This window comes from Aegilops tauschii, chromosome 6, assembly GCF_002575655.3.
Source record: "Aegilops tauschii subsp. strangulata cultivar AL8/78 chromosome 6, Aet v6.0, whole genome shotgun sequence".
Taxonomy (NCBI): Eukaryota; Viridiplantae; Streptophyta; class Magnoliopsida; order Poales; family Poaceae; genus Aegilops; species Aegilops tauschii.
The window spans coordinates 490181966-490254054 of NC_053040.3; the positions used below are offsets into that span (position 1 = coordinate 490181966).

The window sequence follows — 72089 nt, forward strand, 5'->3', positions numbered from 1 at the left end:
ACTAATCACTCACTGACATATGGGGCCCACCCCTCTAATTAGACTGTTAGATTAGTTTAAATAAGTATTAAACTAACAGAGGCTGACATGTGGGTCCCACTGGACCCACCTGTCTGGTTTGACTGGTCAGCCGACCTGTTGACCTGCTGACGTCAGCATTGCCTCATGCTGACGTCATAATTCATTTTTGCTTAATTTAAATAATTCTAGAAATTCAAATAAACTTTGAAAATTCATATCTTTTAAACCGTAACTCGGATGAAAATGTTTTCTATATGAAAGTTGCTCAGAACGACGAGACGAATCCGAATACGCAGTCCGTTCGTCCACCACAACCCCCTAACCTATCGAACTAGCAACTTTCCCCCTCCGGTCCGTCTGTCCGAAAACGCGAAACATCGGGAATACCTCCCGGATGTTCCCCCCCTTCACCGGTACCACCTACTGTCGCGTTAGGGCACACCTAGCACCGTTCATTGTCATGTCACGCATCGTCATGCTTATGTTTGCATTGTATTTACTGTTTCTTCCCCCTCTTCTCTCCGGTAGACTACGAGACCGACACTGCTGCTGCCCAGTTCGACTACGGAATTGACGACCCCTCCTACTTGCCAGAGCAACCAGGCAAGCCCCCCCCCCTTGATCACCAAATATCGCCTATACTTCTCTATACTGCTTGCATTAGAGTAGTGTAGCATGTTACTGCTTTCCGATATCCTATTCTGATGCATAGCCTATCCTTGCTGCTATTGTTGTTACCTTACCTGCAATCCTACATGCTTAGTATAGGATGCTAGATTTCCATCAGTGGCCCTACATTCTTGTCCGTCTGCTGTGCTATACTATCGGGCCGTGATCACCTGGGCGGTGATCACGGGTATATACTTGTATACTATATACATGACACATGTGATGGCTAAAGTCGGGTCGGCTCGTAGGAGTACCCGCAAGTGGATCTTTGTGGCGGAGCGACAGGGCAGGTTGAGACCGCCTAGGTGAGAGGTGGGCCTGGCCCTGGTCGGCGTTCGCGGATACTTAACACGCTTAACGAGATCTTGGTATTTGATCTGAGTCTGGCCATTTGGTCTATACGCACTAACCATCTACGCGGGAGTAGTTATGGGTATCCCGGCGTCGTGGTATCAGCCGAAGCCTTCTTGACGTCAGCGACTGAGTGGCGCGCGCCGGATTGGACTGGAACGCCACTAGGCTAGGTCTGCTTCCGGCCGCGTACGCAACGTGCAGGTGTGCATAGGGCGATGGGCCCAGACCCCTGCGCGCATAGGGTTAGACCGGCGTGCTGACCTCTCTGTTGTGCTTAGGTGGGGCTGCGACGCGTTGATCTTACGAGGCCGGGCATGACCCAGGAAAGTGTGTCCGGCCAAATGGGATCGAGCGTGTTGGGTTATGTGGTGCACCCCTGCAGGGAAGTTTATCTATTCGAATAGCCGTGTCCCTCGGTAAAAGGACGACCCGGAGTTGTACCTTGAGCTTATGACAACTAGAACTGGATACTGAATAAAATACACCCTTCCAAGTGGCAGATATAACCCGGTGATCGCTCTCTAACAGGGCGACGAGGAGGGGATCGCCGGGTAGGATTATGCTATGCGATGTTACTTGGAGGACTTCAATCTACTCTCTTCTACATGCTGCAAGATGGAGATGTCCAGAAGCGTAGTCTTCGACAGGACTAGCTATCCCCCTCTTATTCTGGCATTCTGCAGTTCAGTCCACTGATATGCCCCTTTACACATATACCCATGCATATGTAGTGTAGCTCCTTGCTTGCGAGTACTTTGGATGAGTACTCACGGTTGCTTCTCTCCCTCTTTTCCCCCTTTCCTTTCTATCTGGGTGTCGCAACCAGATGTTGGAGCCCAGGAGCCAGACGCCACTGTCGACGACGACACCTACGACACTGGAGGTGCCTACTACTACGTGCAGCCCGCTGACGACGACCAGGAGTAGTTAGGAGGATCCCAGGCAGGAGGCCTGCGCCTCGTTCGATCTGTATCCCTGTTTGTGCTAGCCTTCTTAAGGCAAACTTGTTTAACTTATGTCTGTACTCAGATATTGTGGCTTCCGCTGACTCGTCTGTGATCGAGCACTTGTATTCGAGCCCTCGAGTCCCCTGGCTTGTATTATGATGCTTGTATGACTTATTTATGCATTAGAGTTGTGTTGTGATATCTTCCCGTGAGTCCCTGATCTTGATCGTACACATTTGCGTGCATGATTAGTGTACGGTCAAATCGGGGGCGTCACAAGTTGGTATTAGAGCCAACTGCCTGTAGGAATCCCCCTTTCCACACTCCTTGGCCGAAGTCGAGTCTAGACATTACAAAACTTTTACTAACATGGCTGTGTTTCTTACGGGCCCACGTCGCCATTGGGTGGTACTAGGATCTTTTACTCCTCGACCTTTACTCTTGGACTCTGAACTCTCTTCTACTCGGGTTAAACGAATTTACTAACTCTAACACTAGGATCCCGTGACCGCGTTCACCCCAAAGATGGATAAGCCATAATTGTTTCTTAGAATAGTATTTTGAACAATTCACACACTGTCATTTGACTCCTTTGAAACGTCTTTGCTTTCAGATGGAACCCACGAGGCAGGTCGTTCGTCACACGACGGCCATTGGTGCCTCGGGATCACCTGCGGTGCTAGCTGAGATGATGACCTACCTGGGTTATCGCTGGCACCCTGAGTACACCGTCTACGAGGAGTACCAGGACTTTAACCAGGAGCAGTACCGTGACATCGTCCACCTCTACTCTCGGGAGTATGACTCCACTACTGTGCTGCACACCGCACATGGTGTTGGTGTGACCATCGATATGGCTGTCCACGATGCTGCCTATGCTGCTCTGACACGTCTTCGTGGAGAGTATCGGGAGTTGGACACCTCCCCTTTCAGGCACATTGCTATCGCCTCTGATGTTGGTGCGGAGGGATACTATACTGCTGCCTACTCCACTGTCACCCGAGAGCCCTTCTACCATCAGCACCTGGTTCTGCATGCTGATGGGCTGGATCGAGCTAACCGAGCTCTTCGCCACGAGATGTACACCACCCGTCAGCACCTTTACCGTGCTCTGGCGCTGCTGCACCCCTTTGTCCGGTCTGGGCAGGTACCGCGTACTGCGATCTACCCAGCCAGGACCGTGATGCCCCACGGTGTCGGTTGGCCAGAGGTGGGAGGCTACTCTCCCGCACTTGGTCCTCTTCTGCCACCTGAGCGTCGGGCTCTACGCCTGAGTATCCGCGGCCCCCAGTCTGCTGACGTGGAGGGCTATCCGTTGCCTCACTACCAGCTGTCGGGCTACGATTACCTCCACAGTACCTCTTGGGACTGATGTAGGCTTGCTTGTAGTATTAGTTGCAGTCGCCGCGAGCCTGTGTGCCGCCTATGATGTTTTAGTCTATGTACTGAACTCTATGTACTGAACTCTATGCATGACCCCTTTTGTAAGTTATGCCGACTACTATGTAGTAGCTATCGTGCTCCTTTCATTATGCATGTTTCATCATGAATGATTCTTGTCATTGCAAATTTCTCAATGCTGAACTACCCCTGTTATATATTAGCAGGATGGTTAGACCAGGTGGTCGTGGTCGTGGTGGCGATGCCCCACCACCACCTGAGTACATGGCTGGTATGATCCAACAGTTTGAACTGAACCGCCAATTCATGGAAAATATGATGGCTCAGTTCCCTCGCCCCAATATGAACCAGCAGCCAGCTCAAGTGACTCTTCAAGATTTCATACGCCTCAACCCAACCATCTACCGCAGCTCAACTCAGCCTCTGGATGCTGATGACTGGCTCCGTGACATCACCTATGAGATGGAGTCTGCTGATGTAGCCCCTGCCAGCTATGTCACCTTTGCTTCCTTCTTCTTGAAGGGACCCGCAGCTCAATGGTGGGACAGCCACAGGCGTACTCTGCCAGCTGGAACAATCATCACATGGCCAGACTTCCAAGCTGCTTTCCGTGCCCGCTTCATTCCTCAGGGAGTCATGGACCGGAAGAAGCGTGAGTTCCGCAACCTCACCCAAGGCAACAAAACTGTCGAAGCTTATCAGCGGGAGTTTCTGGACTTGTCCCTCTATGCTGAAGAAGACATTGCAACTGATGCACGCAGACAGGAGAAGTTCCGTGATGGCCTTCAAGCTGACATCAAGCTCGCACTTCTAGTGCATGACTTTGCTGATTTCTCCACCTTGGTCAACAAGGCCATCAATGTCGAAACTGGTCTGCAGGAATACCAGAGCTCTCACAGGCGCAACCGTGACACGGGCTCATCTTCGGGCTCGCCCGCACAGAAGCGTAAGATATGGATCCCGAACAGCATGTACCGTCCAAATGCATCTGCCCCAAAGCAGACATATGCTGCACCTCGTCTGCCTCCACCACCATCTAAGCAGTCAAGACTTCCAGCTCCACCATCCCAAGCTCCTGTTCCCACTCCGAATAATGGCTTGTGCTTCAGGTGTGGTCAACCAGGACACCGTGCTAGAGAATGCAACCAGAACCAGAATCAACTGGCCCTTCCAGCAACTGGCCGTGGTAACAATCAGCCTCGCATCAACAATGCTAAGTCTTATGGTCGTGCTCATGCCAACCACGTTGATCTCAACGAAGCTCAAGACCAGCCTGCTACTGTGATGGGTACACTCCTCGTAAATTCAGTACCAGCATCCGTTTTATTTGATACAGGTGCATCGCATTCATTCATGTCAGAAGATTTTGCATACAAGCATGACGTTAAATGTGAGGAGATGAACACCTCTGTATTGGTCAAAACCCCCGTGGGACAGTGTCAAACCTCCTTGGTTGGCATCGATGTCCCCGTGGAAATCGAAGGGCTGGAATTCTATGCCTCTCCCATTATCCTGAAGTCGTCTAACATCGACCTCATTTTGGGTATGGATTGGTTGAAAGCGCATACTGCTTCTATAGTTTGCGCCACTAAAACCGTCCATCTGCTACACCCTTCAGATGAAATAGTTGCTTACCAAGCTCATCTGGTGCAAAATGCCGAGGCAAGGCTCTATGCATTGAATGCATTGAACGCTGCACCACTCGAGGGCATTGAGAACATTCCCGTCGTGCGTGAGTTCCTCGACGTCTTCCCTGAAGAACTTCCAGGGATTCCCCCTGCTAGAGCTGTCGAATTCATCATCGACTTGAAACCAGGCACCACTCCTATAGCCAAGCGACCCTACAAAATGCCGCCGCATGAACTCCTTGAGCTTAAGGAGGAAATCGACAAATCTCTTCGCAAAGGATTTATTCGCCCAAGTTGCTCTCCTTGGGGAGCACCTTCTCTCTTTGTCAAGAAGAAGGATGGGACAAACCGGTTAGTTCAAGACTACCGTCCTATAAACCAAGCTACCATTTAGAATAAATACCCTCTTCCTCGGATCAATGATCTGTATGATCAATTGGCGGGTTCGTCAGTGTTCTCTAAGCTCGACTTGAGGTTGGGCTACCATCAGATCCGTGTTCGCGAAGAGGATATCCCAAAGACCGCCTTCGTGACTCGCTATGGTTCATACGAGTACACCGTCATGTCTTGCGGTTTAACCAATGCTCCAGCCACCTTCTCTCGTCTGATGAACTATATATTCATGGATTACCTCGACAAGTTCGTCGTGGTTTATCTGGATGATATCCTGGTATTTTCCAAGAACGAAGAAGAACATGCTGAACATCTTCGACTTGTGCTGGAAAAGCTACGAGAGCATCAACTATATGCCAAATTCCCCAAATGTGAATTCTGGCTACCCGAAGTAACCTATCTCGGGCATGTCATCTCTAAGGATGGTATTGCCGTCAACCCTGAACGAGTTCAGGCTATTCTTGATTGGACTCCTCCCAAGAACGTTAAGCAAGTCAGAAGTTTTCTCGGTCTCGCCAGCTATTGCCGTCGATTCGTCGAGAACTTCTCTAAGATCGCCAGGCCTCTGACTAACCTGTTGCATAAGGGTGTCAAGTTCCAATGGACAGACAAATGTCAGGAAAGTTTCCAGGCACTCAAGGACAAGTTGACTTCTGCTCGAGTTCTAGCTCCACCTGATACTAAGAAGGACTTCGTCATTTACTGCGACGCTTCCCGTCAAGGATTAGGCTGTGTCCTAATGCAAGACCGCAAAGTGATTGCTTATGCCTCTCGGCAATTGCGCCCTCACGAAGAGAACTACCCAGTTCATGACCTCGAACTTGCTGCTGTCATTCATGCGCTGAAGCAGTGGCGACATTACCTTCTCGGTAATCGTTGCGAGATCTTCACTGACCACCAAAGTCTGAAGTATCTGTTTACTCAGCCAGATCTGAACCTCCGTCAACAGAGATGGATGGAGCTTGTTGCAGACTTTGACTTGGGTATTTCCTATACGCCAGGCAAGGCTAATGTAATGGCTGATGCCTTGAGCCGCAAGTCTTACTGCAACCACCTCCAGGTTCACAAAGTTCAGCCCTCGCTTGTTGAAGAATTCAGGAAGTTGAACCTCCATATTGTTCCTTCGGGTGAACTCACTCCCCCTCCTAAGGAGTTTGGCAAGGTGAACCTCCACGTTGTTACCCAGGGTTCCCTCAATACCCTAGTTGCTAAATCAGATCTCGTGGATAGCATCAAAAGGCTACAGAAGTATGACTCTGAAGCCCACAAGATTAAGCGCTACCTCGCAGAAGGAAAGCCCTCATTCTTCACCATTTCTGAAGATGGCACCCTATACTTCAAGGGCCGCCTAGTGGTGCCATGTGCAGAGAAAAACCTGGATATGACACAAGAAGTTATGAAAGAAGCTCATGATACGCCTCTATGTATCCACCCTGGTAGTACAAAGATGTACCAAGATATCCGTCAGAGATTCTGGTGGACTAATATGAAGCAAGACATTGCTCGTTATGTTGCTGAGTGTGACGTTTGCCGTCGTATCAAAGCAGAACATCAAAGGCCTGCTGGAACTCTGCAACCTATCTCCATTCCTGAATGGAAATGGGACCATGTTGAGATGGACTTCGTCACTGGATTTCCCAAATCACAGAAAGGTAATGATGCTATTCTTGTCGTCATTGACCGGCTTTCCAAAGTTGCACATTTCCTGGCGGTCAAAGAAACGATCACTGCTAGCCAGTTGGCAACGCTCTATATGTCCAGGATTGTTTCACTCCACGGTATTCCATTGGTTATCAGTTCAGACCGTGGTAGCTTATTCACTTCAAGATTCTGGACAAGTTTCCAAGAAGCAATGGGAACTCATCTGTCATTCAGTACTGCGTTTCATCCTCAATCGCAAGGACAAGTTGAACGCGTCAATCAAGTTCTCGAAGACATGCTTCGAGCTTGCGTTATTTCCTTCGGCAAGAAATGGGAGGAATCTCTCCCGTATGCTGAGTTCTCTTATAATAATAGCTATCAAGCTAGTCTGAAGATGGCCCCCTTCGAAGTGTTATATGGACGAAAGTGCCGAACCCCTCTGAACTGGTCAGAAACTGGGGAACGTCCACTCTTCGGTCCGGATATTATCCAAGATGCCGAAGAACAAGTCCGCATTATTCATGAGAATCTCAAGACTGCTCAGTCACGTCAGAAGAGTCAGTATGACCGTCATCATAAAGACATGGTCTATCAACCTGGCGAAAAGGCTTATCTTCGAGTCACACCTATGAAGGGTGCTCGCCGCTTCGGGATCAAGGGCAAACTAGCTCCTCGCTATATTGGCCCATTCACTATTCTCGAAAGGCGTGGAAAAGTGGCATACCAACTGGAACTACCGCCGAACCTTTCTCAGGTTCACGATGTGTTCCATGTGTCACAGCTCCGCCGTTGCTTCAAGGACCCAATCCGAGCTGTGGATCATGAAGTGCTCGAATTGCAGCAAGACCTCTCCTATAAGGAGCATCCGGTCCGCATTCTCGACCAAGCTGAACGCCGCACACGTCAGAAGGCGATCAAGTTTCTCAAAGTCCAGTGGTCGCACCATTCTGAAGATGAGGCCACTTGGGAACGAGAGGATCGTCTGCGCGAAGAATACCCCGCACTGTTTCCTTCTACCTCCTAAACCTCGGGACGAGATTTCTTGTAGTGGAGGAGATTTGTAACACCCTGAGAATCATGCTACAGTAACTCCCTGTGGTTAAGCTAATCATGTTGCTAAACAGGGCTTGATCACATTTGTATCACACCCTTTTCAAACTCCTAGTTCAAACTTCAATTAAATTTAAAAGTGGAAAATAAAAGTTTTCAAAAACTCTAACAAAAATGTTCGGTGGGTGCTAAATAATACACTGGTAATTATGGTGGAGAAAACACATTTTTATAAAATACCTAAATACTTTTAAATGAAATAAAACTGAAAAGAAAATAAACAAATAAAAAGAAAACAGAAAACAGAACAAACAGAGCAGAAAAAGAAAAAGGAGAAGCCCTTCCCCCCCCCCACTGGACCCGTGGCCCATCTGGACCGAACCCCCGGCCCAAACTGGGCCGCCACCCCCCCCGACCCCCGGCCCAGCCCACTCTCCCCCCTCGCCCCCTTCCCTGTTCCCCCGACCGGGGTCGAACAGTGGCCGTCCCCGCCGCACCCCCTCGCCGGCGACGGGAAGGATAAGGGCGCCAGCACCCCTGCCTCCTCGGGCCTCTCTCCCACTCACCCCCGCTCCCTCTCGGCCTCTGCGCCTTCCCCCCCCCCCCCCCCCGCCAGATCCACCTCCCTCTCCCCTTCGATCCCCCACTGCCCGCGCGTGCTCGCCGCCATTCACCGTCGAACTCGCGGCCACCGTGCCCCAATCGCCACCTCGCCGTGTCGTACGCCGCCGCCGCCCTCGACTACGTCACCTCCGCCTCTCCGTTGGAGCTTGGAGCCACTGCACCGGTGTCAGGACGCCGATTCCAAGTCACACCGATCTAGCCTGTAACACCTCATATAACATTGCGGCCTCACGCACGGTACTCCCACGGGTGTCGCCTTACCATGGCCCGGGACCGTTTGCGCCTTTTGGCTCACGTATATGATAATGTCGCTAGCATCCATATGACAGAGAACCCGGGCCGACATGGCTAGTCGTGAACCCAAAGCGGCACTAACGTATGGGGACAGGCATACATGAATCAACATCGAACGTGTCGGTCAGCAGCGTGTGAATCCGGGCTGTAGCACTGGGCTAACAGGACTCCGGGAACCCGGGCTGTAGCAGGCTAGGCAGGACTCCGGATGTCACCGCGTGACATTTCCCCGAAGGGACAGACACAGGAACGATATGACTCACATGCCGGCCAGTCAAGTGTCCAGAGCAGTAGTGCTGGGCTAGCAGGACTCCGGTGAACCGGGCTGTAGCGGACTACTATGGCTCAAGGAGGCACTAGACTACATTTCCCCATAAGAGAGGCTGCTAAAGATAAACAACTAGATTGTCGGATCCCACACATACCAAGCATTTCAAACATACATACAATATGCTCGATATGTGCAAATACAACATGGCATCACAACAAAACTCTACAACTCAAGTACTTTATTTAAAGGGCTCCGGAGAGCCTTACATAACTTGTTCATACAGATAGGGGTCACATGACCCGACACTCAAGTCATACAATCATACAAGCACATGCGGAAGCAAACTGTCTGGGTACAGACACTAGAAAGAAAGAAGGCTTGACGAAGCCTGTCTATCTACATAGGCCCTTCACAAGCCTAGATCACCACCTGGGTGGCGCGTCACTCGTCGTCGTCGAGTTACGTAGAACCCGTCAGAAGGGGCGGTGTTGTCGTCTGGAAACAGTAATTAGGCAACATGAGTACAAAGGTACTCAGCAAGTCTTACAACAGATCCTACTATACATGCTCATTCTCAAGAAGGTAGTGGGGTTATTGCAGCAAGCCAGCTTTGACTCTTGGCTAAGCTATCCTACGATACACCACTTGTGAAATAGTTTTCGCACACGAGTCCACTAATCACCATCTCAATACTCCACCGTGGATCCTCCCTCGTCATCCAACGAGAGGGCCATCCGCGGTACTCACACTTATCTTGAGGCTTTTAGTAGTATCCATTTACTTGTCTATGAACTGCATAAGCGACCAAGTAGTCCTTTACCGCGGACGCGGCTATTCGAATAGTTTCATACCCTGCAGGGGTGTACTTCGTCACACACGCTCTCACCACTTATCGTCGCTACACGACGTGTACTCGGCAACCTTCAAGCGGAAGCCCAACGTGGGTGTCGGCCATAGCCTACCTAAACACTCGAGTCTCTAGTCCAGGTTTATCGCCTATTTAGGTTCCATCCGCAGGGAGTCCGGCCGAGGTTTCCACATACGGCCCCAAACGATGTGTGCAGGGTTCCCGGACACCAAACGGGCGACTCGGTACACCGTGCCACGAGCCTACCGCATCACATCCCACCCCTTGGTCAGCGTTGTCCACGGCCTCCAGCTTACTACAAACACCAGAAACTACGTGCAACTCCTGGACAGAGGACAAGGGTGATTAAGAAGCCGAGAGGGTCCATTGGTTTCGGGCCCAATGTGTGGTAGTAGCTGAATCTTAAATCACGCATACAGATCTCAGTTCTTAGGGACGGTCTCAATGAAACAACCCACCATGTACTCCTACATGGCCTCCCATCGATACCTTTACCAAATCGTGTTCAACACTTCACTCTCTTTACCGACACACACACTTTCACTCTAGTTCATCACCCTGATGAGCCAGACCTGACACAACTCTAAGCATAGCAAGCATAGCATTGTAGGAACACAACATGGCTCAATCAACTCCTACACATGCTAGTGGGTTTCATCTAGTTACTGTGGCAATGACAGGTCATGCAAAGGAAAGTGGGTTCAACTACCGCAACACACAGCAGTTTGAATCGCGTTGTCTTAATGCAGTAAACGAGAGCAGAAGCGAGAAGATGGTTTTGTATCGAAATGATCAATGGGTTGCTTGCCTGACGGAGTGGTGGTGGGACTCTGCCCTTCAGTTGGATACTCGTGAATATCCTCGGAGGCAGGACCTACCACAATGAACACATCGAAGCACAATCAACACCAAGCAAGTGCAACAATATGATGCATGCATGGGACATGGCAAAATGGATGTATTGGGCTAATGCAACTAAGACCAGATGGGTTTGGACTAATTTGAATCAAAGATTCAAATTCCAAGTTCATAAATGGCCCATATTAGTGCTTTATCTTGTTCTGTATAAAACAGTAGGTTAACTTGCTTAATCATGCATGAAACCAGTACAGATGGATAGAATGGATTTTTCTGATCATTTTTCATATATAAATCTTTTCATTCTGAGCTATAGATTATTTTCTATGATTTTTTGAAGTTTGTGATAATTTCTGGAATTTCCAATATAAGAATAATTCCAGTAAAAGCTTTACTGCGTCAGCCTGACGTCAGTGTGACGTCAGCAGGTCAACGGGGTCGTCCAGGTCAAACCTGACGTGTGGGTCCCCTGTGTCAGTGACACTGTTAGGTGATTAGTTAATTAGGATTAGTTTTAATTCTAACTCAGATTAGTTAGCAGGCGGGCCCCACTCGTCAGTGACCCTGGGGGGTTGACCTGTGGTCAAACCACGTTGACTCGCCGGCGTTTAGCCGCCGGCGACGTCCAGACGCGGCGGTGGAGTGCGGGATCCCCCTCCGGCGACCAAAAGGACGGCTGAGAGTACCTATGTGTAGCTGGGGGCGAACCGCGTCGACTGGTGGTGGTAGAGGAGCTCGGGGTCGCCGGAATCGACGCCGGCGACGAGCCGGGCGGCTGCCGGGTACGGGCGTAGTCGAAACCATAGCTAGAGAGCACGGCGAGGGGCAAGCGATGGCGCTACGGGTTCCTGGCGTTGCGGTGGAGCTAATGGCTACGGTTGTGCGGCCGTTAGATGGCCGGAGCCTCGTCGACGACGAGCTCGTGCGGCGGCGCGTTCGGGTGAGCTTCGTGCGGTGGCTACAGCGCTCGAGAGAGAGAGAGGAGAGGATGGGAAGGTGGCCATGCTCACGGCGGTTGCGACGGAGCAGACGGCGAGGTCGGAGACGAGCTGTAGCAGTGGCGATGGCGGAGGGGATCTCCGACGATGAGCGGCGAAGGCGAGGTCGTTGACGGAGCTTCGGGGCAAACGAGCGCTCGGGGCTCAGCTTGCTCGACGGAGTGGGCGACGGCGGTGCTGTAGGACACGGTAGTACGGCGCGAGGTCGACGGTGGGCGCGGCTACTCCGGTGAGGTGGCTGCGGCGGCGTCGGCCATGGTGGGGAGAAGGCGAGGGAGAGGCGATGGGGGAGAATGGCGATGTCCGGGGGCTCGGGGCGCGTCGAGAGAGGTCGGCCAGCTCATCCGCGGCGGGGGCGGCAAGCTGCTGGTGCCGTGGCGAGCTCACGCTCGCCGGCGTCACCTCTCTGCCTGCTCTGGCGAGAGCAGGCAGCTGACTGGCGCGGGCCAGCACAGTGCTGGGCCGCCAGGTGGGCTGCCAGGTAAGTTTTCTGCCTTCTGTTCTTTTCTCTTTATTTATTTATTTCTGTACTGTGTTTTGAAATAGTAAAAATACTATTTCATTTGGAAAAATCCTGGAAATATTCTGAGGCACCTTTGAGATTATTCCCAACAGCCTAAAAATACTTCCAAGATTATTTGGGCATTTGAAAATATTTATAGCATTTAAAATGCCCAAATGCAAATACTTATGGCTTGTGCAAAAATCCAAGATGGCCTCCAAAAATATGAAACCATTTTTGGCAGAGGTTTTAACCAAGACCAAAGGTGGTGAACATTTATGGAGGGCATTTCAGGTTCATTGGAAAAAATTTAGTAAACCCTAGTTGTTCCAGGGGGGGGTGCTGGGGGTTTCTGGCATCCCCATTTCAGGTTTCTGTGAAATGTAGCCATGATGCAACACTCTAATGCATGAACTAACTAGGATGTGACAACCGGCCGCAACGAGCTCGTCTTCAACCTTCGGCCGCCGACGATCGCCGCCCCGTTTCGCCGCCTCGAGCCTCCCCGAGCACGCTGCCGTCCCCCTACAGCCTCGCAGTGAGCCTCTCCTTCTCCTCCCCCTCTCCGTTAGCTCGCCCGCGCTCCGTAGCTGCTCCCCCACGCGCGCCCGAACGCCGCGCCGCCGAGCTCGCCGCCGGCGGGTCTCCGGTGACCAAATGGTCACGGGGTCAAGCCCGTTGCACTCCCCGCCGTACGTAGATGCCCCCCAGCCCCTCCGCTTGCTCGTTAGCCCGCCGTAGCCGCGTTTCCGTCGGGCACCCGTAGCACCTCGCCGCCGGCGAGCTCGTAGCGGTCGTCCCCGGCCGTTCCAGCCCCTCCGACCACCGCCGTTGGACGCGCGACGCCGAGCCGCGTCGAATGCGCCCAGCCACGCCCCCGCAAACCCACCGTAGCGCAAACCCGCACCCCCTCCCGAGCCGCGCCGCCGCGTTTGGCTCGCCGGAACCGCTCCGGCGCCGGCCGCCGACGTGGCTGGCCTGGGGCCACCCCAGTGCCCCTGCCAGTGGCCCCCACGGGCCCCAGACCCAGTCAACTGCTGACTGGGCAGACCCAGTCACTGACATGCGGGCCGCGCCGCAAAATTAAAAAAAGAAAAGAAAAAGGAAATTGTTTTATAAATAAAAATAATTAAATTAACTAATCACTCACTGACATATGGGGCCCACCCCTCTAATTAGACTGTTAGATTAGTTTAAATAAGTATTAAACTAACAGAGGCTGACATGTGGGTCCCACTGGACCCACCTGTCTGGTTTGACTGGTCAGCCGACCTGTTGACCTGCTGACGTCAGCATTGCCTCATGCTGACGTCATAATTCATTTTTGCTTAATTTAAATAATTCCAGAAATTCAAATAAACTTTGAAAATTCATATCTTTTAAACCGTAACTCGGATGAAAATGTTTTCTATATGAAAGTTGCTCAGAACGACGAGACGAATCCGAATACGCAGTCCGTTCGTCCACCACAACCCCTAACCTATCGAACTAGCAACTTTCCCCCTCCGGTCCGTCTGTCCGAAAACGCGAAACATCGGGAATACCTCCGGGATGTTCCCCCCTTCACCGGTACCACCTACTGTCGCGTTAGGGCACACCTAGCACCGTTCATTGTCATGTCACGCATCGTCATGCTTATGTTTGCATTGTATTTACTGTTTCTTCCCCCTCTTCTCTCCGGTAGACTACGAGACCGACACTGCTGCTGCCCAGTTCGACTACGGAATTGACGACCCCTCCTACTTGCCAGAGCAACCAGGCAAGCCCCCCCCCCCTTGATCACCAAATATCGCCTATACTTCTCTATACTGCTTGCATTAGAGTAGTGTAGCATGTTACTGCTTTCCGATATCCTATTCTGATGCATAGCCTATCCTTGCTGCTATTGTTGTTACCTTACCTGCAATCCTACATGCTTAGTATAGGATGCTAGATTTCCATCAGTGGCCCTACATTCTTGTCCGTCTGCTGTGCTATACTATCGGGCCGTGATCACCTGGGCCGTGATCACGGGTATATACTTGTATACTATATACATGACACATGTGATGGCTAAAGTCGGGTCGGCTCGTAGGAGTACCCGCAAGTGGATCTTTGTGGCGGAGCGACAGGGCAGGTTGAGACCGCCTAGGTGAGAGGTGGGCCTGGCCCTGGTCGGCGTTCGCGGATACTTAACACGCTTAACGAGATCTTGGTATTTGATCTGAGTCTGGCCATTTGGTCTATACGCACTAACCATCTACGCGGGAGTAGTTATGGGTATCCCGGCGTCGTGGTATCAGCCGAAGCCTTCTTGACGTCAGCGACTGAGTGGCGCGCGCCGGATTGGACTGGAACGCCACTAGGCTAGGTCTGCTTCCGGCCGCGTACGCAACGTGCAGGTGTGCATAGGGCGATGGGCCCAGACCCAGTCAACTGCTGACTGGGCAGACCCAGTCACTGACATGCGGGCCGCGCCGCAAAATTAAAAAAAGAAAAGAAAAAGAAAATTGTTTTATAAATAAAAATAATTAAATTAACTAATCACTCACTGACATATGGGGCCCACCCCTCTAATTAGACTGTTAGATTAGTTTAAATAAGTATTAAACTAACAGAGGCTGACATGTGGGTCCCACTGGACCCACCTGTCTGGTTTGACTGGTCAGCCGACCTGTTGACCTGCTGACGTCAGCATTGCCTCATGCTGACGTCATAATTCATTTTTGCTTAATTTAAATAATTCCAGAAATTCAAATAAACTTTGAAAATTCATATCTTTTAAACCGTAACTCGGATGAAAATGTTTTCTATATGAAAGTTGCTCAGAACGACGAGACGAATCCGAATACGCAGTCCGTTCGTCCACCACAACCCCTAACCTATCGAACTAGCAACTTTCCCCCTCCGGTCCGTCTGTCCGAAAACGCGAAACATCGGGAATACCTCCCGGATGTTCCCCCCCTTCACCGGTACCACCTACTGTCGCGTTAGGGCACACCTAGCACCGTTCATTGTCATGTCACGCATCGTCATGCTTATGTTTGCATTGTATTTACTGTTTCTTCCCCCTCTTCTCTCCGGTAGACTACGAGACCGACACTGCTGCTGCCCAGTTCGACTACGGAATTGACGACCCTTCCTACTTGCCAGAGCAACCAGGCAAGCCCCCCCCCCCTTGATCACCAAATATCGCCTATACTTCTCTATACTGCTTGCATTAGAGTAGTGTAGCATGTTACTGCTTTCCGATATCCTATTCTGATGCATAGCCTATCCTTGCTGCTATTGTTGTTACCTTACCTGCAATCCTACATGCTTAGTATAGGATGCTAGATTTCCATCAGTGGCCCTACATTCTTGTCCGTCTGCTGTGCTATACTATCGGGCCGTGATCACCTGGGCCGTGATCACGGGTATATACTTGTATACTATATACATGACACATGTGATGGCTAAAGTCGGGTCGGCTCGTAGGAGTACCCGCAAGTGGATCTTTGTGGCGGAGCGACAGGGCAGGTTGAGACCGCCTAGGTGAGAGGTGGGCCTGGCCCTGGTCGGCGTTCGCGGATACTTAACACGCTTAACGAGATCTTGGTATTTGATCTGAGTCTGGCCATTTGGTCTATACGCACTAACCATCTACGCGGGAGTAGTTATGGGTATCCCGGCGTCGTGGTATCAGCCGAAGCCTTCTTGACGTCAGCAACTGAGTGGCGCGCGCCGGATTGGACTGGAACGCCACTAGGCTAGGTCTGCTTCCGGCCGCGTACGCAACGTGCAGGTGTGCATAGGGCGATGGGCCCAGACCCAGTCAACTGCTGACTAGGCAGACCCAGTCACTGACATGCGGGCCGCGCCGCAAAATTAAAAAAAGAAAAGAAAAAGAAAATTGTTTTATAAATAAAAATAATTAAATTAACTAATCACTCACTGACATATGGGGCCCACCCCTCTAATTAGACTGTTAGATTAGTTTAAATAAGTATTAAACTAACAGAGGCTGACATGTGGGTCCCACTGGACCCACCTGTCTGGTTTGACTGGTCAGCCGACCTGTTGACCTGCTGACGTCAGCATTGCCTCATGCTGACGTCATAATTCATTTTTGCTTAATTTAAATAATTCCAGAAATTCAAATAAACTTTGAAAATTCATATCTTTTAAACCGTAACTCGGATGAAAATGTTTTCTATATGAAAGTTGCTCAGAACGACGAGACGAATCCGAATACGCAGTCCGTTCGTCCACCACAACCCCTAACCTATCGAACTAGCAACTTTCCCCCTCCGGTCCGTCTGTCCGAAAACGCGAAACATCGGGAATACCTCCCGGATGTTCCCCCCCTTCACCGGTACCACCTACTGTCGCGTTAGGGCACACCTAGCACCGTTCATTGTCATGTCACGCATCGTCATGCTTATGTTTGCATTGTATTTACTGTTTCTTCCCCCTCTTCTCTCCGGTAGACTACGAGACCGACACTGCTGCTGCCCAGTTCGACTACGGAATTGACGACCCCTCCTACTTGCCAGAGCAACCAGGCAAGCCCCCCCCCTTGATCACCAAATATCGCCTATACTTCTCTATACTGCTTGCATTAGAGTAGTGTAGCATGTTACTGCTTTCCGATATCCTATTCTGATGCATAGCCTATCCTTGCTGCTATTGTTGTTACCTTACCTGCAATCCTACATGCTTAGTATAGGATGCTAGATTTCCATCAGTGGCCCTACATTCTTGTCCGTCTGCTGTGCTATACTATCGGGCCGTGATCACCTGGGCCGTGATCACGGGTATATACTTGTATACTATATACATGACACATGTGATGGCTAAAGTCGGGTCGGCTCGTAGGAGTACCCGCAAGTGGATCTTTGTGGCGGAGCGACAGGGCAGGTTGAGACCGCCTAGGTGAGAGGTGGGCCTGGCCCTGGTCGGCGTTCGCGGATACTTAACACGCTTAACGAGATCTTGGTATTTGATCTGAGTCTGGCCATTTGGTCTATACGCACTAACCATCTACGCGGGAGTAGTTATGGGTATCCCGGCGTCGTGGTATCAGCCGAAGCCTTCTTGACGTCAGCGACTGAGTGGCGCGCGCCGGATTGGACTGGAACGCCACTAGGCTAGGTCTGCTTCCGGCCGCGTACGCAACGTGCAGGTGTGCATAGGGCGATGGGCCCAGACCCCTGCGCGCATAGGGTTAGACCGGCGTGCTGACCTCTCTGTTGTGCTTAGGTGGGGCTGCGACGCGTTGATCTTACGAGGCCGGGCATGACCCAGGAAAGTGTGTCCGGCCAAATGGGATCGAGCGTGTTGGGTTATGTGGTGCACCCCTGCAGGGAAGTTTATCTATTCGAATAGCCGTGTCCCTCGGTAAAAGGACGACCCGGAGTTGTACCTTGAGCTTATGACAACTAGAACTGGATACTGAATAAAATACACCCTTCCAAGTGGCAGATATAACCCGGTGATCGCTCTCTAACAGGGCGACGAGGAGGGGATCGCCGGGTAGGATTATGCTATGCGATGTTACTTGGAGGACTTCAATCTACTCTCTTCTACATGCTGCAAGATGGAGATGTCCAGAAGCGTAGTCTTCGACAGGACTAGCTATCCCCCTCTTATTCTGGCATTCTGCAGTTCAGTCCACTGATATGCCCCTTTACACATATACCCATGCATATGTAGTGTAGCTCCTTGCTTGCGAGTACTTTGGATGAGTACTCACGGTTGCTTCTCTCCCTCTTTTCCCCCTTTCCTTTCTATCTGGTTGTCGCAACCAGATGTTGGAGCCCAGGAGCCAGACGCCACCGTCGACGACGACACCTACGACACTGGAGGTGCCTACTACTACGTGCAGCCCGCTGACGACGACCAGGAGTAGTTAGGAGGATCCCAGGCAGGAGGCCTGCATCTTGTCGTGGCGTCACAGTCGTCCCCTGCAAGGATCTTGCCGGGGGCCTTGTGGATTCCTTCGGAAAGGATTTTGCCGAGGCTCGTCGTCTCTCACTCTTTTGATTAAGAGTGTTGTTCCCTGTCTTCACAAAGATCTGCATACCACCACGGAGGAGCCTCCCGAGCCCTGGCCCCACGTAGTTGGTGGTGTTGGAAGCCGTAGGCTCAAGGGTGGCTCGCTCCGTTGGTGTTGGGGCGAGCTGCCCTGGCAAGGGTCTTGCCGGGGCCGTAGAGGCCGCCCCAGCAAGGACCTTGTCGGGGTAACCTGCTTCGTCCCTCTGCTCTCTGTGGTCTTGATCTTGGCGTTGCCTTGCTTTATCTTGTGCTTCTGGTCCTACCTCGGTTCACCTTCCCAGCCTTGCCAGGTGTGGCCGCGGCGCGTGGCTCCGACTGCCCGTGCACAAGTAAAGGGGTCAAAAGGAGATCCCCTACTTTTGTACACTGAGAGGAGCCCCGGGCCTGGGCTACACATAAGCGCAACACGTTGTTGGGCCAGGCCTAAAAACGGTGCGCGGGCAGGCGGGGCGGTTTTTACCGCGGTAATTTCTCGTCCGCTGCGCTTCCCCACGATCCGCGCGCTACGTGGGGGTCGTGCGTGACGTGGGGGTCATGCGTGGGGCAGTTCCCGCACACATGCGTCATGTCGTAGTTAATGGAAAAGGAGGCGGCCCGTGCCTTCCCCGTGAAGAGGGAGGGGCGCGAAGGTGCGGCCCATTTATTGAGTGGGGCCTGGTCGCGGTCTTCAAGGCGTCCATACCCCACGATCACGGGGTCGGGAAGGATTGCTTCACCCGTCCCCTCGATTCTGCATGTTCGCCAGGCGTCCTTCATGCGCTTGAGGTGTCGGGTGGTGGAGGTGGGAAACCGGGCCGTTGCTGGTCGGAGCAGCGGGTCGGTCTCGATTCCCTGCGCTCTTGGTGGCTTGGATTGGCCGAGCGGGGCGGCCGAGCCCCGATTCCGTCCCTTTATAAGGAGAGGGAGGGGGGATGACATCCCGCACTTCTTCCATCTTTGCCTTTCCCTGCTTTTGCTTCTTCCCCTCACCCGCCATGGAGAAAAGGAACCCCGGTCCTTCGACGGTGGCGGCGAGGGTCGCCTCTTGACAGCGCGTCCCTCCTTCCCAAGAGCCCGTGGTGGCTGAGCCAAACGCAAGGGGAACGGGAAGGGGGCGAGGCCGTGGGCGAGGCCGTGGTCGTCGAGGTGCTCGGGGGAGAGGAGGACGGGGCGGCGCACCGGCCTCGCCTCCGCCAGCGGCCCCTCCTCCGGTGGAGGGCCATGTTGGGGACAATCCCCGCGAGTTCTTTGTTAGGCTGCGCCATCGTCTTCGCCTCCCAACCCCGTTTGCGCGGGAAATGGAGGTGAACCCGCCGCAGGTGCTGCGGCTACGTATGAGGTGTTGGAAATATGCCCTAGAGGCAATAAGAAAATGGTTATTATTATATTTCCTTGTTCATGATAATTGTCTATTGTTCATGCTATAATTGTATTAACCGGAGACCGTAATACATGTGTGAATACGTAGACCACAATATGTCCCTAGTAAGCCTCTAGTTGACTAGCTCGTTGATCAATAGATGGTTATGGTTTCCTGACCATGGACATTGGATGTCATTGATAACGGGATCACATCATTAGGAGAATGATGTGATGGACAAGACCCAATCCTAAGCATAGCACAAGATCGTGTAGTTCGTTCGCTAGAGCTTTTCTAATGTCAAGTATCATTTCCTTAGACCATGAGATTGTGTAACTCCCGGATACCGTAGGAGTGCTTTGGGTGTATCAAACGTCACAACGTAACTGGGTGACTATAAAGGTGCACTACAGGTATCTCCGAAAGTGTCTGTTGGGTTGGCACGAATCGAGACTGGGATTTGTCACTCCATATGACGGAGAGGTATCTCTGGGCCCACTCGGTAATGCATCATCATAATGAGCTCAGTGTGACTAAGGAGTTAGTCACGGGATCATGCGTTACGCAACGAGTAAAGAGACTTGCCGGTAATGAGATTGAACAAGGTATAGGGATACCGACGATCGAATCTCGGGCAAGTAACATACCGATAGACAAAGGGAATTGTATATGGGATTGATTGAATCCCCGACATCGTGGTTCATCCGATGAGATCATCGTGGAACATGTGGGAGCCAATATGGGTATCCAGATCCCGCTATTGGTTATTGGCCGGAGAGGTGTCTCGGTCATGTCTACATGCCTCCCGAACCCGTAGGGTCTACACGCTTAAGGTTCGGTGACGCTAGAGTTGTTATGGGAAATAGTATGTGGTTACCGAAGGTTGTTCGGAGTCCCGTATGAGATCCCGGACGTCACGAGGAGTTCCGGAATGGTCCGGAGGTGAAGATCGGTATATTGGACGAAGGGTATTGGAGTCCGGAAGTGTTCCGGGGGTACCAGGCTATGGCCAGCATGTCCGAAAGGGGTTTCGGAGGCCCCGGCAAGCGTTGGGGGGCCTTATGGGCCAAGGGGAAGGGGCAAACCAGCCCACTACGGGGCTGTTCGCCCCTCCCAAACCCTCTCACGTAACGTGGAGAGGTGGGGACGCCTCCCCTAGGGCAGCCACCCCTCCCGGCTTGGGGGGCAAGTTTCCTAGGGGTGGGGGCGCCCAAACCCATCTAGGGCTTCCCCTGTGGCCGCCACCCCTCCCCTAGGGAACCCTAGGGCGCCTCCTCCACCCCCTTCCCCCTATATATAGTGAGGGAGAGAGAGGCCAGCCACACCCCTTCTCCTGGCGCAGCCCTCTCCCTCCCCAACACCTCCTCCTCCTCCGTAGTGCTTGGCGAAGCCCTGCAGGAATACCACAAGCTCCACCACCACGCCGTCGTGCTGCCGGAGCTTTCCCTCAACTTCTCCTCTCATCTTGCTGGATCAAGAAGGAGGAGACGTCCCCGGGCAGTACGTGTGTTGAACGCGGAGGCGCCGTCCGATCGGCGCTTGGATCGGATCTTCCGCGATTTGAATCGCCGCGAGTACGACTCCATCAACTGCGTTCTTGTAACGCTTCCGCTTAGCGATCTTCAAGGGTATGAAGATGCACTCTTTCTCTCTCGTTGCTAGTTACTCCATAGATTGATCTTGGTGATGCGTAGAAAATTTTGAATTTCTGCTACGTTCCCCAACAGTGGCATCATGGGCTAGGTCTATGCATAGTTTCTATGCACGAGTAGAACACAAGTTGTTGTGGCCATCGATTTTGTCAATTTACTTGCCGTTACTAGTCTTATCTTGATTCGGCGGCATCGTGGGATGAAGCGGCCCAGACCGACCTTACACGTATGCTTACGTGAGACAGGTTCCACCGACTGACATGCACTAGTTGCATAAGGTGGCTAGCGGGTGTCTGTCTCTCCCACTTTAGTCGGATCGGATTCGATGAACGGGGTCCTTATGAAGGGTAAATAGAAATTGGCATATCACATTGTGGTTTTGGCGTAGGTAAGAAACGTTCTTGCTAGAAACCTATAGCAGCCACGTAAAAAATTTGCAACAACAATTAGAGGACGTCTAACTTGTTTTTGCAGCGTGTGTCATGTGATGTGATATGGCCAGAAGGATGTGATGAATGATATATGTGATGTATGAGATTGATCATGTTCTTGTAATAGGAATCACGACTTGCATGTCGATGAGTATGACAACCGGCAGGAGCCATATGAGTTGTCTTAATTTATTTATTTATGACCTGCGTGTCAACTGAAACGTCATGTAATTACTTTACTTTATTGCTAACCGTTAGCCATAGTAGTAGAAGTAATAGCTGGCGAGACAACTTCATGAAGACACGATGATGGAGATCATGGTGTCATGCCGGTGATGATGATGATCATGGCGCCCCGAAGATGGAGATCAAAAGGAGCAAGATGATAGTGGCCATATCATGTCACTATTTGATTGCATGTGATGTTTATCATGTTTTTACATCTTATTTGCTTAGAACGACGGTAGCATAAATAAGATGATCCCTCACTAAATTTCAAGAAAGTGTTCCCCCTAACTGTGCACCGTTGCGAAAGTTCGTTGTTTCGAAGCACCACGTGATGATCAGGTGTGATAGATTCTAACGTTCACATACAACGGGTGTAAGCCAGATTTACACATGCAAAACACTTAGGTTGACTTGACGAGCCTAGCATGTACAGACATGGCCTCGGAACACAAGAGACCGAAAGGTCGAACATGAGTCGTATAGCAGATACGATCAACATGGAGATGTTCACCGATGATGACTAGTCCGTCTCACGTGATGATCGGACACGGCCTAGTTGACTCGGATCATGTATCACTTAGGTGACTAGAGGGATGTCTATGTGAGTGGGAGTTCATTAAATAATTTGATTAGATGAACTTAATTATCACGAACATAGTCAAAAGGTCTTTGCAAATTATGTCATAGCTTACGCTTTAGTTCTACTATTTAAGATATGTTCCTAGAGAAAATTTTGTTGAAAGTTGATAGTAGCAATTATGCGGACTGGGTCCGTAAACTGAGGATTGTCCTCATTGCTGCACAGAAGGCTTATGTCCTTAATGCACCGCTCGGTGTGCTGAACCTCGAGCGTCGTTTGTGGATGTTGCGAACATCTGACATGCACGTTTTGATGACTACGTGATAGTTCAGTGCGCAATGTTAAAACGGTATAGAATTGAGGCACCAAAGACGTTTTTGAAACGTCGCGGAACATAGGGACGTTTCAAGGGCTGAAATTGGGATTTCAGGCTCGTGCCCACGTCAAGAGGTATGAGACCTCCGACGAGTTTCTTAGCCTACAAACTAAGGGAGAAAAGCTCAATCATTGAGCATGTGCTCAGATTGTCTGAGTACTACAATCGCTTGAATCGAGTGGGAGTTGTCTTCCAGATGAGATAGTGATGGTTCTCCAAAGTCACTGCCACCAAGCTACTAGAGCTTCGTGATGAACTATAACATACCAGGGATAGATATGATGATCCTTGAGCTATTCGCGATGTTTGACACCGTGAAAGTAGAAATCAAGTAGGAGCATCAATTGTTGATGGTTAGTAAAACCACTAGTTTCAAGAAGGGAAAGGGCAAGAAGGGATACTTCATGAAACAGCAAATCAGTTGCTGCTCTAGTGAAGAAACCCAAGGTTGAACCCAAACCCGAGACTAAGTGCTTCTGAAATGAGGGGAACGGTCACAGAAGCAGAACTACCCTAGATACTTCGTAGATGAGAAGGCTGGCAAGGTTGACAGAGGTATATTGGATATACATTATATTAATGTGTACTTTACTAGTACTCCTAGTAGCACCAGGGTATTAGATACCGGTTCGGTTGCTAAGTGTTGGTAACTCGAAATAAAAGCTGCGGAATAAACAAAGACTAGCTAAAGGTGAGATGACGATATGTGTTGGAAGTGTTTCCAAGGTTGATGTGATCAAGCATCGCATGCTCCCTCTACCATCGAGATTGGTGTTAAACCTAAATAATTGTTATTTGGTGTTTGCGTTGAGCATAGACATGATTGGATTATGTTTATCGCAATACGGTTATTCATTTAAGGAGAATAATGGTTACTCTGTTTATTTGAATAATACCTTCAATGGTCTTGCACCTAAAATGAATGGTTTATTGAATCTCAATCGTAGTGATACACATGTTCATGCCAAAAGATATAAGATAGTAATGATAGTACCACATACTTGTGGCACTGCCATTTGAGTCATATTGGTATAAAACGCATGTAGAAGCTCCATGTTGATGGATCTTTGGACTCACTCGTTTTTGAAAAGATTGAGACATGCGAACCATGTCTATTGGTATATATATGCATGAAGAAACTCCATGCAGGTGGATCGTTTGGACTCACTTGATTTTGAATCACTTGAGACATGCAAATCATACCACATGGGCAAGATGACTGAAAGGCCTCGTTTTCAGTGAGATGGAACAAAAGAGCAACTTGTTGGAATTGCCACATGTCTGAAATATCGTTATGCTCTTACTTCATAGATGATTTGGGTAGATTCTAAGTATATTTACTTGATGAAACACATGTCTGAAATATTGAAAGGTTCAAGTAATTTCAGAGTGAAGTTGAAGATCATTGTGACAAGAGGATAAAATGTCTATGATATAATCATAGAGATAAATATCTGAGTTACGAGTTTGGTACACAATTAAGATATTGTGGAAATTGTTTCACGACTAATACCGCCTGGAACACCATAGTGTGATGGTGTGTCCGAACATCATAGCTGCACCCTATTGGATATGGTGCATACCATGATGTCTCTTATCGAATTACCACTATCGTTTAAGGGTTAGGCATTAGAGACAACCGCATTCACTTTAAATAGGGCATCACGTAATTCCGTTGAGATGACACCGTATGAACTATGGTTTAGAGAAACCTAAGTTGTCGTTTCTTAAAAGTTTGGGGATGCGATGCTTATCTGAAAAGTTTTTGCCTGATAAGCTCGAACCTAAAGCGGATAAATGCATCTTCATAGGACACCCAAAACAGTTGGGTATACCTCCTATTTCAGATCCGGAAGCAAAAGTGATTGTTTCTAGAAATGGGTCCTTTCTCGAGGAAAAGTTTCTCTCGAAAGAATTGAGTGGGAGGATGGTAGAGACTTGATGAGGTTATTGAACCGTCACTTCAACTAGTGTGTAGCAGGGCACAGGAAGTTGTTCCTGTGGCGCCTACACCAATTGAAGTGGAAGCTAATGATAGTGATCATGAAACTTCAGATCAAGTCACTACCAAACCTCGTAGGTCGACAAGGATGCGTACTACTTCATGGTGGTACGGTAATTCTGTCTTGGAAGTCATGTTGCTAGACAACGATGAACCTACGAGCTATGGAGAAGCGATGGTGGGCCCGGATTCTGACGAATGGCTCGAGGCCATAAAATCCGAGAGGATCCATGTATGAAAACAAAGTATAGACTTTGGAAGAACTACTTGATGGTCGTAAGGCTGTTGGGTACAGATGGATTTTAAAAGGGAAGACGGACAATGATGGTAAGTATCACCATTAAGAAAGCTCGACTTGTCGTTAAGATGTTTTCCGACAAGTTCAAGGAGTTGACTGCGGTGAGACTTTCTCACTCGTAGCGATGCTAAGAGTCTGTTGGAATTGTATTAGCAGTTACTGCATTATTTATGAAATCTTGCAGATAGGATGTCAAAACATTGTTTCCTCGACAATTTTCTTGAGGAAAGGTTGTATGTGATACAACCAGAAGGTTTTTGTCAATCCTAAAAGATGCTAACAAGTATGCAACGCTCCAGCAATCCTTCTAAGGACTGGAGTAAGAATCTCGGAGTTGGAATATACGCTTTGATGAGATGATCAAAGATTTTGGGTTTATACAAATTTTATGAGAAACTTGTATTTCCAAAGAAGTGAGTGGGAGTACTATAGAATTTCTGATGAGTATATGTTGTTGACATATTGTTGATCAGAAATGATGTAGAATTTCTGGAAATCATATAGGGTTATTTGAAAAGTGTTTTTCAATGGAAAACCTGGATTAAGCTACTTGAACATTGAGCATCAAGATCTATAAGGATAGATAAAAAATGCTTAATAGTACTTTCAAATGAACACATACCGTGACAAGATTTTGAAGGTGTTCAAAATAGATCGGCAAAGAAGGAGTTCTTGGCTGTATTATAAGGTGTGAGTATTGAGTAAGACTCAAGACCTGACCACGGCAGAAGAGAGAGAAAGGACGAAGGTCGTCCCCTATGCTTTAGACGTAGGCTCCACAGTATGCTATGTTGTGTAGCGCACCTGAAGTGTGCCTTGCCATGAGTCAGTCAAGGGGTACAAGTGTGATCCAGGAATGGATCACAGGATAGCGGTCAAGGTTATCCTTAGTAACTAGTGGACTAAGGAATTTTCTCAATTATGGAGGTGGTAAAAGAGTTCGTCGTAAAGGGTTACGCCGATGCAAACTTTGACACTAATCTGGATGACTTTGAGTAGTAGACCGGATTCGTATAGTAGAGAAGTTATTTGGAATAGTTCCAAATAGCGCGTGGTAGCTGTATCTAGGAGATGACATAGAGATTTGTAAAGCACACACGGATCTGAAAGGTTCAGACCCGTTGACTAATACCTCTCTCACAAGCGAGATATGATCAAACCCCATGGGTGTTGGATTCATTACAATCACATAGTGATGTGAACTAGATTATTGACTCTAGTGCAAGTGGGAGACTGTTGGAAATATGCCCTAGAGGCAATAATTAAATGGTTATTATTATATTTCCTTGTTCATGATAATTGTCTATTGTTCATGCTATAATTGTATTAACCGGAGACCGTAATACATGTGTGAATACGTAGACCACAATATGTCCCTAGTAAGCCTCTAGTTGACTAGCTCGTTGATCAATAGATGGTTATGGTTTCCTGACCATGGACATTGGATGTCATTGATAACGGGATCACATCATTAGGAGAATGATGTGATGGACAAGACCCAATCCTAAGCATAGCACAAGATCGTGTAGTTCATTCGCTAGAGCTTTTCTAATGTCAAGTATCATTTCCTTAGACCATGAGATTGTGTAACTCCCGGATACCGTAGGAGTGCTTTGGGTGTATCAAACGTCACAACGTAACTGGGTGACTATAAAGGTGCACTACAGGTATCTCCGAAAGTATCTGTTGGGTTGGCACGAATCGAGACTGGGATTTGTCACTCCATATGAGGGAGAGGTATCTCTGGGCCCACTCGTTAATGCATCATCATAATGAGCTCAGTGTGACTAAGGAGTTAGTCACGGGAACATGCGTTACGGAACGAGTAAAGAGACTTGCCGGTAATGAGATTGAACAAGGTATAGGGATACCAACGATCGAATCTCGGGCAAGTAACATACCGATAGACAAAGGGAATTGTATACGGGATTGATTGAATCCCCGACATCGTGGTTCATCTGATGAGATCATCGTGGAACATGTGGGAGCCAATATGGGTATCCAGATCCCGCTATTGGTTATTGGCCGGAGAGGTGTCTTGGTCATGTCTACATGCCTCCCGAACCCGTAGGGTCTACACACTTAAGGTTCGGTGACGCTAGAGTTGTTATGGGAAATAGTATGTGGTTACTGAAGGTTGTTCGGAGTCCCAGATGAGATCCCGGACGTCACGAGGAGTTCCGGAATGGTCCGAAGGTGAAGATCGGTATATTGGTCGAACGGTATTGGAGTCCGGAAGTGTTCCGGGGGTACCAGGCTATGGCCAGCATGTCCGAAAGGGGTTTCGGAGGCTCCGGCAAGCGTTGGGGGGCCTTATGGGCCAAGGGGAAGGGGCAAACCAGCCCACTACGGGGCTGTGCGCCCCTCCCAACCCCTCTCACGTAACGTGGAGAGGTGGGGGCGCCTCCCCTAGGGCAGCCACCCCTCCCGGCTTGGGTGGCAAGTTTCCTAGGGGTGGGGGCACCCAAACCCATCTAGGGTTTCCCCTGTGGCCGCCACCCCTCCCCTAGGGAACCCTAGGGCGCCTCGTCCACTCCCCTTCCCCCTATATATAGTGAGGGAGAGAGAGGGCAGCCACACCCCTTCTCCTGGCGCAGCCCTCTCCCTCCCCAACACCTCCTCCTCCTCCGTAGTGCTTGGCGAAGCCCTGCAGGAATACCACAAGCTCCACCACCACGCCGTCGTGCTGCCGGAGCTTTCCCTCAACTTCTCCTCTCATCTTGCTGGATCAAGAAGCAGGAGACGTCCCCGGGCAGTACGTGTGTTGAACACGGAGGCGCCGTCCATTCGGCGCTTGGATCGGATCTTCCGCGATTTGAATCGCCGCGAGTACGACTCCATCAACTGCGTTCTTGTAATGCTTCCGCTTAGCGATCTTCAAGGGTATGAAGATGCACTCTTTCTCTCTCGTTGCTAGTTACTCCATAGATTGATCTTGGTGATGCGTAGAAAATTTTGAATTTCTGCTACGTTCCCCAACATGAGGGGCTGCGGGAACAGCGGTACGTGGGCCGACGTCGAGTTCCCCGCCCCTCACGTCATGTACCTTCGCCGAGGGTGGAAGACCTTTGCTTGCATCCACAGTCTGACGGAGGGGCTCACTCTCCATTTCAAGTTAATGGAGGATGCCCTCCTCCTCGTCAAAGCCCTTGGGCACTTCGGGACTCGCGTGAGGTGCTGCGTGGAGAGCTCCTCCGATGGCGAAGACTCTTCCTCGAGCGAGAGCGACGAGGAGGACAGCGGCAGCGACGATGAGGGTAGCGGGCGGCAGGATGACGGGTCCGACTAGGCGTCGGGCGCGCCGCGCCTGGGCGGGTGCGGCAGCAGCAGCATCTGCACCTGGCCGCTCCTCCGGCGGAGTTCGCCGGGGGAGGGGCCAGCTCCTTGAACTTCTTGGGGCCGTCTCCTTGGGCGGCTGGCATTGGGAGGCTGCGGAAGAGGAAGAGGGCAGGCGGCAAGGCCGTCAAGTCGGATTACGCGGGCACCGACGCCTTCGTCGCGTATTGCCGGTCCTGCCGCCTCGTCTTCGAGCTCTTCCTCCGGCGCCGTCATCACCGGCCAGCCTTCGGATGGCCACCGAGATGTTCTCTTGGTGCTTTCTGGTGCCCGTAGCTCACATAGGTGCTCCTTTCACCCCTCTTTGCTTCCTTTACCTACCTCCTGAGGAGAGGGACAAGAATGGAATTACGGGCACCTTATCTTTTTTTCAACTTGTAAGCCTGCGGGCATTAGTAGAATTTAAAACTTGTAATCCCCCTTGCTCATGTTTTTCATTCCGTATGAACCGTACCTGTATGGGATGTTTTTAATGAAAAAGGGATGTTTGTCGGGTTTTTCGTTCGCGGGTAAAACCCACGACAAGGAAAAAATCCTTGTTACTATTTAAGATAAACGTTTTTCGCCCGACAACAGGCCTTGACGTCCCTCCACTTCGCTCGACCATTCTCGTGCTCTTGGCGGAGGCAGGGATGAAGTGGGCTTATGCTCCTCGTTCCATTTTCTGGTTGCCGCAGCTACAACCAAATCCGAACCCAGGGGATAAACCTTGGGTATAGGAAAAAGGGAGCACGGTAGTCTAGAAATAAAACGAGGCTTCATATATCCCAGATCCATACCGAAATGCATGATAGAGGATAAAAGACTTATCTGGATCTGCAGCCCCCGGCAACTTTTGGCTTGCCGTGGTTGGATCCTTGCACTTGCAGCCCCCGACAACTTCGGTTTGCTGGGGCCAGGACGCCGGCCCGTCCTCCTCCTTCCAAGTAGCTCGGCAGAAGTGCTCATGTGCCCTGCGAACCAAAGAGGACAGGAAAGAACAGAGAGACGCGCACTCGACCTCTAAGCTAGGGGTTAGCCACTGCTAAGCACTATCAACCCTCCAAGGAAGAGACTCGACCTAGCATGCATGCTATAACTTAGGGCGCCAGCGCTTCATTTATTTATGCTCAGGGTCTGCGCCTGGCTTTGTACAAAGGGTTACATGCCTTGCCGGCAAGGCTTGTACAATAGGGTGGCTTGCCGGGAGGCCCGGCAAGCTGCGCCTTATGGGTAAAACTTGCGAAGATGCTCGATATTCCAGGAGTTTCTCACTGGAATAGCATCTTCGGTCTCCAGGCGGACTGCGCCAGGCCTGGTGACTCGTGTTACCCGATAAGGGCCCTCCCACTTTGGCGTCAACTTGTTGGAATTCTTGGCCGACTGAACGTGCCGAAGAACAAGGTCGCCTTCCTCAAAGCTCCGGGCATGAATCTTGCGGCTATGGTAGCGGCGCAAGGCTTGCTGGTAGTGTGCTGCTCTCACAGCCGCCCGGAGACGATCTTCCTCAAGGAACGTTGCGTCATCTTGCCGCAATTGCTTTTGCTCAAGCTCATCATAAGCGAGCACTCGAGGTGACCCGTATATGAGTTCCGTGGGGAGAACTGCTTCTGCCCCGTAGACTAGGGCAAATGGTGTCTGCCGGTGGCTCGATTTGGCGTCGTCCTGATCGACCAAAGAACCGCCGGCAATTCATCAATCCAGCGCCTCCCACTCTTGCGCAGCCTGTCAAAAGTCTTCGTCCTTAAGCCTCGCAAAACTTCAGCATTTGCTCTCTCCGCTTGGCCGTTGCTCCGTGGGTGTGCCACGGAAGCAAAACAGACCTTGCTGCCGAGATCCTCAATGTACTGCATGAAGGCGTGGCTTGTGAACTGTGTGCCGTTGTTGGTGATAATCCTGTTGGGTACACCAAAATGGCAAACTAGTCCTTTGAAGAACTTGATGGCTGACTGCGCTGTCACCTTCCTCACTGCTTCCACTTCTGGCCACTTTGTGAACTTGTCGATTGCAACGTACAAGTACTCAAAGCCCCTGATGACACGAGGGAAGGGGCCCAATATGTCGAGCCCCCAGACCGAGAAGGGCCAGGAGAGAGGGATGGTTTGAAGGGCTTGTGCTGGTTGATGAAGCTTCTTTGAATGGAACTGGCACGCTTCACACTTGGTTACTAGCGCCGTCGCATCCTGGAGGGCGGTGGGCCAGAAGAAACCTTGCCGGAAAGCCTTGCCGGCAAGGGCCCTTAACCCTATGTGGGAGCCACATATACCTCCATGTATCTCTGCCAGAAGTTCTAGTCCTTCCTCCTGGGAGATGCACTTCAGTTTCACCCCATTCGGCCTATTTCTGTACAAGACGTTGTCAACGAATTGGTACGGAGCAGACCGGCGGGCTACTCTTTCTGCCTCTTCCTGCTCCTCAGGAAGCTCTCCTGTCTGGAGGAATTGGACGGTGTGCTGCGCCCATGCCGGAGCCTGTGGCTCGACGGCAAGGACTAAAGGCATCTCTTCTGCCACGGGAGCGACTGTCTCTACGGCCATGGCTTGGGGCCCTGCCGGAGTCGGTCGCCCCGCGGCGTGATCGGCATCCACGGCAACATCTTTGCCGGTGGCTCCAGGGAGCTCACCGGGGAAGTACTTGCTGGGGCCTAGCTTCCTTCGCTTGTTCAGCCCAGTTGATGGTTCGACGGATGGTTGAGTTAACTGAAGCACAAAAGTACCTGGTTCCACAGGTAGCTTGAGGGCAGCACGCTTTGACAGGTAGTCAGCAATGTCGATCTCCGCCCTAGGGACATGCTCTGCTTGGATACCGTCGAAGCGCTCCTCCAGTTTCCTCACTTCATCCACGTAAGCCTTCATCAACGGACTTTGGTAATCTTTGTTGATCTGCCTAACGACGAGCTGCGAGTCGCCCCTGACGATGAGCTTTCTGACCCCGAGGTCTACCGCGATCCTGAGACCGGCAAGCAAACCCTCGTACTCGGCGGTGTTGTTAGTTGACATCTCCCGGGGAAAGTGCATTTGGATGACATACTTGAGGTGCTCTCCGGTGGGCGCAACAAGCAGTACACCAGCATCGGCGCCTTGCAGTGAAAAGGCCCCGTCAAAGTACATGATCCAGCTGCAGCTCGTTTCCTTGCCGGGGAGAGTGGTCTCATGTACCTCTTCGTCGGGCGTCGAGGTCCATTCTGCAACAAACTCCGCCAAGACTCTGGTCTGAATCGTCGAGGTGCTTTCGAACTTCAAACCGAAACTCGACGGCTCCAGGGCCCATTCCACGATCCTCCCTATTGCGTCTGGGTTATGCAGTATCCGTTGCAACGGGAGGCGGGTGACCACGGTGATCTCATGCGCTTGGAAGTAATGGCGAAGCTTCCTCGAGGCCATAAGGAGGCCGAAGAGTAGCTTCTGCACACCTGAGTACCTCGACCTAGCCCCTGCAAGAGGGAGCTGACGAAGTAGACTGAGTGCTGCACCATTTTCTTCTTCTGCGCCGCTTCCACGAGCAAAACATGATCAGCACCAAGGCTCCATGGGTGTAAGAATCATTACTGTGTAATCTAGATTAGTGGGAGACTGAAGGAAATATGCCCTAGAGGCAATAATAAAGTTATTATTTATTTCCTTATATCATGATAAATGTTTATTATTCATGCTAGAATTGTATTAACCGGAAACATAATACTTGTGTGAATACATAGACAAACAAAGTGTCACTAGTATGCCTCTACTTGACTAGCTCGTTGATCAAAGATGGTTATGTTTCCTAGCCATTGACATGAGTTGTCATTTGATTAACGGGATCACATCATTAGGAGAATGATGTGATTGACTTGACCCATTTCGTTAGCTTAGCACTCGATCGTTTAGTATGTTGCTATTGCTTTCTTCATGACTTATACATGTTCCTAAGACTATGAGATTATGCAACTCCCGTTTACCGGAGGAACACTTTGTGTGCTACCAAACGTCACAACGTAACTGGGTGATTATAAAGGTGCTCTACAGGTGTCTCCGAAGGTACTTGTTGGGTTGGCGTATTTCGAGATTAGGATTTGTCACTCCGATTGTCGGAGAGGTATCTCTGGGCCCTCTCGGTAATGTACATCACTTAAGCCTTGCAAGCATTGCAACTAATGAGTTTGTTGCGAGATGATGTATTATGGAACGAGTAAAGAGACTTGCCGATAACGAGATTGAACTAGGTATTAAGATACCGACGATCGAATCTCGGGCAAGTAACATACCGATGACAAAGGGAACAACGTATGTTGTTATGCGGTCTGATCGATAAAGATCTTCGTAGAATATGTGGGAGCCAATATGAGCATCCAGGTTATGCTATTGGTTATTGACCGGAGACGTGTCTCGGTCATGTCTACATAGTTCTCGAACCCGTAGGGTCCGCACGCTTAACGTTACGATGACAGTTATATTATGAGTTTATATGTTTTGATGTACCGAAGGTTGTTCGGAGTCCCGGATGTGATCACGGACATGACGAGGAGTCTCGAAATGGTCGAGACATAAAGATTGATATATTGGAAGCCTATGTTTGGATATCGGAAGTGTTCCGGGTGAAATCGGGATTTTACCGGAGTACCGGGAGGTTACCGGAACCCCCCGGCAACATAATGGGCCTTAGTGGGCCTAGGTGGAAGAGTGGAGAGGAGGCCAGGGCAGGGCCGCGCGCCCCTCCCCCCAGTCCGAATAGGACAAGGAGAGGGGGGCGGTGCCCCCCCTTTCCTTCCTCCCCTCCACCTCTTCCCCCCCCTCTCCTAGTCCAACATGGAAAAGGGGGGAGTCCTACTCCCGGTAGGAGTAGGACTCCTCCTGGCGCGCCTCTCCCCTTGGCCGGCCGCACCCCCCCCCCTTGCTCCTTTATATACGGGGGCAGGGGGCACCTCTAGGCACAACAATTGATCATTGATCTCTTAGCCGTGTGCGATGCCCCCCTCCACCATATTACACCTCGATAATATCGTTGTGGTGCTTAGGCGAAGCCCTGCATCGGTAGAACATCATCATCGTCACCACGCCGTCATGCTGACGAAACTCTCCCTCAACACTCGGCTGGATCGGAGTTCGAGGGACGTCATCGAGCTGAACGTGTGCTGAACTCGGAGGTGCCGTGCGTTCGGTACTTGATCGGTCGGATCGTGAAGACGTACGACTACATCAACCACGTTGTGTTAACGCTTCCGCTTTCGGTCTACGAGGGTACGTGGACAACACTCTCCCCTCTCGTTGCTATGCATCACCATGATCTTGCGTGTGCGTAGGAAATTTTTTGAAATTACTACGTTCCCAACACTATGTAGCTGGGGCTCAAAAAAAATTTGGACTGCTCTTGCAAAGGTCGAGCCAGCACTCTTCAACCCGAAAGGCATCCGTAAAAAGCAATACGTACCACATGGGGTCATGAATGTTGTCTTTTCCTCGTCTTCTTTTGTCATGAAGATCTGGTGGTACCCTGAGTAGGCGTCGAGGAACAATAGCAGATCACACACGGCCGTGGAGTCGACAATCTGGTCGATGCGGGGCAACGGGAAGGGGTCCTTGAGACAAGCCCTATTAATATCTGTGTAATCAATACACAGCCTCCACTTCCCATTTGCCTTGCGCACCACTACCGGATTGGCCAACCACGTCGGATGGAGCACTCCTCTCACCAGTCCTGCCGCTTCTAACTTTCTGATTTCCTCTGTGATGAACTCCTGCCTCTCCAGAGCTTGCTTCCTGACCTTTTGCTTGACGGGCCGCGCATGAGGACAGACAGCAAGATGGTGCTCAATCACTTCCCTGGGAACGCCGGGGATGTCGGAGGCTTGCCATGCAAACACATCGACATTCGCCCGCAGGAAGGTGACGAGCTCGCTTTCCTATTTGCTGTCGAGGGTGGAGCTTATGGTAAAAGCTCCCCCCGTGCCGTCCTCCTTGACGGACACCTTCTTGGTCTCTGGTGGCGTAGCTCTGGATTTCTTGCTCTTAGTCGGTGGAGCTCTCTGGCACATCCTCGACGGTAGCACAACACTCCGAAGAGGTGTGCTTGCCGGAGTGGGTGCGAGAGGTCTCGCCGGTCTTCTTCTTCCCTCCCGGGGCTTCAGCGGCAGGAGCAAGTGCCTTGGCGGCAGCTGCTGCGACTGCTTCCCAGTAGAGTAGGTCAGCGCAGATCAGCGCGTCTTTCTTGTCGGAGGGGACGGTGATGATGTTCATCGGCCCGGGCATCTTTAGCGTGTTGTAGGCGTAGTGAGAAGCCGCCATGAACTTGGCAAGTGCCGGGCGGCCGAGAATCCCGTTGTAGGGCAAGGGGATCTCGGCTACATCAAAAACAATCCTCTCCATCCTATAGTTCAGCTCACTTCCAAACGTCACAGGCAATGTGACCTTTCCCTTTGGCTGGCTCCTTCCCGGGTTGACCCCTTGAAACGTGCCCATTTCTTTGAGGTCTCCATTAGAAATTTGCAGCCTTTTGATTACGACAGGTGAGATCAAATTCAGACCGGCCCCGCCGTCAACCAGCATCTTGTTCACCTTGAGGTTGCGTATTGTTGGTGAGACCAACAACGGCAAACACCCGATTGCAGTTGTGCGGTCAGGGTGGTCCTCGGCGTCAAAGATGAGGGGCGTGCTGGGCCATTTCAGGGGTTTCTGGGCGTCGAACGAGGGCTCTGCCGTTGTAATCTCACGCGCCCACTGTTTGAGCTGGCGATGAGAAGTATGCAGCGAGGCGCCACCGTCGACGCACATGGCCTCTGTAGCCTTCTGGAGCTCTTGCTCACCAGACTCGTCATCCTCGTCGTGATCATCGTATTCTTGCTTCTTGTCGCGGCCCCGAGCGGGCCTCTCTTGTTGGCTATCCTTGCCGCGGCGACCTTCTTGGCCACCATGCTTCTTGTCAGACCCTCCGGCACCATCCTGACCCTTATCCTTGTCCCGCCTTTCATACTCAGCCTTTTGCTTCTCGGCAAGCAGCTCGACTTGTCGGCAGTTCTGGAGGTCGTGGCCTTTGGTGCAGTGGATCTTGCAATACTGCTTGTCGGAGCCCCCTGGCTTATCGGCAGCCGCCAAGGTCCGGCAGGCGGTGCACCCGGAAATCTCCTTGCCGGGGTCGTCTGCCTTGGCCTTCTTGGTGGCGCCGGTGTCGCCGGAATCCTCGACGGCAAGCACGGTCTTGCCCTTGCATTTCTTGTTGCGACGCCGACCCTTTTTCGTCGGGGCGGCGGTGTCTCCGTCAGTAGAGTCGGTTTCCACGCCAGCATCCTCGCCGGGGTACTTCCTTCCCTCCTCAGCTCGGGCGCATCTGTCGGCCAGAACATAAAGTTCGGCCACATCCCTAACCTTGTTCATCGCCAGTTCTTCGCGCATCTTGCGATTGCGCACGTTCGGGGATGTTGTACTGGACCCGGCTGAACCTCTGGATGTACTTGCGCAGGGTTTCTCCATCCTTCTGGGGAATGATGTGCAAATCATTCGCCTGGCCGTGAGCTTGGTGGCCTCCAGTGAAGGCACTCACAAACTCATGACACAGGTCCGACCAAGAAGAAATGGAGATCCACCGACAAGTGCATCAACCAAGACATGACGTTGGGTTTCAACGCCAACGGGAAGTAGTTGGCGAGCACCTTGTCGTCGCGAGCTCCGGCAGCTTGCATCGCGATGGTGTAGATGCTGAGGAACTCCGACAGATGGGTCTTGCCGTTGTACTTCTCGCTGACGTCGGGTTTGAACGTGCGGTGGGACGGCCATTGGAAGCGTCGCAGCTCACGGGTGAAGGCCGGGCAACCTACCTCGTAAGGCAGGCCGCCGGAGCCCCCCGGAACTGGGTGTTCCACAGCGGGCCCTACCGGCTTGTCCGGCTGGTGGCGTGTATCGCACCGGCGCTCGATGGTGGTTCGAGCGTCTTCGTGAGCTCGCTCTCGAAGAACTTGGCGCTGGTCATGGCGGGTCCACGGGTCGGACGACGCTCTGGAAATATTATCACAAGCGTCGTCACGACGGGCTGACGCTCGCGGCGGTTGGCGTGGAGGAGGAGAGTGTACCGTGGCCGCAGCACCCCCGATCCCTCCTCCACTGGCGTGCGGTGGCTCGACGGAGCGCCGACCCGAGGGCCCCGTTGGTCCCGAACCGTCTTTGTTGGCGATGGCAATGAGGCTCCGGATGGTGGCTCTCCCCTCATCAAGCTTCTCCGCAGCGGGAGGGAAATCGAGGAGCAGCTGCGCGCGCGCCAAAGCTTCTGCTAGTGTGGGTGGTGGCGAAAGCTGCGTGGACCGTGGGGCGCTCTGACTTCTAACCACGTTAGAAGGAGCTCCGCCACGGCCCAGCGGTTGCGTGCCACTTTCGCCAGCGCTTCGGCGGGTACGTTGGCCCCCTTCGTCTCGTGGATGAAGCCCTTGCTCTTCCCTCGACGGCGTCCAGGGTCATCAACATGGTGACGCCGCTCGTCGCGTGCACCGTGGGAAGAGCGTGTTGTGGGCGCCGAGACAGGCGTCTTGGAGGTCGCTGCGCCGCCGGTGGGTGGCACAGCAACGTTTTTGGAGGGCCCCGCGCCGCCTGCATGGGGCCCGGCCCCGCCTTGGGGTCTAGCGGCGCGCGGCTCGTCGTTCGGCGTACGAACGACGCCGCTCGCCATGCTATGACCGCCAGAGCGATGCTGATGCTCACGGGCTGCGGCCCGAGTTCTGTCAGCGACCGGTCCGCTGCTCGCCCGCACCGGATTGGTCCTCTTGGCTCCTGACGAGCCGACCGCCGTGGTCGCCTTCTTCTTGGGAGCCATGGCGATGAAGAATTATGCTACTGGCTGTAGAACCAGATGCTGACTCCTGCAGCGCCCCCTACCTGGCGCGCCAAAGATGTCGGTGTGAAACGACACCTATGGGATCAAAGTAATCCCTACTACGGTTGCGGGGCGCTGGAGTGGTGAGGAGAGCAGGATCAACAGTCAGTGCAAACACGCGGGTCGTTTACCCAGGTTCGGGCCGCAGAGATGCGTAAGACCCTAGTCCTGCTTTGGTGGTTGTATACCTGTGTTCTTGAGGATCTCGAACTAGCTACAGGGAGCGTAACTTGTCCAAGGATCCGAATCCTTCTCCTGGATGCCTTGCGTCTCCTTTTATAGGCAAAGGGATCGCCACAGTGGCACCAGGAGGTGGCATCGAGGTGATGTGGCTAAGCTTATCGCTAGCCATTACGGGACAAAGTGCATTTAATGCATAGCTTAGGTGTCCTCTCGCTTTATTGGGGACGGGAGCGAGGCCCGTCCCGTCCGTCGCCGCTCCTCCTCGCTTCGACACGCGCCTTGGCCAGCGGTGCATGCGGCACCATGTAGGCAGGCAAGCAGCTGAGGTGGCGCGGTGGCGGAGCCTTCAAGAAGATCTGCATGCCACCACGTAAGCACGTGATGAGTTGGCGAAGGAGCCCTTCGTTGACACGCAGGTGCCTGCCCAGCTGGTGGGCTGGCAGCTGCATGGGATTGGCGGTGGAAAGCTTGGTGGGCGCGGGCCTGGCTGCGGCCTCGCGGATGCTCCCGGCAAGGGCCCTGCCGGGGTCCCGGCAAGGGTCTTGTCGTGGCGTCACGGTCGTCCCCGGCAAGGATCTTGCCGGGGGCCTTGTGGATTCCTTCGGCAAGGATTTTGCCGAGGCTCGTCATCTCTCACTCTTTTGATTAAGAGTGTTGTTCCCTGTCAAAGATCTGCATGCCACCACGGAGGAGCCTCCCGAGCCCTGGCCCCACGTAGTTGGTGGTGTTGGAAGCCGTAGGCTCAAGGGTGGCTCGCTCCGTTGGTGTTGGGGCGAGCTACCCCGGCAAGGGTCTTGCCGGGGCCGCAGAGGCCGCCCCGGCAAGGACCTTGCTGGGGGAACCTGCTTCGTCCCTCTGCTCTCTGTGGTCTTAGTCTTGGCGTTGCCTTGCCTTGTCTTGTGCTTCTGGTCCTACCTCGGTTCACCTTCCCAGCCTTGCCAGCTGTGGCCGCGACGCGTGGCTCCGACTGCCCATGCACAGGTAAAGGGGTCAAAAGGAGAGCCCCTACTTTTGTAAACCGACACCCACCTTCTCCCGCCGGCGTGGGAGCTCGTGGACGCCGAGACGCATGGACCCGACGTCCTCCTCCTCGTCCGGCCGCTCGTCCGGCTCTCCCTCCCTCCTCCCCGTCAAGCCGGAGCCCCAGGACGCGCCGATCAGCCGGCGCACCCGCAGCTGCGGCATCCGCATCACCGAGTCCTCCCCCATCTCTGCCCGGCTCGTCAGGCCGAGGGTGGAGTCCGGCCTCCCCGTGGAGTACGAGGCCATAGCCCGGTCCGGCTTCTCCGAAGAGGCCGCCCTACAGTGGGCGCGGGACGACTACCTCCGCGATGAGATGGTCCGGCAGCGCCGACCCTTGCAGGAGATAGCCACCCGCCAGCGTGGGCACGAGGACGAGAACGGTGTGGTGATCCTCGACAGCGACGAGGACGATGACGCCCCTGGACCATCCAGCCCGCCGCGCCTCGGTGACCCTGGGCAGGGGAGCAGCAGGGACGGCGGCCGCGGAGGAGGCGACGACGACGACGACGACGACAGCGGCGACTAACGCAGTTCTACAGGCTCCTCGGCATGTAGAGCTTCAGGGCGGCGGGCAACGACGGGTCTAGTAGTGTCTTTTTTTTCTTCTTTTGTAAAATATTTGATGAATACGTCGAAGTTTGGTTAAATTTGCACGTTGTTTGTGCGAATGTGGGGCCGGATTTTGTTTTTCAAAAAAAAATGCGACGTGGGGGTGGCGACTGGGGAGCATCACGCCCCCAACATCAAACTCGTGTCAATTTTTTTAAAACATGCGAAAAATAATATTTTCAACTATTTACTTTTGGATTTTGAGTTTATTTCAAAAAAAAGATTGTGAGTGACTCCGACTTTGTTCAAATCAATTTTTTTTATCTTCTAAAAAGATCCATTCTTTTTTATCCGAGTTGCCTGCGTGCGTGCGATATTGTTTTATCATCGGGCCTTGTTACAATCATTTTTATTTGATGATTTTAAAAGTTTATTATGTGAATATCTATAAAAGTTGTTTTTATTAAAAAGAATCTATATAAAAGTTGATACAAAAATTTATTGAATATATTTAAGTTCCATAATCATAAAGGTCATCTTCTGGTCTATAGATGTTAAATTTTATGGAGCACTTCAGTGGAGATATTTTTTCTAACACTCCTGCATCGGTATATATTTTGTATCATTATACTTATACTATGTTTTATCACTATTTCGAAACTAACTATGGTTACTACTTTCTAGGTTCATATGATAGATTTTAGAACAAAACTAGCTGTCACTTTTGTGGACTCGGAATTGAGTGATGGTAATTTAAGAAAATGAGACTTGGAAAATGATGGAAACAATACAAATCTCACGGATTGTATGTTACAGGCACGATCATATCGTCGGGTATAAGACACATTTAAATAGCTCGGTGAAAATAACTCGCTAGAAGAGAAATTACATTCAAAATAGATGTTTCTATGAGAGATAGATTATGATACGTGCGTTGCATGTGCACACTTACTAATTACGTACAAACAACATTTTTTTTGAGGGAACGTACAAACAACTTGGTTAGACGGGACGTGACGTGCTTTTAGGGTTGGAGATGCCTTTAATTATTGCCAAAGTGTGGGTTGCCTACTTCCTTGTCTATCTTGCCATAGTTCAGCTTTCGGACTACCCGAGCATTTCTATCCGGACAAGAAAAATAGTATGAGACGAGGGTGGCAGGCACGTGAGAGCACGAGGTCACGAGGCCCGGTTCTGTGCCCCATACTACTAGAAAAGTCGTCGACCCGCTCAAGACGAATCTAACCTCCATGAGAGAGCTGGGCATCACTGTGGGCCTGGCTACGCCCACTGTTTTCTCACAGCGCACAAAGGCATGCCTGCACACCTCTCCAACGCGTGGCTCGGTGCATGTTTGGCGCACGCCCATACGCATGCATTTTGGCCATCGTCTCTCGAACCCGTGACACAAATTTGTATTCTTAACACGAACAAATCTCCTCTTGGATTTATAAAGGGTTAGAAGGCCCACGTATTTTCAACAGGCTCATGAAAAACCAAGCCTTCATAGAGAAGATATGGACCCGTCACCCATTGCCAAATGCAGCTCGACACGTTAGCATTAGCCGTGTATCCGCCATGTATCCTCAACGCCGGCCATCGAACCCTCGGGGGCTGGCCATCCGCAGCTACCAGCCACCATGACCATCTATAAGCGATCCGAGACCATCGGTAGAAGCGTGTAAATGATCGACGACTATATCCTAACAAACATCGGGAAACGGAGGAAACAAGCCTTGAACATGGTCATCACGAGCAAAGTGATGATTATGAGCTTGGGTCATTGTCGTCGCGGCCAAATCGATGATGATAAGTTTGGGACATGGTTGTCGCAGACAGGGCAATGATAAAGAAGCTTGGGGCATGGTCGCCACATACAAATAGATGATAACGAGCTCGGGACATAGTTGTCGACACCAGGGGGGGATGACTACGACGAAGATGCCTTGAGAATGGACTGAAGAGCATCCCATGGAGCCTTGAGCATCTTGTATCGTCGAGCATGGCTTGACGGCCCGATCCCGAAGCTTGCCAGCAGGCCATGCTCGTGGCAATCTTTGGTCTAAACACCTACATTTTTTAATACTTGCATAATGCTGACATATATCTCCTAATTAATTTTTTAAGCTACCATTTGTTTGTATTTTTTGAACATGATAGGCCGCGCTCATGTTGAGGTTGTCGAGTTAAGCATTTTGAGGTCTTGTCGGAGAGTCAAAACACAAGTCACAATTTGACGGATCGATGCATATGCTATAAGTAATACTATCAACGTGATGCATTTTGTTCATCCAAAAACTACGCATGACACTATTGTGAAGTAAACCACTATAACTTATCCAAAGTAGAAAACGAACCATGGCAAGATTTTCTCACCATTACACGGGCGCATAGCTTGTTTGGTCCTTCATGCCCGTCGTGTGGCGAGCATGATGGACGACTTACGAGCGACCAAAAGGATGACCCGAACGGCCAACCACGCTGAAAGCATGACCAAGAAAGCCAGCATCAAACTCGTGACAAAAAATTTCAAACAGGCGAAAAACAATATTTTCAAATATTTATTTTTGGATTTCGAGAAAGCACACCGGGCAGAGTGAACCACTGATCGTCCAACGAAAGCATTCCTCGCGGATCGCTGGCGTGTCGCATCACTCGGGCCCTGCATAATAAATCACCCCGGCCCCACCTGTAATTGGCTTTGCGGGTACCACACCATGTGCTCGAGCATGCATAGCATTAGCAGACCAAACGTAGCTGTCACAAATTGTATTTTAGTAGTACGTGTTGTAGATGGAAAGCTTTCAATCTGGTGCTAGTATTTTAGTGGTGCATGCGCCATGCACAAGGGGTCAAAATCTTTGCTAATTTAAAAGGGTTATTCCCTGCTAAAAAAGAGGGTGCCGTGGCGTTTAATACTTGCCCGAAAGTAAGCGGCGCACAAATCACGCCACGATAATAGGCAGGAGCGGTTGGTGGGCGTTGGGTCCGTGTCCACCGTTGCCTCGCCTATATAAGCTGTGGTCTCGCACCCCCCATTGAGCCTCTGTCCCGTACACGCCTGTTCTTCCTCCCCCTCCTCCATAGCGAGCCAAACAAGCTCTTCAACGACTTCTCCTCCTCCTCCTCCTCCCAAGTTATCTACTTCATAGCCAAAATCAATCTTCTTCACAATAGCTGCAGCAATATTTTCTCCCTTGTGCACAAGGGAGGAACCGGCCGTGTGGCCGACTTCTCTCTTGTCCACAAAGAGAGAAAATAGTCGCATATGGCATCCAAAGGTAGGAAGGATTATGTATTGCATCCTCAAGGTAAGGAGGGAATTTGTGGTATCCAACCGAGAGTTTGTTTGTTTCGTTTCCTACTGTTCGTGTTCATGCGATTGCCATTCATCTTGCGTCAAATCCGGTCTTTCTTTCAAGAGTTTCATATTTGGCCGCTACTACGTTCGTTGAAAAATTCTTGATGCTTTCTGACCAAATCAAGCAACGCAGGATGCATCGTTCAAGGCGGAAACAAAGATATTCGCCAAAAAAAAAGGATGAGATGAGGAAACAAAGCAATCTCTCCTAAGTCCATCAGCGATGGCCCGACCCAACCCGCCAGCCGCACCTCGCGGCCTCGGCCTCGGCCCACGACTGCCTCTCCCACCCGCGCAGGCCGCTTGCCAGCCCAGCTCGCCTCTCGGCCTCGGCCCAAGCCCGCCGCTCTCGCCCACGCCCGCCCGCCGTGTGACAAACCTGCCTATATAACCGGCCCTTCTCACCCCGCGCCCCTTCCCTTCCCCTCCCCTTCTTCCGCCGCCGACGCCGAGGCGCCTTCCTCGTCCCATCTCGTCGCCGACGACCGCTGCTTGCCTCCTCTCCGTCAGCCCCGAAGGTGAGTCACGCCCAGATCCCCGTCCTGCAGCGCATCGCCGTTCCTGTCGCATTTCGCTCCTCACGTGGTGCGGTCGTCCGGTGGTAGGATTTGATATTCTCGACACTGCGTTCCTGTAGATGCTGTTTTCGGGGTCGGATTTGATATTCACGCGTTCCAGTAGATGCTGTTTTCGAGGTCGGATTTGATATTTTCGAGGTTTGACCTTTTCGGATCTGGTCGCCGTGTGTAGTTAGGTTAGCTGTGCTTGTCTCGCTTTCGAACCGGTTCCTCACGTGGTGGAGCAAAGAGGACACTGTAGCTAAGAAAACGAAGCTCACTACTGTAACAGATTACTGTAGATTACGTTGTGGCCTTGTTTTTACTTTTTCATCGATTGTTTCAGGTTTGCAACAATGGTTCGCCCGGTGATGGCGAAGTTGCTGCGCCCAGATTTGCTGCAAGGCAGCGACTATGTAAAGGGATATGAGATCGATGGTATTTTGGTGGTTGTTGATAGTCTTATAGCATTTGATTTGTCCTCCTAATGCAGTTTAACATAAGTATTTGTTCATTTGGCAGGCCTTCGTACCCCATATGTGATTTGGAGGGAGAACTACCTCGATTCAATTAACCGCACCCTGGTAAAACTCAACTACCAGCTGCCAGCGGGTGTGCAAGTGGACCTAAACATGAATCGATCTTGGTAAAATCTACTGACATTACTTGTTATTATTTCTGTGTATATGGTGATATGAATTCATATGAAGTCAATATTCTTTAGTTTTCCGGTTGTGGGCTGGATGTCTGTTGAGGATCTCTTGGAAATCGTTAGTGTTGAGCTTCGTGACAGAGGTGTCATTCCTGTAGCAGTCTATGCTGAAGGAAAGATCATTCCAGCAGGTATGTAGTATTGTTGAATTTCTCTCCATTTCTTCTTGTTGTCTTGTTTTTAACCTATTGAGAGAAATTTGTTTCTGGTGTGTTAAGATTGTCGCTTCTCCTACATCAACAAGCAGTATATGGGGCAAAACGGTTTCATCACTCTTGACTGCGTTACTGGTATGCTTTTGTCCTGAAGCTGTCATTTGAATGCTATTTTCATGATTTCAAGTTTTTCTTTACTGACCTGCTTCTTTTATATATGACAGAGAGGGTCGAGGAGGAAGGTGAGGATGAAGCTGTTGACGATCTCTTCTGAAACTTCGACAGCTCTGGTAACTTTATTTTAACATTGGGAATTATGCCTAATTATGCTGTTAACTTTAGGTCCATTGTTTATGATTTGACTTTGCGATGCAAGTTTGTGCCTACAGGAAATTTGACTTGGCATCTTGATATTATGATATTTATGTTTTTTAATCTGGTATGACAAAGCTTAAGCATAACATACACTTGAAATAGAATAATTTCTCTGGTGATATTTTTCAAAGTGGGATACTGTAACATAGATAATTATACAATGCATCTCTACCCTTTAAGTATGTCGTAGTCACTTGTTATGATATTTATGTTTTTTAATCTGGCATGACAAAGCTTAAGCATAACATACACTTGAAATAGAATAATTTCTTTGGTGATATTTTTCAAAGTGGGATACTGTAACATAGATAATTATACAATGCATCTCTACCCTTTAAGTATGTCGTAGTCACTTGTACAGTTATTAATTTGTAGTAGCATTCATGCACACATTGAATTCTTCTGCTGGGACTTCAGATTTACAACATTTTCTACTTAGCTTTTAGAAAATTTGCTGATGGATTGAATACATATTGGAATTGGAAAGCCTATGTTTTATAATGGTAAAGCCTATTTGTTATGATTGTGAATGCTCATTTATCCTCAAGTCCACTATCTCTATATAGATGCAATTTGTTATACTACCTTCTGCTCTAACTCATGCTTATTATCTTTTCAGGACTTGGATTGAGGCAAAAAGGAAGTCGAGTCTGATGCAGTACCTCTTACTATAATATTAGCTATAAATATTTGAGCCCGCTCAAACTCTGTATTTTGATAAGGTTCTTTGGCACCTTGGATAGATTACCCTGTGGGCGTTATGTTTTGTATTGGTTACCTTATTACTCGGATTATGCAATGTTTTGGAACGGAGTGAATTATCTGGATGATATGGCCAATTTATAGCCCTGCTTTGTGTCCTTTTTGTTGTGCCTGCCTTTTTGTTTCAACCCTTCTGCCATTCTTCTTATGCCTTGCATTTTTTTCAGTTTTTTTTGTTGGATCAGTTATGTTGCAAGTTCAGATTAGGCCACTGCTGTGTTGTGTATAATGTTTAGCCCACTGCTGTGTTGTTTTGTTGAATCAGTTATGTTGCATTCTTCTGCCATTCTTCTTATGCCTTGAATTTTTTTCAGTTTTTTTGTTGGATCAGTTATGTTGCAAGTTCAGATTAGGCCACTGCTGTGTTGTGTATAATATTTAGCCCACTGCTGTGTTGTTTTGTTGAATCAGTTATGTTGCATTCTTCTGCCATTCTTCTTATGCCTTGAATTTTTTTCAGTTTTTTTGTTGGATCAGTTATGTTGCAAGTTCAGATTAGGCCACTGCTGTGTTGTGTATAATATTTAGCCCACTGCTTTGTTGCATAGATGTTCCAAGGAGGGTGGATTGAGCAAAGTCAGTTGCTTAAGCTGCAGATTAGCCATTTATTTTACTGTCTATATCTGTAGATTAGCCCAGTGTTTAATATATATAGAGGTAAAGCAGAAAGCCCTCTGGCTTAAATTTATGGGATGATCACTCAGTTTTAATATGATCTTTTTGGATGTTCTGGAACATCGACAAAAAATGCTTCTGATGTATGTTAGATCTTTGCTTACTGATTCACATTTGATTTGACTGAAGAAATGTTTGATGTATGGATTCACATTTTGTTTGACTGAAGGTGAGTTAATGTTTCTCTATGTATTTGTGTGGATCTTCCCCTTTGTCAAATGATGTGAAATGCTGCCGCTGCGAAATCTTGTTGTTTTTTGTCGACCTACAGGGTAGCACCGATGGTTATGACGAAGAGATTATGAGAAAATTGCACTAGTCTTATTGCTGCATTCCACCAGTTCATTCCGCAAAACCAAGTAAAGACCAAGAGGTCCAATGTGACACAAGATGACATTTTAACAGGGCAAAGGCTGATGCTACATGTTGCCCACTAGTGGGATCTAGCAGGCTGTGGAACAAGCACGCACACATTCCCACTTGACTATTGCAACTCCCGCACACATTCCCACTTGACTATTGCAACTCCCGTACTATCTGTACAAATAGTACAGATATTAACCAAATCCAAACCCTTCATTTGCCTCATGAATAGCCAATCTCTCCTGCAGCTGGTCTGTGGAGCAGAAGCAGAATAGCAAATCAGTATATACCTAAATGAAACAATCATGGACTAGTGAAAGAATTGCAAATCAGTATTATACCTAAATGAAACAATCATGGACTAGTGTTGATTGGCTACCAAGTATGAGCTGAGGGCAGATGGTTGGTGCTGCCTTGTGTATCTGGAACCTTTGTGGCCCAGCAGCGCCCTGAAACCCTCCAGAGGTACCTGCAGTTCAGTTCAAAGCATAAAACACCACATATAACATACACTAAGAGCATCAACTGACAGAAGATGGATGCTGCAGCAAAGATACATAAATTGAATTCTATATAAAAATGTTTCAAGAAATCAGTCTCGAAGGAAGGGATCGGGAGTTAACAGGTGAAATAGCCACCTAAAACAATTTTCGTAAACGGTAATAGCTTCAAAATTTAAAAGGTTGTGCTTTCACCAAATACCTTTGCAGTGCCAGTAACCAAGTGGAGAAATCGAGCTTTGTCCTGCTGAAACCTTGGACAAACTCCCAGAAGCATTGAATAACTGGAGAAGCATTGCTGTAGCCAGAATACTCGGTATTCGCCTTTAGGTCGTCCACTGAATGCGGATGTACAAAATAAGTAGAGCAGATGCAAGATCTAGACGAATCATTATATAACTGAATTAACTCTTTCAACTCACAGTCAATATCTAAATAAGTAGAGCAGATGCAAGATCTAAACGGATCACTATAGAACTGAATTAACTCTTTCAACTCCACAGTCAATATCTGGGAGTCCACTGATTTCTTGACGGTGCTACGGCGGGCTTACGCCTGCCTGAACCATTTCATTAATAGATAAAAGAGTACATTTACAAGGCAGAGAAAGGGAAGGGGGGTTGAGAGTACAAATCAATTAAGCTACAATCTCATAGATAAGTGGAACAACATGGTACTCCAATCTCAAAGAAGGTGCAGAACTTGCTCATTGGAACATCTATTGGACCAAAGCATGAGGTCGTCGGCAACCGAGCGGGCTACGAGGTTGATCGGTTGAAGTTCATTCCGAAAAGCTTTGGCATTTCTTCTTTTCCAAATATTCCATAGAATAGCAATGATAACCGTGGAGCGAGGTTTGTTGGTTAGGCCCTGTCCCCAGAGCTGGTGTAGGTCCGTCGGTAGCGTGGCAGTAATTGAATTTAGCTCTTCCCAAAATGGACGCAGGTGGTGGCATTGCAGGAGGAGGTGAGTGATTGATTCTGTATCCGGGCAGAAGGGAGTCCACTGATTAGCAGTTCAAACTCTTTGGCGTTAAAAATGGATATTAGCTCGCGAGGAATGAGCTCATTAAGGGGGTGTTCGGGAATCCTCTGCTCCTCCGCCAGGGAGCGGAGCGGGCGGAGCACCACTTTCGCCGCTCGCTAAAATTGAACTGCATGCCGCTCCGCTCCGCGGCGGAGTTACAGAGCGGAGTGATTCCGAACGGCCCCTAAATCCTTCCATGAAAGCATTAATCTGAGGCCTAATTGCAGTGGTTAAACGATGCTCTGCTACCCTATCCACATATTCATGCTTGTTCTCCTCAGTGACCCTAATGTTACGCCCTCCAGGAATCAACTCACAATCAGTTACCTGCATAGAGTTGGTACTTACAGTCACCCACATTAACCACAGGGAGAGGAGTGAGACAGAGAGAAAGAGGGGGAGAGGGTGTACCTCAGCTTTCTCATACAATATCAGCTTCTCTTCATCTGCATCCATGCTAAATGTGAGGTCCAGGACATCATTTATGTCATTCTGCACAAAAGAAAAGGATAATACTTCACATCTGGACTGTCAACGGTCGACATAAACATAAACGTACACACAAAAATACATACCTCAAGCATCCACTTCACTTAAGGTCTCTGTAGTAAGCAGGATCAATGGCTTCAATATCATGGTAAGTAACCTTGGCACCAAGTATGTGCTTGTAGAAAGATCTAGTGAAATGGACATCCAAAAGTTGGGCATCAAAGAGAGCTTTTCGAACCTGTGGAGAGAAAATTGTTGGTAGTAGCGGTGGTAGCTGGTAGTTATAATAATATCAATAATCCTTAACCACAACGCATCCAATGTTGTGTTAATATCAGAAATCTGGGACAGTGCATCTGAATGGTCCTTCTCTGCAAGAAGCTCTGGATCTTTTCTCTCTTGCAGAGATGTGACAAGAGAACTCACGGCCTGCACAACTCTTAGAACTGCCATGCCGTTGGCTGATGATGTGCTCATAATTGCCTTTTCAGAATCTTCATACAAGTGAAGCTCATTCATGGCACAAACAGTCAAATTTTGCATCGAACGTGAAAGCCCATTTATGAAATGGCAACAGATGAAAGGAGCCAAAACTACAATCTTTTTCAGAACTTCTGCTACAAGGAGATATGCATTGTCTAGATATGCATTGTCTGATAACCTGGAAACAAATAAGGACCAGCCTCACTTATGTTAGTTGGTCATAAGAATATTAGGCAAGGATAACTGATACAAGAACATCTAACAAAAAAAAACTATCTAAAAAAAATTAAAACTGAGCAAAACAATAGTGTGCATGATTATGGCAATGCCGCAGCAGGCCAATAGGGAAAATGAATTGTATAAATTACTGAAGAAGTTCACCGAAGTTAGAAGTTCATACCCGTCATGCGCAAGCAATGAACACAGCAACCGAAGCTCGGCTTGCGGAAGACTATGCAAAACAGCATGCAAGTCACTTATATTATCTGCAGATGATTTACCACTATCCTCGGCATTGGGCTTCGTTCCAGATGATCCAGCAACACTGGCATCCTCTTGGGCATCTTGTGTTACATTCTCAGGTCCAGACAGTCTCTCAGATGAACTTTCCAACTTAGCTTGATTTACTTCATTCTCAGCATTAAGCATGACAACTTCCAGAAGATTGAGTAACTACAAATAATCAAATGATTAAAAAAAACTCATCTGAGAAAAATATCTATATCAAAAATGGTGAAAACATATTGTGAACCTGTTCAAGATGAGCTACACTTCTCATATAAAGAGGCTGATTTAATAGAGTTAAAGGTAGAACGAGTGCAAAATCAGAACAGCAGTGGAAAAATCATAGTCATAGAGAACTTCTTGGATAAAATCAGAACCACCCAATTCTGTACGCCCAAATAGTTGAGGCCCATTTAGGAACGGGGCTTTTGGAAGTAGCGAGTTGGGGTTGCAACCAGACTGCGGAACGCAAACCTGCTGATACATCGGGCATGAAAGAAAGACCAAGAGATCAATCATGAAAGAAGTCCCGGTTGATATAAAATGTTGACAGACCCCCTGTTCCCAAGCATCAGTACTGGTCATTGGGTCTATCTTCACGGGCAGGAAAGTAGCATAAAGCTCCCAATATTGCACCGTGTAACCTTGACTCCTCACCTTTTTGCTAAGGGTACAATGACGAATGGTGTAGCCAACAAACCAATTTTCATGTGTATGAGCAGTTGTGAAAAATGCCTTTACTGACGAATTGTTTTCCTCTGATGTTCTCTTTTTTGCAGGTGGCCTGACCAATAGTATCCTATCTGGTCTACACTTCAAGAAGCAATACTGAAAGCTGGTCAGTACAGCAAGGTGAATTCTTGCCCCTGAACCACCATCTAATTGTTCAAGTCTGCATTCTCTAGCAAAACAGCCACTCCCCTTATGTTGCTCTTGGCTCAAAACTTGCTTGTGCATTGACATGCTCATTACTCTTGGATAGGGGTGACCACACAAGTAATGCTCGAACACCACATGTACAACTCGGCAATTATCTGAAAATGATGTACATGGTAGCTTCAGCCGGATGGTCTCCGGATTGAACTCGAACAGTGGCCATGGTCTTGGTCTGAGCTTGGTACAAGGAGCTTGTTGAATTTGAGCAAGAAATTTATATGGTGAATTCATAAAAGATACAACTGACATGCTCGTGATCTGCTCAGGAGCAGCTAGCACCTGATGCTCAACAGATTCCAATGAACAAACCACAAGAACAGAGATAGTCACCACTGAAGAAAAATGGTAACATTATAGTAGTATTCATCAAGGAGCTCACACCTGGGTAGTTCTAACCACACTTGTACTGCTCTGTTATTGCTTGAAAATGATGACCATGATAATTTCAGGTGCACACTTAGGCGACATCCCAAGGATTTTATCAGAGCATTCAGAGCACCAGAAAAATGATTCATCCCATAAGTAATTTGCGACTGCGGCCATGTATACTTCAATTACGCGCCTTCATGAAAGCAATCAAACGATGGCCATGGGCATGGTCTGGACATACCAGAAATCAAGTAAGCTGTTTGTATGGCAAATGTTCTTTGATCACCCAGATTCCGAGACTGCCGTTGTGTACTGTGGGAACAACTGAAGGGTTCGTCTATGAGAATCAGCTTGCAGCAGCAACTTTGTAGAGGATCATCATATCTGAACAACAACGGAACTAGTGCAGAGCTGACATATGGGACTTCATGCGACTGACTGCAATTGAAAGGTATAGGAAAGGCTGCATCTGAATGTACAGAAAGTTCCTCCAGTTCTGCCTGACTGAAACCTCCAGAAATATCAAATGCCCAGCACTGCATTGCATTCTGCAAATGACTCCTGGTGCTCTGTACATGTGTGTTGCACGATCCGGGAATACCGGGACTGCCATTGTTCATCTTGCAGACAATTGAGAGGTTCATCCATTGGACTCTGCTTGAGCCACATTGACTGAAAGACCATTTTTGCTTGATAGTTCTGTGCTCAAAGTACCTGGGTTCTTCAGGCTCCGAAATAGGCGCACAATGGAATTCTGAATCATCATAATCCTCAGTCCCTCCCTGCACAATCCCTCCAAAATGACGGCCATGGCTTCGGTCGTAGCACCAGCCATGAGAATGTCACAACTGGGTGGAGCATGAACATCACAGGGGTGGGTCGCGACTTGAGTATTGCGTCGACCTCGCGGTGAGCGTTGGGGCAGCACTGTTTTTTTTGTTCGCTGACCACCCTTGCCGGGTGGTTGGGGCAGCACTGTCCCTGAAGACAATAGAGACGACGTTGTGAATCACTCGCTCGTAAGTGGGCTGCAAGCCGGCCTTGGGGTCGACATCGGTGGTGGTCACCATGGGGGAAACAACCTCCTCGGTGATCGAAGAGGTGGTGCTGGTGCCGACGGAGGGTGTTGCATGTACAGGCATGAGCTGCGTGACCTTCTGGTGGATGAGATCGACCACAGGCTCGAGGCAGACGGTTGTGGCGGTGTCGTGGACCTCGTCGACGCTGGCAATGGTGACGACCTGGGCCGTGCAATCCGTCGAACAGGTGACGGGCGCCAGCTCGATGCAGAGCAGGGGTGCATCATGGGCGACCGCGGGGCGGGGCCCTCCTGGGCTTGGGTCCATGTGGTTGTGGCAGCATTTGGGTCGCTGACACTGGCATTCTGATCAGATTCCTGGAGTGTGTTTTGGGCGCGGCCAGGAGCGCAAGCCGGGTGCGGCGGCGGGCCGAGCACCGTGCAGCAGCCCCGGGCGCGGGCGCGAGCGTGAGGCCGGGTTGCAGTACCTTGGCTTCTTGGACTTGACGGCATCGACGCTGGATGCGGAGCTCCCTGCTGCTCATGGAAGGCAGGCGTGGCCGACTACTGCTGCTCCTTCCCTTGCATCAGTTTCTGACCCATGCAAATTACTGGGAGGATCGTTTACTTGAGCATCAACAGCAGGTGTGCTCTGCTCATCAGGATATTCAACCATAGTCCTTCTCACAAGACAAGTGAATCACGCTGTGTATTGACTTAGGCGATCAGGGTTACATATACAGGCGGAAGTCCCTACATGCAGCGCACTATCCAGGAGGTGGCGTTAGACTAGGAACACCCCTATAGACTAGGCCTATTGGTTACAACAAACAAACCAAGATATACATCACAGAGGGTACGGATATAACGTGACAGTTCAACACCCCCCGCAGTCCGAACGGCGCTAGGCAAGACATTCAGACTGGATCGGAAGTCACGAAAAACTGAAGATGACAATCCCTTGGTGAAGACATCAACAAACTGAGATGTGGTCGGGACGTGCAGCACCTTGACCTCACCAAGAGCCACACGATCACATACAAAATGTAGGTCAATCTCCACATGCTTGGTGCGCTGATGTTGGACGGGGTTAGAGGAGAGATACACAACACTCACATTGTCGCAGTACACGATTGTGGCTCGGCGAGGAGGGCGATGGAGCTCTGCAAGGAGCTGGCGCAGCCAGCATGACTCAGCCACACAGTTAGCAACTGCATGGTACTCTGCCTCGGCACTGCAGTGGGATGTAACGTGGACAAGGTACCTGGATCGCCGGTGACGTGTGAGGCCGCGCCCGTGTCCATGATCCATTCGACGCCGGACGTGAAGGCAGCGCTGAGGGAGTCCTGGATTAGGGGGTATCCGGACGGCCGGACTATATAATTTGGCCGGACTGTTGGACCGTGAAGATACAAGACTCAAGACTTCGTCCCGTGTCCGGATGGGACTCTCCTTTGCGTGGAAGACAAGCTTGGCGATCCGGATAGTAGATTTCCTTCTTTGTAACCGACTCCGTATAAACCCTAGCCCCCTCCGGTGTCTATATAAACCGGAGGGTTTGGTCCGTGTAGGGACATTCATAATCATCATAGGCTAGCTCCTAGGGTTTAGCCTCTACGATCTCGTGGTAGATCAACTCTTGTAACACTCATATATCATTAAGATCAATCAAGCAGGAAGTAGGGTTTTACCTCCATCGAGAGGCCCGGAACCTGGGTGAAACATCGTGTCCCTTGCCTCCTGTTACCATCAGCCTTAGACGCACAGATCGGGACCCCCTACCCGAGATCCGCCGGTTTTGACACCGACATTGGTGCTTTCATTGAGAGTTCCTCTGTGTCGTCGCTGCAAGGCTCGATGGCTCCTTCAATCATCAACAACAACGCGGTCCAGGGTGAGACTTTTCTCCCCGGACAGACCTTCGTGTTCGGCGGCTTCACACTGCGGGCCAACTCGCTTGGCCATCTGGAGCAGATCGACAGCTACGCCCCTGGCCATCAGGTCAGATTCGGAAAATTGAACTACACGGCTGATATCCGCGGAGACTTGATCTTCAACGGATTCGGACCTGCGCCAGGAACGCCGAACAGTCGCGATGAGCACAGTTCGGACCTACTGGCGGACAACACTCAGGATATCGCACCTGCAGAAGCCCCAGACCTAAATCAGGGGCAAATTGCGTCGTCCGAGGACGGGCGGATGGACCCCGCCCCGGAGGCCGCACGCTCACCGGCGGTAGAGCCGAACACAGACTCCACTCCCAAGGAAGCCGGTGATGCCAGACCCCCGGACTTCTGTCCGGCCGTAGGTCTCAGACCGCGCGCCACCGAGCCCGCCGATTCCGGCTGGGCTCCGGTAATGGAGTTTACCGCTGCGGATATCTTTCAGCACTCGCCCTTTGGCGACATGCTGAACTCATTAAAGTCTCTCTCTTTGTCAGGAGACTCTCGGCCGAACTATGTCCAGCTCGAATGGGAAGCAGGCGACGAGGGAATTCGTTGCCCACCCACCACCCACTTCATTGCCACGGTCGACGATTTGACCGACGTGCTTGACTTCGACTCTGAAGACATCGACGGTATGGACGACGATGCAAGAGATGAACAGGAACCGCCGCCCACGGGACGCTGGACAGCGACCTCCTCATATGACATATATATGGTGGACACTCCGAAAGAAACCAATGGTGATGAGGCAATGGAGGATAACCCCTCAGGGAAGAAAGCAAAGCATGGGCGTCATCGACGCCGCTCCAAGCCCCGCCACAGCAATACCGGCATAGGAGACGAAAGCAATCCGGATGGTGCCGAAGATGAATACAACCCCGATGAGCCTGCCCTTGAGCAGGCCGAACAGGAGGACGGGCAGGTCGGCCCAGACGAACAGGCGACGGACGGGTATCCGGAGGAGGACAACTACATGCCCCTCTCCGAGGATGAGATCAGCCTCGGCGACGACGAATTCGGCGTGCCTGAGGACCCCGTAGAGCAGGAGCGCTTCAAGCGCCGGCTTATAGTCACTGCGAGAAGCCTGAAAAAGAAGCAGCAGCAGCTCCAAGCTGATCAAGACCTGCTCACAGACAGATGGACTGAAGTCCTGGCAGCTGAGGAATACGGACTCGAGCGCCACACTGCTGACCGGCCACCCCGTGGCCGGGATAAAATGGCATATCAGCCCGAATACCAGCCCGCACCTCCACGCCAATACGCTACGGACCGAGGCAACGGGCAGGACCTGCGAGACATACTGGAAAACAAGGCAGGACAGCCAAGATCGATCTACGGATCGCGAGGGCGCGCCCCGACACGTGACGATGATCGCGGGGGCGCGCCCCGACACGTGACAAATCCGGCCGGGCCGAACACAGCCAACCGGACTCATTCGAACTTCGTAGCCACATAGCCCGGCATAGAGGCGCCGCTCACCCCCTCTGCTTCATTGACGAAGTGATGGATCATGAATTTCCAGAAGGGTTTAAACCCGTAAACATTGAATCATACGATGGCACAACAGACCCCGCAGTATGGATCGAAGATTTCCTTCTCCACATTCACATGATCCATGGTGACGATCTACATGACATTAAATATCTTCCCCTTAAGCTCAAGGGACCGGCCCGGCACTGGCTAAATAGCCTGCCGGCAAATTCCATTGGCAGTTGGGAAAACCTGGAGGACGCTTTCCTCGACAACTTCCAAGGCACATACGTGCGACCACCGGATGCCGATGACCTAAGCCACATTACCCAACAGCCCGGAGAGTCAGCCAGAAAATGATGGACTCGGTTTCTAACTAAAAAGAACCAAATAGTCGACTGTCCGGACGCCGAAGCCTTGGCGGCCTTTAAGCATAATATCCGCGACGAGTGGCTTGCCCGACACCTCGGCCAGGAAAAACCAAAATCCATGGCGGCCCTCACGACACTCATGACCCGTTTTTGCGCGGGCGAGGACAGCTGGTTGGCTCGCAGTAGCATCACGCCAATAAACTCCGGCACCTCAGATGTCCGCGATAACAACGGCAAGCCACGACGCAACAGGCACAAGCATCGGAACAATGGCGGCAACACTGAAGACACGACAGTCAATGCCGGATTCAGTGGCTCAAAATCCGGTCAGCGGAAAAAGTTGTTCAAAAGAAACAATCAGGGACCGTCCAGTCTGGACCGCATACTTGATCGCGCGTGCCAAATTCATGGCACCCCGGACAAACCAGCAAACCACACTAACAGGGACTGCTGGGTGTTTAAACAGGCCGGTAAAATAAATACCGAGAACAAGGACAAGGGGCTGCACAACGATGATGACGATGAGCCCCGGCATCCGAACACGGGGGGACAGAAGAAATTTACTCCCCAAGTGAAAACGGTCAACATGATCTACGCCACACACATTCCCAAACGGGAACGAAAGCGAGCACTGCGGGACGTCTATGCGATGGAGCCAGTCGCCCCAAAGTTCAACCCATGGTCAGCCTGTCCGATCACCTTTGATCGTAGGGATCACCCTACCAGTATCCGTCACGGCGGTTCAGTCGCATTGGTCCTAGACCCAATCATCGACTGATTCCATCTCACGCGAGTCCTTATGGACGGCGGCAGCAGCCTGAACCTGCTTTATCAGGACACAGTGCGCAAAATGGGCATTGACCCTTCAAGGATCAAGCCCACCAAAACCACCTTCAAAGGTGTAATTCCAGGAGTAGAGGCCCGCTGCACGGGCTCCATAACACTGGAAGTGGTCCTCGGATCCCCGGATAACTTCCGAAGCGAGGAGTTAATCTTCGATATTGTCCCTTTCCGCAGTGGTTATCATGCACTGCTTGGACAAACCGCATTCGCCTGATTCTACGCGGTACCACACTATGCATACCTCAAGCTCAAGATGCCAGGACCTCGCGGGGTCATCACAGTGAATGGAAACACGGACCGCTCTCTCCGTACAGAAGAGTATACTGCAGCCCCCGCGGCAGAAGTACAAAGCAGCCTTCTTCGGCAAACCATCAATCCGGCGACAACAACCCCGACCACCGTCAAGCGAGTCCGGAGTACACGGCAACAGGAACGCGACTAGCAGCCCAGCCTCCGCCCCAGCCCGATTGCGGCAGCATTCGTGCCGCTCGTACACAATTACGCACTTGAAATACCATGGGCACGGGCGGAGGCGCAATAATGCTGCGGTCAATAGTGCGGTTCAGCCACAACATATTTTAATAACCCCCTTCATGTTTCAGGAACCTACATTTGGGTAGCCTCTTCGGAGAGCCAGGTCACCAGATTCCTCACAGAAGGGAAAACCAAGGAGGCAAAAGGCTTTTCGCACAAAGGGAATACCAGGTGGTGTTCGTCAATGATAGTTATACCTGTTTTATATACCTGTATGCGGCCCGCCCTTGGGCAGGACATGTCAAATAGTCCTATTATCATTCTGCTTAATGCATCAATTGTACACATACGCTTAGACGTATTGTCTTACAACACAAAACAATATATAGCGTCAGCTTATTATTATTACCCTCACATTTTTTCCTATCAATGTTTATTTAATATTGAATTCGTACATCTTGGTACGTTCAGTTTGCCAGGGGCTTCTTATGGCGCCCCATAGTATGGCAAGTTAAGTCCGAACACTTTCAACAGTGCGGCACCCCGAACTTATAGCACTATATGCATCAGCTCCGAATCATGTCTTGGGTCAATAGTTGGGTTTGCCTGGCTCCCTTGTTTTGGTACCTTACGTTCCGTTATATCGGCTAAGGTAGCGCAGGGAAAACTACTGCGATTGTGTCCCGGTTCTTCCGGACGAGCACCTCAGTAGAGAAAGCCAAAAACTGACTGTCATGATGCGGCGAGAGCTGGTCGCTGTTCGAGAGGTCTCAAAGTCCTTAAAGATTTTTTCCGCTTTAGGCGATGAATCGGCCTCGTCCGATTTAGGCGTGTATAGCGCCCCAGTTCGGCTTTCCAAATTCTAGGGGCTTTGCCGCAATTTAAAATTATAGACTTCTATGGCTAAGTGAGAGTTATAAAGCCGCATAGTCCGATTGCCTTGTTCGCTGCGCCAAACACCTTCCTCACGGACCAAAGATTTGGATAAAAGAGTGTTTTGGGTTTCCACGAACACCCCAATACTAGTTACGCGGGGGCGGAAGCCGACGACTGGCCTACTTTCAGAATTGTATAAACAACCACACATAAGGTAATATTTTAAATCAGTACAACACTATATAGTGCACATAAACTTTGTTTTTATATTACAAAAATGACAGGAGTGTATTCACTCAAAGATGGTGTCCTTGGTACACTCATCGGCCACGAGGCGAGCGCCCTTCATTACGCCATCATAATACTTCTCGGGATAGCAGTGCACCTTGCCCTCCGGCGGTCCATCCTTCACCAGCTTCTCCGCATCCAGCTTGCCCCAATGCACCTTTGCACGGGCAAAGGCCCGGCGGGCACCCTCAATGCAAACGGATCACTTGATTACTTCAAGCCGTGGACAGGCATTTATCATCCGCTTTATCAGGCCAACGTAGCTGGCGGCAGGGGCTCACCAGGCCACATCCGGACTATGAAATCTCTCATAGCTAGTTCGGCCGCCCTGTGGAGTTCCACCAACTGCTTCAATTGGTCACTCAGAGGCATCGGGTGTTCGGCTCCAGCATACTGGGACCAGAACAGCTTCTCCGTGGAGCTCCCCTCTTCGGCATGGTAGAACTCCGCGGCATCCGATATGCTGCGTGGCAGATCTGCGAATGCCCCTGGAGAGCTCCGAATTCGGGTAAGTAAAAGAAATGTCTCCTCCACATGCTTGCTTTGCATAAAAAATGTCTTACCCGCCGCTATCTTCTTGGCTGCCTGGATTTCCTGCTGGGCCTTTTCGGCTTCGGCCTTGGTGTCTTTCATGCTCAAAAGGGCCTTCGCAAGCTCAGACTCCTTCGTCTTGAAGTCACGCTCCAATGACTCGAACTTCTTGCCGAGCTCCTGGAGCTCTTGCTGTACCTCGCCCACCCTGGCATTTTGCTTTTCACACTCAATGCGCTCCATGGCCGCCTTGTTTTCGGCCTCGGATAGCGCTTTCTTCAGGGACGCCACCTCGGTCGTGGCCCCTATTACAAAATCATGACGCCTTTTGTTAGCGTCACTATTTTTTTACTCTATATGACATGTGAACGGGGTATTACTTATCTTTGTTCTCCTCGAGCTGCCTCCTTGTGAGGCTGAGCTCTTCTTGAGCCTGCTCCAGGTCCCGTTTGAGTCCGGTGACCTCTGCCGTGCGGGCAGCAGCGGCAAGCAGCACCGCCTGCTTATTCACATAGACACGTACTATTAGACTCCTGCGATTTTGAATTGACCCTCCGTTTGGCTTTTCTTTCCGAACACCAAATAGAGTATCAGGGGCTACTGTCTATTGGGTGATAATTTCTCACACTTTTTACTTACCTCAAAGCCTGTTAGGAGGCTGGTGTAGGCTTCGGTCAATCCGCTCTTGGCGGATTGAACCTTTTGAATCACCGCACCCATAAGAGTACGATGCTCTTCTTCCATGGAAGCGCCGTGAAGCACTTCCAGGAGACTGTCCGGCGCCTCTGGCGCAACGAAAGTCATCGGCACGGTCGGCTCGCCCTCCTTGGCGAGGGGCCGCCTGCCCGAATCCGGAACCCTTGGAGGTTCCGGTACAGTGTCCGGCTGAGAGCCCAACTTGCTGCGGCTCTCGTCGGCATAATCCAAGGGGATTTTACGCCCCATACGCCCGGCGTCTGGAATTTCGCCTTGGGGCATCGTCAGAATCGCCTCCCCCGGCTCTGGGACCCTTTGGGACAACACCTCCGTGTCATCCGCAGGCCGAGGGGAAGTGGCCGTCGGGAGCGAATTCATTGCTGAATCGCTCAAGGACCCGTCCGACGAGGATATCGCGGGATGGGTCCTGGCCGGACTGCACATACGTGTCCGGCGTTATAACAAATTATGAAGCTAAGTCGCACTAAAACATAACAGAGTGCGGATACTTACGATCTTACTAGGGACTTCCCCCTGGGCAGCCACTCTTCAGCGTCTTAACCTCCCCCTGTGGGGCGGCTTTCCTTTTCTTCTCCTCCCTTGTGCGGGGAGGGGGCATTCCTTCGTCCGCCTCGCCGTCTTCTGACGACGAGTCTATTACGGCCCGGCGCCGGGAGCCTTTCCTGCTTCCCACGGCCGCCTTTTTGGACCCTTCGGCCTCCCCGGCTGGGGCGGCCCTCTTCCTTTCCTTTTCCTCCTCCCCTTTGTGGGAGGAATGCGACTCATCGTCTTCGGACGAGGCGTCCGGTATGACGTTACGACGGAGACCCTTCCTGGTCCCCGGGGCCTTCTTTTCGGCCTTCTTTTCCGGCGCCTTGTAAGGCGCCGGGACTAGCATCTCCGTCAGGAGAACGGTTGCTGGACCTTCCGGCAGTGGAGCCGGACAGTCGATCCGCTCCGCCGTCGCCACGTACTCCTGATCAAATACACACGATGGCTTAGAATCCTCCTATGCTGGGAAAACTACATCTGGTGATGGTCGGAAAACTCACCGGACGAGGAGGCCGCGGGGCGTGAAGTCCGCGGTCCTCGGATGTGGGAGGAGGTATTTCGGAGGCCTTGAACAACACCTTCCAGGCGTCCTTGTGCGTCATGCCGTAGAGCTCTTGAAGTGTCCGGTGTTCGGCCGGGACAAACTCCCACAGATTAAATGCCCGTCTTTGGCACGGAAGAATTCGGCGGACGAGCATGACTTGGACCACGTTGACAAGCTTGATTTTCTTGTCCATCATATTTCTGATGCAGTTTTGAAGTCCTGTCAGCTCCGCGGGCTCGCCCTAGGCTAGGCCCTTCCTTTCCCAGGAGGTGAGCCGCATGGGAGTTCCGGATCGAAATTCAGGGGTCGCCGCCCAGTTGGCGTCGCGTGGCTCGGTGATGTAGAACCACCCCGATTGCCACCCTTTCACGGTCTCCGCGAAGGAGCCGTCGAGCCAGGCCACATTGGGCATCTTGCCCACCATGGCGCCTCCCCACTCCGCTTGCTGGCCGCTCACGATCTTCGGCTTCACGCAGAAGATTTGTAGCCATAAGCCGAAGTGGGGCTTGATGCGGAGGAAGGCCTCGCACACGACAATAAATGCCGAGATGTTGAGGACGAAGTTTGGGGCTAGATCATGGAAGTCCAGCCCATAGTAAAACATAAGCCCGCGGACGAAGGGATGAAGTGGGAATCCCAGTCCACGGACGAAGTGGGCGAGGAACATGCTACGTCTTGAGCTTGCGTTGGTTTTCCTTGAAGAGGAAAGGGTGATTCAGCACAGTAGCGTAAGTATTTCCCTCAGTTTTTGAGAACCAAGGTATCAATCCAGTAGGAAGCTCCTCAGAAAGTCCCACACACCTACACAAACAAACCAAGAACTCGCAACCAACGCAATAAAGGGGTTGTCAATCCCTTCACGGCCACTTGCGAAAGTGAGATCTAATAGAGATGATATGATAAAGTAAATATATTTTTGGTATTTTATAATATAGATGCAAAAAGTAAAGATGCAAATAAAAGTAAATTGGAAGCAAATATGATAGAAGATAGACCAGGGGGCCATAGGTTTCACTAGAGGCTTCTCTCAAGATAGCATAAGTATTACGGTGGGTGAACAAATTACTGTCGAGCAATTGATAGAAAAGAGAATAATTATGAGATTATCTAGGCATGATCATGTATATAGGCATCACGTCCGTGACAAGTAGACCGACTCCTGCCTGCATCTACTACTATTACTCCACACATCGACCGACTCTTGCCTGCATCTAGAGTATTAAGTTCATAAGAACAGAGTAACGCTTTAAGCAAGATGACATGATGTAGAGGGATAAACTCATGCAATATGATATAAACCCCATCTTTTTATCCTCGATGGCAACAATACAATACGTGCCTTGCAACCCTTTGTCACTGGGTAAGGGCACCGCAAGATTGAAGCCAAAGCTAAGCACTTCTCCCATGGCAAGAAAGATCAATCTAGTAGGCCAAACCAAACTGATAATTCGAAGAGACTTGCAAAGATAACTCAATCATACATAAAAGAATTCAGAGATTCAAATACTTCTCATAGATAAAACTTGATCATAAACCCACAATTCATTGGATCTCGACAAACACACCGCAAAAAGAGTTTACATCGAATAGATCTCCACAAGAGAGGGGGAGAACATTGTATTGAGATCCAAAAAGAGAGAAGAAGCCATCTAGCTAATAACTATGGACCCGAAGGTCTGTGGTAAACTACTCACAACTCATCGGAGGGGCTATGGTGTTGATGTAGAAGCCCTCCGTGATCGATTCCCCCTCCGGCGGAGCGCCGGCGAAGGCTCCAAGATGGATCTCGCGGATACAGAAGGTTACGGCGGTGGAAATTGTGTTTCGGGTGCTCCATGGATGGTTTCGGGGTATGTAGGTATATATAGGAGGAAGAAGTAGGTCGGTGGCCGCTCGAGGGGCCCACGAGACAGGGGGGCGCGCCCTATAGGGGAGAGCGCGCCCTACCCTCTCGTGGCCGCCTCGGCTGCTTCTTGACTTGCACTCCAAGTCCTCTGGATCACGTTTGTTCCAAAAAGATCGCTTCCGAAGGTTTCATTCCATTTGAACTCCGTTTGATATTCCTTTTCTTCGAAATACTGAAATAGGCAAAAAAACAGCAATACGGGCCGGGCCTCCGGTTAGTAGGTTAGTCCCGAAAATGATATAAATGTGTAAAATAAAACCCATAAACATCCAAAAGAGGTAATATAATAGCATGGAACAATCAAAAATTATAGATACATTGGAGAGGTATCAGAACACGACCCTCTCGCGGGGTCCCGGAGTCGGAATGATCTGCCCTGCGTCCGGCAGCCGGTGCGCGATATCTGCGGACAAGTATCCGGCCGCCCGGAGCTTCGTAATATGCTCCTCCTTCACGGTGGAGGACACCCACTTGCCTCCTGCTCCGGACATGTTTGTCTGTGCGGAGAGGGTTTGAACTAGGGCGCTGGAGCTCGAGGTTGCGAGAATGGATAGGTAGAGAAAGAAGAAGGTGTGAGTGAAAATGGGGAATCCTTTTCCCTTTATAGAGGCGACGAAGACGGTGCGCCTCCCCGTTTGCCTGCTCGCTTATTTCCCAAGCACCATGATTGATGACGCGGTTGGATTACCTATACCCGTATTGATGAGAATCCCGCGATAAGGGGGACACGATCTCTGCTTTGACAGGACATGCCAAAGGAACCGCCTCACAATATGTGCGGTGGCTGGTTAGAAAAAAATGGTTCAATAAAAGCCGAGCCGTGGTGTCATGTCACGTTTTAAGTTGTCAGCAGATTGGATTCATGGATTATTGTTCTCTCTACGGTGGTATGTGAAGATCATCTTGCAAAGCCGGACACGATTTAAGTGTTCGGTAATTACTTTGGAGTATTCGGAGATGGAACCCGCCTTGCAATGCCGAAGACAAACTGTGCGCCGGACTCATCGTCATTGAAGCCTGGTTCAGGGGCTACTGAGTGAGTCCTGGATTAGGGGGTATCCGGACGGCCGGACTATATAATTTGGCCGGACTGTTGGACCGTGAAGATACAAGACTCAAGATTTCGTCCCGTGTCCGGATGGGACTCTCCTTTGCGTGGAAGACAAGCTTGGCGATCCGGATAGTAGATTTCCTTCTTTGTAACCGACTCCGTATAAACCCTAGCCCCCTCCGGTGTCTATATAAACCGGAGGGTTTGGTCCATGTAGGGACATTCATAATCATCATAGGCTAGCTCCTAGGGTTTAGCCTCTACGATCTTGTGGTAGATCAACTCTTGTAACACTCATATATCATCAAGATCAATCAAGCAGGAAGTAGGGTTTTACCTCCATCGAGAGGGCCCGAACCTGGGTAAAACATCGTGTCCCTTGCCTCCTGTTACCATCAGCCTTAGACGCACAGATCGGGACCCCCTACCCGAGATCCACCGGTTTTGACACCGACAAGCGTCGTAGCTAGGCGCGGCGTGGAACATGGCAGAGGCGTCCCAGCCTTGTGGTGGTGCGGCGTAGGGCGTTGGAGCAGCAGGCACCGGAGCAGTGGAGTACAGGAGCGGATAAGCCTGCGTAGCCGCCCCTGGGCGAGGCCCAAGGATGCCGCTGGAGTTTGATGGGATCCAGGGGGCCGTGGCGGCGGGAAGGGCATCCCCATGGGCGCGAAGTAGCCCAGCCACGGCTGGCCGCCCGCACCATGTCCAGCGGGGGTGTCACCGCGCCCACGCCCCCGTCCGCGCCCGCGGCCGCCGCCCTGGTGGCGGTTGGCACCAAGTTGGCCACCACGGCCACCACCATGATCGCCGCCCCGATCTCCGCGGTCGCCACTGCGCGTGTCGGGGATATACCCCGCGGTATGACCCGGCCGGAGTGATAACCCGGCAGGTGTTAAGACAGATGATAAACCGGCAGGTGTTAAGATAGATGATAAACCGACAGGAGTTAAGTCAGATGATAACCCAGCAGGAGTTAAGTCAGATGATAACCTGGCAGACAATCATAAGCCGGCAGACCATCATAAACCGGCACCAGTCATAACCCGGCAGACAATCATAAACCGGCATACCATCATAAACCGGCACCAGTCATAACCAGGCAGACAGAGTCGTCCGGGGTTAACAAGCCCGAGATGTTAAGAAGCCCAGGAAGAGAAGTCAAAATAGTTTAAGTCTTAGTCCGAGATGGACTCTACATATAACCCGCCCCTTCAACATATATAAGGAGGGGTAGGGCTCCCCAAAAGAGGGACAAGCAACAAGAAACAATCTTAGGGCTAGACATAACTGGGAGATCCAGTCATAACTGGGAGATCCGGTTTACGGCGACTCCCTCATGATGATAATGAGACCTAGCCACAAACAACATGTAGGGTTGTTACCGGATGATGTTTCCCGGGGCCCGAAGCTGTCTAAACCTTTGTCTTGTGTTGCGTTTTCTCGATTCCGCTCAACCCCTCTCAAGCTACCACATAGATGCGTTGGCCTCACGACTAAGTCCTCACACTAAGGACATCTGCCGTGACAATTCCACGACAGTTGGCACCCACCATGAGGCGCGCGCACAGTGGTGAGGAGTTCTTGGAGGGATCTCTCAGAAATCGAGAAGTACGTGTTTGGCTGGATGAAGAAGAACCGGCAGAGAACCACCGCACAGGATGATCCGGATTGCATCGGTTGAGCCGTCTCAAAAATTACCAAAGACTGACGGGGTCAGATCGCGACGATCAAAAATAGTCAACGGGTTATTCCGTGATTTCAATCACATAGGTGAAATTTGCAGAAGCTATGACACAAGCATCAACGGATTCTATTATCCGAGTCGTCGTGGCTTGCCTGAGCCCTCGCTGAGCTGCCTGTTTAAAACGGCTGTCAACATATGGCCGCGTTAAGTCGCCATCGCTCTTTGCCGGGTCACCGGAGCCACTCTGCCACCACTGTGGCCGTTTTGATCTGCCCACGCCGTGAGTCGCTGTTCCGCTGCAATTCTTCTTGTGTGCCGCGGTCAAATCGCAGAGTCCTCGTTTTTCCTCCAATCAGTCAAGACGCACACACACGAAGGGTTTAGATCTGTTGCAGTATACTCATGTGATACCTTTGTTTGCACGAGCAAAACAGTAGCAATCGAAATTGCTGCCAAACTATACGATTGGGTCTACCTGAGAAGATTACCCGGAAACGGAGCGGGCCAAGACTCGGACTCCTTCACCATCAGTGCTTCAGACCTCACCTCCAACGATGGCGCTTCCTCTGGTCGGATTCCACTTCGAGCGACCCGCCGGTTTCGCACCCGCACCCCGGCCTCGCGCTCAGCTTCAAACCGCCATCCGGGTTACCTCAACCTCGCTCGAAGGATTCAGATTTCACGGTTACCTCAACCTCGCGCGGAGCCACCAGAGGATCTTGGGCTGTCCCCGCGCCGCCGCGGCTGTGTCCTGCCTCACCTCCTCCGCCGCGCTGCCGGCTCTGCCACGAGCACCCTTGCCAGCTCCGTCTCCCCCTGCAGCCGGCCTGCCTTTGGCCGTCTACGACCCGGTCCGGTTCACCGCTGCACGAGGCTACGCCTGCGCCTGCGTGCCTCCGCCCCGGTTCGTTTTCGCCACGGGCACCCGGCCTCAAGCCGTTTCCGCCAAGTCGATGGCAAGTCACCCACGGCCTCGTTCAGACGCCTTTACCACGGCCGGTTCTGGACCCAGCGGCCGTGCGCCTCCTCAGCCTTGACCCGCCGGCGCAACCCATTTCGGCCTTCAAATGACTCCTGCTTCTGCAGCTCCACCTCGCCGGGGGCTTCCTTGGCTCACCGACGCCACCACGATTGAGCTTCCTTCACCACCTCCTTGAGTCACTCTACTCTGGGCCGCCGACCGTTTTATGCTTCGATCGACTCATCGCGGGCCTGCCTGGGCTGCCGCCCTCGCCGACTGATTCCAAGACAGCCACGACGCACCTCACCCTGGGCCACCCGGCGCGCCAAGCCGCGCTGAGCTGCCGCAGCCTCGTTCCAGCAAACCGGACTGGCCTCAAACCGCCGCGGTCACCTGCAAACCGGACGAACCGCCCACCTCCGCTGCTTCCGCAAGCCCAGGGCCGCCGACGCCACCCTGTTCGCCTTCGCGGACTGGCTACGACCCGTTCTGGTTCCGACCGTGTCGCCGAAGTCGCCATTCTTCAATCGGAGTCGCTGCCGCGGTCTCCACCTCTGCCGCGGAAAGGCCACTGTTGGTGTTCCGCCTCTGTCCGGTTCACCGCACCGTTTTCTATGTTGCCGTGAATCGCCCCGTGGTCACCTGGACTCGGCCTCCTCGTGGCCAAGCTCACCCCGCCGTGGCCAAACCGCCGGCGCCCCTCTACCTCGGCCCAGCCACGCCCGCGGCCGACTCGCCACGCATCTGAGCCAGCAGACGCCTCTCCTCCGTCGCCAAAAATTGCCTCGGCCTCACTCCGCTGAGCCGCCCGTCGCACCATCCCTGCCTCCTGCTGGACGCTGCTGCTGACCCGAGTCATCTTGAGCCGGCCGCCGCATCGCCGGGTCATTGCTGTTGCGGCCGTGGTTGCGGCAACCATAAGCCGCCTCGGCTGCCTAACCTCCACGGTCCCCGATGCGAGGCCCTGCTTCCTCCCCGCGCCGGATCCGGCACCCGCTGACGCCCCTGAGCTGCCACGGCCTCAGTCCTCCGCAAACCACCGCGGGCCATTTGCTCCTCGCCGGTTTCGATTCATCGCCGGATTTTCGCCATCGCAGCTGCGATGTTATGAACCGCCTCGAGTCATCGCAAGGACTCACGCCGAAGTGGCCACATCGCTTTATTCCAATTTTCTAATGCGCTGGCTACCTCCGCCATTTCCGCCTTGAGTCGCCGTCGCGGACGTACACCTCCGGCTCACCGCGCCGCCTCGGTAAATCGCCTTGGTGGCATCCTGCTGCTGAGCCGCTCCATGATGAGCCACCGTTCTGCCGGTGCCTCTCCGTCCCCGCAGACTTCTGTTTCCACCGCCGAGCCGCCTCTACGGCCTTGCGCCACCATCAGTTTCAACACCTTGCGCTCGACCCGCCGCGGCTCAACTGATTCATGCTACGCCGGCTTGCTGGTTCTGCCTCCGATGGCCTTCAAGTTTACCCATCGCTGGTTATCCGTGGTGCTTCCCCCTTTTCGGATGCGTTCCACGGATGCGTTGACTGGCCAACGGGGTTAAAAAAATTGTGGATTGGTCAACACAACTCGAAGGATCTGGTTCGGAGTCATCCAGCTCCGGTTCTGCTGTGTCTAGTCAGCCGCTGATACGTCTCCAACGTATCTATAATTTTTTATTGCTCCATGCTATATTATCTATTGTTTGGGACTATATTGGGCTTTATTTTCCACTGCTATATTACTTTTGGGACTAACCTATTAACCGGAGGCCCAGCCCAGAATTGCTGTTTTTTGCCTATTTCAGTGTTTTGAAGAAACGAAATATCAAACGGAGTCCAAACGGAATGAAACCTTCGGGAACGTGATTTTCTCATCGGATAAGATCCAGGAGACCTGGACCCTCGGTCAAGAAAGGAGGGAGGCGGCCACGAGGGTGGAGGGCGCCCCCTAGGGCGCGCCCCCTACCTCGTGGGCCCCCCGAAGCTCCACCGACGTACTTCTTCCTCCTATATATACCTACGTACCCCCGTCAGATCAAATACAGAGCCAAAAACCTAATTCCACCGCCGCAACTTTCTGTATCCACGAGATCCCATCTTGGGGCCTGTTCCGGAGCTTCGCCGGAAGGGGATTCCACCACGGAGGGCTTCTACATCATCACCATAGCCTCTCCGATGAAGTGTGAGTAGTTTACTTCAGACCTTCGGGTCCATAGCTAGTAGCTAGATGGCTTCTTCTCTCTTTTTGGATCTCAATACAATGTTCTCCCCCTCTCTCATGGAGATCTATTCGATGTAATCTTCTTTTTGCGGTGTGTTTGTTGAGACCGATGAATTGTGGGTTTATGATCAAGATTATCTATGAGCAATATTTGAATCTTCTCTGAATTCTTTTATGTATGATTGAGTTATCTTTGCAAGTCTCTTCGAATTATCCGTTTGGTTTGGCCAACTAGATTGGTAGTTCTTGCAATGGGAGAAGTGCTTAGCTTTGGGTTCGATCTTGCGGTGTCCTTACCCAGTGACAGGAAGGGTTGCAAGGCACGTATTGTATTGTTGCCATTGAGGATAATAAGATGGGGTATTTATCATATTGCAAGAATTTATTCCTCTACATCATGTCATCTTGCTTAAGGCGTTACTCTGTTTTCATTAACTTAATACTCTAGATGCATGCTGGATAGCGGTCGATGAGTGGATTAATAGTAGTAGATGCAGGCAGGAGTCGGTCTACTTGTCTCGGACGTGATGCCTATATACATGATCATACCTAGATATTCTCATAACTATGCTCAATTCTGTCAATTGCTCAACAGTAATTCGTTCACCCACCGTAAAATACTTATGCTCTTGAGAGAAGCCACTAGTGAAACCTATGGCCCCCGGGTCTATTTTCATCATATTAATCTTCCTACGCTTTATTATTACTTTGCTCTTTACTTTGCCTTTTATTTTACTTTGCATCTTTATACCAAAAAATACCAAAATATTATCTATCATCTCTATCAGATCTCACTCTCGTAAGTGACCGTGAAGGGATTGACAACCCCTATTCGCATTGGTTGCGAGGAGTTATTTGCTTTGTGTAGGTACGAGGGACTTGCGCGTGGCCTCCTACTAGATTGATACCTTGGTTCTCAAAAACTGAGGGAAATACTTACGCTACTCTGCTGCATCATCCTCTCCTCTTCGGGGAAAACCAACGCAAGCTCAAGACGTAGCAAGAAGGATTTCTGGAGCCGTTGCCGGGGAGGCTACGCAAAAGTCAACATACCAAGTACCCATCACAATCCCTTATCTCTCGCATTACATTATTTGCCATTTGCCTCTCGTTTTCCTATCCCCCACATCACCCTTGCCGTTTTATTCGCCCTCTTTTTTCCGTTCGCCTTGATGTCTTTCTTGGCTTGTTTTCTCGCTTGGTTGAAATAGTTGAGTATTTATTCCTAAACAGAGAAGCTAATATGGATCCTCATCCGCTTGCCAATCTTTTTAAGAGATCCAATTATGATGAACCAATTCGTAGTGATTTGGATGCACTATATTATCTTTATAAGCTTTTGCCTGAAATCCGTAAATCTAAAAATTGTGATGAAGTGCTTTATGAAGTGATTCAACGATAGGTCTTTGAATAAAAAGCATGATTGCAATGATGCTACTATAAATTCTCTTGATGTCAATTATGCTAATAATATGCAAAACCCTAAGCTTGGGGATGCTAGTTTTGCTATGTCTACTACTTGTTGCAATGATCATGATTGGGGTGATTCTTCTTATGATCTTGAAAATTTATCTAATCCCCATGATGAATATGAGATTGATAATATTGTTTGCAATAATATTGAAAGTGGGTTTGGAAGAGTGTCAATTTTAGATCCCACATATTTGGAGAATAGTCAATCTTATGAAATTTTTGATAAAAGTGGGTTTGGAAAGGTCATGACTTTAGTTAATGTTAATCCCACTATTTCGGAAGAGTGTCAACTTTGCATGCATGTGGATCGTGTTGAAAATATTTTATGTGATAGCTATTTTATTTAATTTGGTTATGATCCCACATGTAATTATTATGAGAGAGCAAAATATGGTCTTAAAAATTTTCATGATAATAAATTACCTCTCGTTACGTTGAGATTGTTATTGTTTCTTTTCGCTTCCTTGCATATGCTAGTTTTTGCTTGCTATGATAATTTGTTTGCCTATAAGATGCCTATGTATAGGAAGTATGTTAGACTTAGATGTGTTTGTCACGTGTTTCATGATGCTCTCTTTGTGCTTCAATTATTGTCTTTCTTGCGAGCATCATTAAAATTATCAATGCCTAGCTAAAAGGCTTTAAAGAAAAGCGCTTGTTGGGAGACAACCCAATATATTTACTTTCTGTCATTCAATAAATAATCCATCTACCTTCTGTTTAGATGTGGTTTTATCTTTTAATTAGTGTTTGTGCCAAGTAGAACCTATAGGATAACTTATGGTGATAGTTGATTTGAGTCTGCTGAAAAACAGAAAATTTGTGCGCACGAGAAAAAATTCAGTAAATCACAGAAAAGTGCTTTTGCGTTGATTATTTTTGCAGATGATCAATAAACAAATTGCCTAGGACTTCATATTTTGGCTAAATTTTTGGAGTTCCAGAAATTTTCGTTAGTCACAGATTACTACAGACTGTTCTGTTTTTGACAGATTCTGTTTTTCGTGTGTTGTTTGCTTATTTTAATGAATCTATGGCTAGTAAAATAGTTTATAATCCATAGAGAAGTTGGAATACAGTAGGTTTAACACCAATATAAATAAAGAATGAGTTCATTACAGTACCTTGAAGTGGTCTTTTGTTTTCTTTCGCTAAAGGAGCTCACGAGATTTCTGTTGAGTTTTGTGTTGTGAAGTTTTCAAGTTTTGGGTGAAATTCTTTTGATGGATTATGGAACAAGGAGTGGAAAGAGCCTAAGCTTGGGGATGCCCATGGCACCCCCAAGATAATCCAAGGACACCAAAAAGTCAAATCTTGGGGGTGCCCCAGAAGGCATCCCCTCTTTCGTCCACTTCCATCGGTAACTTTACTTGGAGCTATATTTTTATTCACCACATGATATGTGTTTTGCTTGGAGCGTCTTGTATTATTTGTGTCTTTGCTTTTTAGTTTACCACAATCATCCTTGCTATACACATCTTTTGAGAAAGCCATACATGAATTGGAGTTTGTTAGAATACTCTATGTGCTTCACTTATATCTTTTGAGCCTTATAGTTTTGCTCTATGTGCTTCACTTATATCTTTTAGAGCTTTATAGTTTTGCTCTAGTGCTTCACTTATATCTTTTAGAGCACGGTGGTGGATTTGTTTTAAAGAAACCTTTGATCTCTCATGCTTCACTTAGATTATTTTGAGAGTCTTAAATAGCATGGTAATTTGCTAAAAATAATAATATGCTTGGTATTCAAGATTTGTAGAACTTTCTTTTGAGTGCGTTGAATACTAAGAAACGTTTGATGCTTGATAATTGTTTTGAGATGTGGAGGTAGTGATATTAAAGTCATGCTAGTTGGGTGATTATGAATTCAAAGAATGCTTGTGTTAAAGTTAGCAAGTCCCGTAGCATGCACGTATGGTTAAAGTTGTGCAACAAATTTGAAACATGAAGTGTACCTGGCTTGTGCATCCTTATGAGTGGCGGTCGGGGATGAGCGATGGTGTTTTCCTACCAATCTATCCCCCTAGGAGCATGCGTGTAGTACTTGATTTTTGACGACTTCTAAATTTTTGCAATAAGTATATGAGTTCTTTTTGACTAATGTTGAGTCCATGGATTATACACACTTTTACCTTTCCACCATTGCTAGCCTCTTCGGTACCGTGCATTGCCCTTTCTCACCTTGAGAGTTGGTGCAAACTTCGCCGGTGCATCCAAACCCCGTGATATGATACGCTCTGTCGCACATAAACCTCCCTATATCTTCCTCAAAACAGCCACCATACCTACCTATTATGGCATTTCCATAGCGATTTCGAGATACATTGCCATGCAACTTTCCACCGTTCCGTTCATCATCATCATGACATACTTTACTTTTGTCATATTGCCATTGCATGATCATGTAGTTGACATCGTATTTGTGGCAAAGCCACCATGCATAATTTTCATACATGTCACTCTTGATTCATTGCACCATCCCAGTACACCGCCGGAGGCATTCATATAGAGTCATATCTTGTTCTAGTTTCGAGTTGTAATTCATATGTTGTAATCAATGAAAGTGTGATGATCATCATTATTAGAGC

The 72089-nt window shown here is 50.2% G+C and overlaps 1 protein-coding gene and 1 pseudogene across 1 annotated transcript; one reads left to right on the plus strand and one right to left on the minus strand.

The window, feature by feature from the left end:
- Positions 1 to 42382: 42382 nt before the first annotated feature.
- LOC120966009 (E3 ubiquitin-protein ligase UPL2-like) lies at positions 42383 to 49051 on the minus strand (annotated as a pseudogene).
- Positions 43613 to 45347, plus strand: LOC109758218 (uncharacterized). Its single transcript, XM_040393151.3, has 6 exons — positions 43613 to 43698; positions 43783 to 43906; positions 43985 to 44103; positions 44191 to 44262; positions 44352 to 44417; positions 45122 to 45347. Exons 1-5 carry the CDS (start codon positions 43617 to 43619, stop codon positions 44399 to 44401), a joined length of 447 nt encoding a protein of 148 aa, XP_040249085.1. The 5' UTR covers positions 43613 to 43616; the 3' UTR covers positions 44402 to 44417; positions 45122 to 45347.
- Positions 49052 to 72089: the final 23038 nt, after the last annotated feature.

Coding starts and splice junctions, on each gene's coding strand:
- LOC109758218 (XM_040393151.3), top strand. CDS start 43,617: ATGGTTCGCCCGGTGATGGCGAAGTTGCTGCGCCCAGATTTGCTGCAA. Junction 43,699..43,782: donor AAAGGGATATGAGATCGATG/GTATTTTGGTGG, acceptor TTCATTTGGCAG/GCCTTCGTACCCCATATGTG. Junction 44,263..44,351: donor CACTCTTGACTGCGTTACTG/GTATGCTTTTGT, acceptor TATATATGACAG/AGAGGGTCGAGGAGGAAGGT.